This window comes from Lytechinus variegatus, chromosome 9, assembly GCF_018143015.1.
Source record: "Lytechinus variegatus isolate NC3 chromosome 9, Lvar_3.0, whole genome shotgun sequence".
NCBI classification, from domain to species: domain Eukaryota; kingdom Metazoa; phylum Echinodermata; class Echinoidea; order Temnopleuroida; family Toxopneustidae; genus Lytechinus; species Lytechinus variegatus.
In genome coordinates, this window is record NC_054748.1 from 2,792,325 (window position 1) to 2,860,169 (window position 67,845).

General features: G+C 38.3%; 1 long non-coding RNA gene across 1 annotated transcript; it reads right to left on the minus strand.

The window, feature by feature from the left end:
* Positions 1–32,510: 32,510 nt before the first annotated feature.
* LOC121422081 lies at positions 32,511–48,397 on the minus strand. Its single transcript, XR_005971112.1, has 3 exons — positions 48,387–48,397; positions 41,667–41,670; positions 32,511–33,061 (listed from the first exon to the last, which is right to left on the minus strand). It is a non-coding gene; the product is annotated as an uncharacterized LOC121422081 (long non-coding RNA).
* Positions 48,398–67,845: the final 19,448 nt, after the last annotated feature.

Sequence of the window (67,845 nt, forward strand, 5' to 3'; positions counted from 1 at the left end):
CAATGGTATATCTGCAGATACATCATTTTGCCGTGATTTGACAAGGAGCACCAAATGGTGTATCATTTTGCCGTGATTTGACAACGAGCACCAAATGGTGTATCTGCAGACACATCATTTTGCCCTGATTTGACAACGAGCACCAAATGGTGTATCTGCAGATACATCATTTTACCGTGATTTGACAATGAGCACCAAATGGTGTATCATTTTCCCGTGATTTGACAATGAGCACCAAATGGTGTATCTGCAGACACATCATTTTGCCGTGATTTGACAATGAGCACCAAATGGCGTAACTGCAGATACATCATTTTGCCGTGATTTGACAACGAGCACCAAATGGTGTATCTGCAGGTACATCATTTTGCCGTGATTTGACAACGAGCACCAAATGGCGTATCTGCAGATACATCATTTTGCCGTGATTTGACAAGGAGCACCAAATGGTGTATCATTTTGCCGTGATTTGACAATGAGCACCAAATGGTGTATCTGCAGATACATCATTTTGCCGTGATTTGACAACGAGCACCAAATGGCGTATCTGCAGATACATCATTTTGCCGTGATTTGACAACGAGCACCAAATGGTGTATCTGCAGATACATCATTTTGCCGTGATTTGACAACGAGCACCAAATGGCGTATCTGCAGATACATCATTTGGCCGTGATTTGACAACGAGCACCAAATGGTGTATCTGCAGATACATCATTTTGCCGTGATTTGACAACGAGCACCAAATGGTGTATCTGCAGATACATCATTTTGCCGTGATTTGACAACGAGCACAAATGGTGTATCTGCAGATACATCATTTTGCCGTGATTTGACAACGAGCAATGGTATATCTGCAGATACATCATTTTGCCGTGATTTGACAAGGAGCACCAAATGGTGTATCATTTTGCCGTGATTTGACAACGAGCACCAAATGGTGTATCTGCAGACACATCATTTTGCCCTGATTTGACAACGAGCACCAAATGGTGTATCTGCAGATACATCATTTTACCGTGATTTGACAATGAGCACCAAATGGTGTATCATTTTCCCGTGATTTGACAATGAGCACCAAATGGCGTATCTGCAGATACATCATTTTGCCGTGATTTGACAATGAGCACCAAATGGCGTATCTGCAGATACATCATTTTGCCGTGATTTGACAATGAGCACCAAATGGCGTATCTGCAGATACATCATTTTGCCGTGATTTGACAACGAGCACCAAATGGCGTATCTGCAGATACATCATTTTGCCGTGATTTGACAACGAGCACCAAATGGTGTATCTGCAGATACATCATTTTGCCGTGATTTGACAACGAGCACCAAATGGTGTATCTGCAGATACATCATTTTGCCGTGATTTGACAACGAGCACAAATGGTGTATCTGCAGATACATCATTTTGCCGTGATTTGACAACGAGCAATGGTATATCTGCAGATACATCATTTTGCCGTGATTTGACAAGGAGCACCAAATGGTGTATCATTTTGCCGTGATTTGACAACGAGCACCAAATGGTGTATCTGCAGACACATCATTTTGCCCTGATTTGACAACGAGCACCAAATGGTGTATCTGCAGATACATCATTTTACCGTGATTTGACAATGAGCACCAAATGGTGTATCATTTTCCCGTGATTTGACAATGAGCACCAAATGGCGTATCTGCAGATACATCATTTTGCCGTGATTTGACAATGAGCACCAAATGGCGTATCTGCAGATACATCATTTTGCCGTGATTTGACAATGAGCACCAAATGGCGTATCTGCAGATACATCATTTTGCCGTGATTTGACAAGGAGCACCAAATGGTGTATCATTTTGCCGTGATTTGACAATGAGCACCAAATGGTGTATCTGCAGATACATCATTTTGCCGTGATTTGACAACGAGCACCAAATGGCGTATCTGCAGATACATCATTTTGCCGTGATTTGACAACGAGCACCAAATGGTGTATCTGCAGATACATCATTTTGCCGTGATTTGACAACGAGCACCAAATGGCGTATCTGCAGATACATCATTTTGCCGTGATTTGACAACGAGCACCAAATGGTGTATCTGCAGATACATCATTTTGCCGTGATTTGACAACGAGCACCAAATGGTGTATCTGCAGACACATCATTTTGCCCTGATTTGACAACGAGCACCAAATGGTGTATCTGCAGATACATCATTTTGCCGTGATTTGACAATGAGCACCAAATGGTGTATCTGCAGATACATCATTTTGCCGTGATTCGACAACGAGCACCAAATGGTGTATCTGCAGATACATCATTTTGCCGTGATTCGACAACGAGCACCAAATGGCGTATCTGCAGATACATCATTTTGCCATGATTTGACAACGAGCACAAATGGTGTATCTGCAGATACATCATTTTGCCGTGATTTGACAACGAGCACCAAATGGTATATCTGCAGATACATCATTTTGCCGTGATTTGACAAGGAGCACCAAATGGTGTATCATTTTGCCGTGATTTTACAACGAGCACCAAATGGTGTATCTGCAGATACATCATTTTGCCGTGATTTGACAACGAGCACCAAATGGCGTATCTGCAGATACATCATTTTACCGTGATTTGACAATGAGCACCAAATGGTGTATCATTTTCCCGTGATTTGACAATGAGCACCAAATGGTGTATCTGCAGACACATCATTTTGCCGTGATTTGACAATGAGCACCAAATGGCGTAACTGCAGATACATCATTTTGCCGTGATTTGACAACGAGCACCAAATGGTGTATCTGCAGGTACATCATTTTGCCGTGATTTGACAACGAGCACCAAATGGCGTATCTGCAGATACATCATTTTGCCGTGATTTGACAAGGAGCACCAAATGGTGTATCATTTTGCCGTGATTTGACAATGAGCACCAAATGGTGTATCTGCAGATACATCATTTTGCCGTGATTTGACAACGAGCACCAAATGGCGTATCTGCAGATACATCATTTTGCCGTGATTTGACAACGAGCACCAAATGGTGTATCTGCAGATACATCATTTTGCCGTGATTTGACAACGAGCACCAAATGGCGTATCTGCAGATACATCATTTGGCCGTGATTTGACAACGAGCACCAAATGGTGTATCTGCAGATACATCATTTTGCCGTGATTTGACAACGAGCACCAAATGGTGTATCTGCAGATACATCATTTTGCCGTGATTTGACAACGAGCACAAATGGTGTATCTGCAGATACATCATTTTGCCGTGATTTGACAACGAGCAATGGTATATCTGCAGATACATCATTTTGCCGTGATTTGACAAGGAGCACCAAATGGTGTATCATTTTGCCGTGATTTGACAACGAGCACCAAATGGTGTATCTGCAGACACATCATTTTGCCCTGATTTGACAACGAGCACCAAATGGTGTATCTGCAGATACATCATTTTACCGTGATTTGACAATGAGCACCAAATGGTGTATCATTTTCCCGTGATTTGACAATGAGCACCAAATGGCGTATCTGCAGATACATCATTTTGCCGTGATTTGACAATGAGCACCAAATGGCGTATCTGCAGATACATCATTTTGCCGTGATTTGACAATGAGCACCAAATGGCGTATCTGCAGATACATCATTTTGCCGTGATTTGACAACGAGCACCAAATGGCGTATCTGCAGATACATCATTTTGCCGTGATTTGACAACGAGCACCAAATGGTGTATCTGCAGATACATCATTTTGCCGTGATTTGACAACGAGCACCAAATGGTGTATCTGCAGATACATCATTTTGCCGTGATTTGACAACGAGCACAAATGGTGTATCTGCAGATACATCATTTTGCCGTGATTTGACAACGAGCAATGGTATATCTGCAGATACATCATTTTGCCGTGATTTGACAAGGAGCACCAAATGGTGTATCATTTTGCCGTGATTTGACAACGAGCACCAAATGGTGTATCTGCAGACACATCATTTTGCCCTGATTTGACAACGAGCACCAAATGGTGTATCTGCAGATACATCATTTTACCGTGATTTGACAATGAGCACCAAATGGTGTATCATTTTCCCGTGATTTGACAATGAGCACCAAATGGCGTATCTGCAGATACATCATTTTGCCGTGATTTGACAATGAGCACCAAATGGCGTATCTGCAGATACATCATTTTGCCGTGATTTGACAATGAGCACCAAATGGCGTATCTGCAGATACATCATTTTGCCGTGATTTGACAAGGAGCACCAAATGGTGTATCATTTTGCCGTGATTTGACAATGAGCACCAAATGGTGTATCTGCAGATACATCATTTTGCCGTGATTTGACAACGAGCACCAAATGGCGTATCTGCAGATACATCATTTTGCCGTGATTTGACAACGAGCACCAAATGGTGTATCTGCAGATACATCATTTTGCCGTGATTTGACAACGAGCACCAAATGGCGTATCTGCAGATACATCATTTTGCCGTGATTTGACAACGAGCACCAAATGGTGTATCTGCAGATACATCATTTTGCCGTGATTTGACAACGAGCACCAAATGGTGTATCTGCAGACACATCATTTTGCCCTGATTTGACAATGAGCACCAAATGGTGTTTTTGCAGATACATGATTTTGCTGTGATTCGACAACGAGCACCAAATGGTGTATCTGCAGATACATCATTTTGCCGTGATTTTACAACGAGCACGAATGGTGTATCTGCAGATACACCCTTTTACCATGATCTGCCCATGAAAACTAATGTATGTATCTGCAGATACATCATTTTGCCATGATTTGACAATGAGCACCAAATGGTGTATCTGCAGGTACATCCTTTTGCCGTGATTTGACAACGAGCACCAAATGGTATATCTGCAGATACATCATTTTGCCGTGATTTGACAAGGAGCACCAAATGGTGTATCATTTTGCCGTGATTTTACAATGAGCACCAAATGGTGTATCTGCAGATACATCATTTTGCCGTGATTTGACAACGAGCACCAAATGGCGTATCTGCAGATACATCATTTTGCCGTCATTTGACAACGAGCACCAAATGGTGTATCTGCAGATACATCATTTTGCCGTGATTTGACAACGAGGACCAAATGGTGTATCTGCAGATACATCATTTTGCCGTGATTTGACAATGAGCACCAAATGGTGTATCTGCAGATACATCATTTTGCCGTGATTCGACAACTAGCACCAAATGGTGTATCTGCAGATACATCATTTTGCCGTGATTCGACAACGAGCACCAAAAGGCGTATCTGCAGATACATCATTTTGCCGTGATTTGACAAGGAGCACCAAATGGTGTATCATTTTGCCGTGATTTGACAACGAGCACCAAATGGTGTATCTGCAGACACATCATTTTGCCCTGATTTGACAACGAGCACCAAATGGTGTATCTGCAGATACATCATTTTACCGTGATTTGACAATGAGCACCAAATGGTGTATCATTTTCCCGTGATTTGACAATGAGCACCAAATGGCGTATCTGCAGATACATCATTTTGCCGTGATTTGACAATGAGCACCAAATGGCGTATCTGCAGATACATCATTTTGCCGTGATTTGACAATGAGCACCAAATGGCGTATCTGCAGATACATCATTTTGCCGTGATTTGACAAGGAGCACCAAATGGTGTATCATTTTGCCGTGATTTGACAATGAGCACCAAATGGTGTATCTGCAGATACATCATTTTGCCGTGATTTGACAACGAGCACCAAATGGCGTATCTGCAGATACATCATTTTGCCGTGATTTGACAACGAGCACCAAATGGTGTATCTGCAGATACATCATTTTGCCGTGATTTGACAACGAGCACCAAATGGCGTATCTGCAGATACATCATTTTGCCGTGATTTGACAACGAGCACCAAATGGTGTATCTGCAGATACATCATTTTGCCGTGATTTGACAACGAGCACCAAATGGTGTATCTGCAGACACATCATTTTGCCCTGATTTGACAATGAGCACCAAATGGTGTTTTTGCAGATACATGATTTTGCTGTGATTCGACAACGAGCACCAAATGGTGTATCTGCAGATACATCATTTTGCCGTGATTTTACAACGAGCACGAATGGTGTATCTGCAGATACACCCTTTTACCATGATCTGCCCATGAAAACTAATGTATGTATCTGCAGATACATCATTTTGCCATGATTTGACAATGAGCACCAAATGGTGTATCTGCAGGTACATCCTTTTGCCGTGATTTGACAACGAGCACCAAATGGTATATCTGCAGATACATCATTTTGCCGTGATTTGACAAGGAGCACCAAATGGTGTATCATTTTGCCGTGATTTTACAATGAGCACCAAATGGTGTATCTGCAGATACATCATTTTGCCGTGATTTGACAACGAGCACCAAATGGCGTATCTGCAGATACATCATTTTGCCGTCATTTGACAACGAGCACCAAATGGTGTATCTGCAGATACATCATTTTGCCGTGATTTGACAACGAGGACCAAATGGTGTATCTGCAGATACATCATTTTGCCGTGATTTGACAATGAGCACCAAATGGTGTATCTGCAGATACATCATTTTGCCGTGATTCGACAACTAGCACCAAATGGTGTATCTGCAGATACATCATTTTGCCGTGATTCGACAACGAGCACCAAAAGGCGTATCTGCAGATACATCATTTTGCCGTGATTTGACAACGAGCAATGGTATATCTGCAGATACATCATTTTGCCATGATTTGACAAGGAGCACCAAATGGTGTATCATTTTGCCGTGATTTGACAACGAGCACCAAATGGTGTATTTGCACACACATCATTTTGCCCTGATTTGACAACGAGCACCAAATGGTGTATCTGCAGATACATCATTTTACCGTGATTTGACAATGAGCACCAAATGGTGTATCATTTTCCCGTGATTTGGCAATGAGCACCAAGTGGTGTATCTGCAGACACATCATTTTGCCGTGATTTGACAACGAGCACCAAATGGCGTATCTGCAGATACATCATTTTGCCGTGATTTGACAACGAGCACCAAATGGTGTATCTGCAGATACATCATTTTGCCGTGATTTGACAATGAGCACCAAATGGTGTATCTGCAGATACATGATTTTGCCGTGATTTGACAACGAGCACCAAATGGTGTATCTGCAGACACATCATTTTGCCCTGATTTGACAATGAGCACCAAATGGTGTTTTTGCAGATACATGATTTTGCCGTGATTCGACAACGAGCACCAAATGGTGTATCTGCAGATACATCATTTTGCCGTGATTTTACAACGAGCACGAATGGTGTATCTGCAGATACACCCTTTTACCATGATCTGCCCATGAAAACTAATGTATGTATCTGCAGATACATCATTTTGCCATGATTTGACAATGAGCACCAAATGGTGTATCTGCAGGTACATCCTTTTGCCGTGATTTGACAACGAGCACCAAATGGTATATCTGCAGATACATCATTTTGCCGTGATTTGACAAGGAGCACCAAATGGTGTATCATTTTGCCGTAATTTTACAATGAGCACCAAATGGTGTATCTGCAGATACATCATTTTGCCGTGATTTGACAACGAGCACCAAATGGCGTATCTGCAGATACATCATTTTGCCGTCATTTGACAACGAGCACCAAATGGTGTATCTGCAGATACATCATTTTGCCGTGATTTGACAACGAGGACCAAATGGTGTATCTGCAGATACATCATTTTGCCGTGATTTGACAATGAGCACCAAATGGTGTATCTGCAGATACATCATTTTGCCGTGATTCGACAACGAGCACCAAATGGTGTATCTGCAGATACATCATTTTGCCGTGATTCGACAACGAGCACCAAAAGGCGTATCTGCAGATACATCATTTTGCCGTGATTTGACAACGAGCAATGGTATATCTGCAGATACATCATTTTGCCATGATTTGACAAGGAGCACCAAATGGTGTATCATTTTGCCGTGATTTGACAACGAGCACCAAATGGTGTATTTGCACACACATCATTTTGCCCTGATTTGACAACGAGCACCAAATGGTGTATCTGCAGATACATCATTTTACCGTGATTTGACAATGAGCACCAAATGGTGTATCATTTTCCCGTGATTTGGCAATGAGCACCAAGTGGTGTATCTGCAGACACATCATTTTGCCGTGATTTGACAACGAGCACCAAATGGCGTATCTGCAGATACATCATTTTGCCGTGATTTGACAACGAGCACCAAATGGTGTATCTGCAGATACATCATTTTGCCGTGATTTGACAATGAGCACCAAATGGTGTATCTGCAGATACATGATTTTGCCGTGATTCGACAACGAGCACCAAATGGCGTATCTGCAGATACATCATTTTGCCGTGATTTGACAATGAGCACCAAATGGTGTATCTGAGGTACATCCTTTTGCCGTGATTTGACAACGAGCGACAAATGGTATATCTGCAGATACATCATTTTGCCGTGATTTGACAAGGAGCACCAAATGGTGTATCATTTTGCCGTGATTTGACAATGAGCACCAAATGGTGTATCTGCAGATATATCATTTTGCCGTGATTTGACAACGAGCACCAAATGGTGTATCTGCAGATACATCATTTTGCCATGATTTGACAATGAGCACCAAATGGTGTATCTGCAGATACATGATTTTGCCGTGATTTGACAACGAGCACCAAATGGTGTATCTGCAGATACATCATTTTGCCGTGATTTGACAACGAGCACCAAATGGTATATCTGCAGATACATCATTTTGCCGTGATTTGACAAGGAGCACCAAATGGTGTATCATTTTGCCGTGATTTTACAATGAGCACCAAATGGTGTATCTGCAGATACATCATTTTGCCGTGATTTGACAACGAGCACCAAATGGCGTATCTGCAGATACATCATTTTGCCGTGATTTGACAACGAGCACCAAATGGTGTATCTGCAGATACATCATTTTGCCGTGATTTGACAACGAGGACAAAATGGTGTATCTGCAGATACATCATTTTGCCGTGATTTGACAATAAGCACCAAATGGTGTATCTGCAGATACATCATTTTCCCGTGATTCGACAACGAGCACCAAATGGTGTATCTGCAGATACATCATTTTGCCGTGATTCGACAACGAGCACCAAAAGGCGTATCTGCAGATACATCATTTTGCCGTGATTTGACAACGAGCACAAATGGTGTATCTGCAGATACATCATTTTGCCGTGATTTGACAACGAGCAATGGTATATCTGCAGATACATCATTTTGCCATGATTTGACAAGGAGCACCAAATGGTGTATCATTTTGCCGTGATTCGACAACGAGCACCAAAAGGCGTATCTGCAGATACATCATTTTGCCGTGATTTGACAACGAGCACAAATGGTGTATCTGCAGATACATCATTTTGCCGTGATTTGACAACGAGCAATGGTATATCTGCAGATACATCATTTTGCCATGATTCGACAACGAGCACCAAAAGGCGTATCTGCAGATACATCATTTTGCCGTGATTTGACAACGAGCACAAATGGTGTATCTGCAGATACATCATTTTGCCGTGATTTGACAACGAGCAATGGTATATCTGCAGATACATCATTTTGCCATGATTTGACAACGAGCACCAAATGGTGTATCTGCAGACACATCATTTTGCCCTGATTTGACAACGAGCACCAAATGGTGTATCTGCAGATACATCATTTTACCGTGATTTGACAATGAGCACCAAATGGTGTATCATTTTCCCGTGATTTGACAATGAGCACCAAATGGTGTATCTGCAGACACATCATTTTGCCGTGATTTGACAACGAGCACCAAATGGCGTATCTGCAGATACATCATTTTGCCGTGATTTGACAACGAGCACCAAATGGTGTATCTGCAGATACATCATTTTGCCGTGATTTGACAATGAGCACCAAATGGTGTATCTGCAGATACATGATTTTGCCGTGATTTGACAACGAGCACCAAATGGTGTATCTGCAGATACATCATTTTGCCGTGATTCGACAACGAGCACCAAATGGCGTATCTGCAGATACATCATTTTGCCGTGATTTGACAATGAGCACCAAATGGTGTATCTGCAGGTACATCCTTTTGCCGTGATTTGACAACGAGCGACAAATGGTATATCTGCAGATACATCATTTTGCCGTGATTTGACAACGAGCAATGGTATATCTGCAGATACATCATTTTGCCATGATTTGACAAGGAGCACCAAATGGTGTATCATTTTGCCGTGATTTGACAACGAGCACCAAATGGTGTATCTGCAGACACATCATTTTGCCCTGATTTGACAACGAGCACCAAATGGTATATCTGCAGATACATCATTTTGCCGTGATTTGACAAGGAGCACCAAATGGTGTATCATTTTGCCGTGATTTGACAATGAGCACCAAATGGTGTATCTGCAGATACATCATTTTGCCGTGATTTGACAACGAGCACCAAATGGCGTATCTGCAGATACATCATTTTGCCGTCATTTGACAACGAGCACCATATGGTGTATCTGCAGATACATCATTTTGCCGTGATTTGACAACGAGGACCAAATGGTGTATCTGCAGATACATCATTTTGCCGTGATTTGACAATGAGCACCAAATGGTGTATCTGCAGATACATCATTTTGCCGTGATTCGACAACGAGCACCAAATGGTGTATCTGCAGATACATCATTTTGCCGTGATTCGACAACGAGCACCAAAAGGCGTATCTGCAGATACATCATTTTGCCGTGATTTGACAACGAGAACAAATGGTGTATCTGGAGATACATCATTTTGCCGTGATTTGACAACGAGCAATGGTATATCTGCAGATACATCATTTTGCCATGATTTGACAAGGAGCACCAAATGGTGTATCATTTTGCCGTGATTCGACAACGAGCACCAAATGGTGTATCTGCAGACACATCATTTTGCCCTGATTTGACAACGAGCACCAAATGGTGTATCTGCAGATACATCATTTTACCGTGATTTGACAATGAGCACCAAATGGTGTATCATTTTCCCGTGATTTGACAATGAGCACCAAATGGTGTATCTGCAGACACATCATTTTGCCGTGATTTGACAACGAGCACCAAATGGCGTATCTGCAGATACATCATTTTGCCGTGATTTGACAACGAGCACCAAATGGTGTATCTGCAGATACATGATTTTGCCGTGATTTGACAACGAGCACCAAATGGTGTATCTGCAGATACATCATTTTGCCGTGATTCGACAACGAGCACCAAATGGTGTATCTGCAGGTACATCCTTTTGCCGTGATTTGACAACGAGCGACAAATGGTATATCTGCAGATACATCATTTTGCCGTGATTTGACAACGAACAATGGTATATCCGCAGATACATCATTTTGCCATGATTTGACAAGGAGCACCAAATGGTGTATCATTTTGCCGTGATTTGACAACGAGCACCAAATGGTGTATCTGCAGACACATCATTTTGCCCTGATTTGACAACGAGCACCAAATGGTGTATCTGCAGATACATCATTTTACCGTGATTTGACAATGAGCACCAAATGGTGTATCATTTTCCCGTGATTTGACAATGAGCACCAAATGGTGTATCTGCAGACACATCATTTTGCCGTGATTTGACAACGAGCACCAAATGGCGTATCTGCAGATACATCATTTTGCCGTGATTTGACAATGAGCACCAAATGGTGTATCTGCAGATATATCATTTTGCCGTGAATTGACAACGAGCACCAAATGGCGTATCTGCAGATACATCATTTTGCCGTGATTTGACAACGAGCACCAAATGGTGTATCTGCAGATACATCATTTTGCCGTGATTTGACAAGGAGCACCAAATGGTGTATCATTTTGTCGTGATTTTACAATGAGCACCAAATGGTGTATCTGCAGATACATCATTTTGCCGTGATTTGACAATGAACACCAAATGGTGTATCTGCAGATACATCATTTTGCCGTGATTCGACAACGAGCACCAAATGGTGTATCTGCAGATACATCATTTTGCCGTGATTCGACAACGAGCACCAAAAGGCGTATCTGCAGATACATCATTTTGCCGTGATTTGACAACGAGCACAAATGGTGTATCTGCAGATACATCATTTTGCCGTGATTTGACAACGAGCACAAATGGTGTATCTGCAGATACATCATTTTGCCGTGATTTGACAACGAGCAATGGTATATCTGCAGATACATCATTTTGCCATGATTTGACAAGGAGCACCAAATGGTGTATCATTTTGCCGTGATTTGACAACGAGCACCAAATGGTGTATTTGCACACACATCATTTTGCCCTGATTTGACAACGAGCACCAAATGGTGTATCTGCAGACACATCATTTTGCCCTGATTTGACAACGAGCACCAAATGGTGTATCTGCAGATACATCATTTTACCGTGATTTGACAATGAGCACCAAATGGTGTATCATTTTCCCGTGATTTGACAATGAGCACCAAATGGTGTATCTGCAGACACATCATTTTGCCGTGATTTGACAACGAGCACCAAATGGCGTATCTGCAGATACATCATTTTGCCGTGATTTGACAACGAGCACCAAATGGTGTATCTGCAGATACATCATTTTGCCGTGATTTGACAATGAGCACCAAATGGTGTATCTGCAGATACATGATTTTGCCGTGATTTGACAACGAGCACCAAATGGTGTATCTGCAGATACATCATTTTGCCGTGATTCGACAACGAGCACCAAATGGCGTATCTGCAGATACATCATTTTGCCGTGATTTGACAATGAGCACCAAATGGTGTATCTGCAGGTACATCCTTTTGCCGTGATTTGACAACGAGCGACAAATGGTATATCTGCAGATACATCATTTTGCCGTGATTTGACAACGAGCAATGGTATATCTGCAGATACATCATTTTGCCATGATTTGACAAGGAGCACCAAATGGTGTATCATTTTGCCGTGATTTGACAACGAGCACCAAATGGTGTATCTGCAGACACATCATTTTGCCCTGATTTGACAACGAGCACCAAATGGTGTATCTGCAGATACATCATTTTACCGTGATTTGACAATGAGCACCAAATGGTGTATCATTTTCCCGTGATTTGACAATGAGCACCAAATGGTGTATCTGCAGACACATCATTTTGCCGTGATTTGACAACGAGCACCAAATGGCGTATCTGCAGATACATCATTTTGCCGTGATTTGACAATGAGCACCAAATGGTGTATCTGCAGATATATCATTTTGCCGTGATTTGACAACGAGCACCAAATGGCGTATCTGCAGATACATCATTTTGCCGTGATTTGACAACGAGCACCAAATGGTGTATCTGCAGATACATCATTTTGCCGTGATTTGACAACGAGCACCAAATGGTGTATCTGCAGATACATCATTTTGCCGTGATTTGACAATGAGCACCAAATGGTGTATCTGCAGACACATCATTTTGCCGTGATTTGACAACGAGCACCAAATGGTGTATCTGCAGACACATCATTTTGCCGTGATTTGACAATGAGCACCAAATGGTGTATCTGGAGATACATCATTTTGCCGTGATTTGACAACGAGCACCAAATGGTGTATCTGCAGATACATCATTTTGCCGTGATTCGACAACGAGCACCAAATGGCGTATCTGCAGATACATCATTTTGCCGTGATTTGACAACGAGCACAAATGGTGTATCTGCAGATACACCCTTTTACCATGATCTGCCCATGAAAACTAATGTATGTATCTGCAGATACATCATTTTGCCATGATTTGACAATGAGCACCAAATGGTGTATCTGCAGGTACATCCTTTTGCCGTGATTTGACAACGAGCACCATATGGTGTATCTGCAGACACATCATTTTGCCGTGATTTGACAATGAGCACCAAATGGCGTATCTGCAGACACATCATTTTGCCGTGATTTGACAACGAGCACCAAATGGTGTATCTGCAGATACATCATTTTGCCGTGATTTGACAAGGAGCACCAAATGGTGTATCATTTTGCCGTGATTTGACAACGAGCACCAAATGGTGTATCTGCAGATACATCCTTTTGCCGTGATTTGACAATGAGCACCAAATGGTGTATCTGCAGATACATCCTTTTGCCGTGATTTGACAATGAGCACCAAATGGTGTATCTGCAGATACATCATTTTGCCGTGATTTGACAATGAGCACCAAATGGTGTATCTGCAGATACATGATTTTGCCGTGATTTGACAACGAGCACCAAATGGTGTATCTGCAGATACATCATTTTGCCGTGATTCGACAACGAGCACCAAATGGCGTATCTGCAGATACATCATTTTGCCGTGATTTGACAATGAGCACCAAATGGTGTATCTGCAGGTACATCCTTTTGCCGTGATTTGACAACGAGCGACAAATGGTATATCTGCAGATACATCATTTTGCCGTGATTTGACAACGAGCAATGGTATATCTGCAGATACATCATTTTGCCATGATTTGACAAGGAGCACCAAATGGTGTATCATTTTGCCGTGATTTGACAACGAGCACCAAATGGTGTATCTGCAGACACATCATTTTGCCCTGATTTGACAACGAGCACCAAATGGTATATCTGCAGATACATCATTTTGCCGTGATTTGACAAGGAGCACCAAATGGTGTATCATTTTGCCGTGATTTGACAATGAGCACCAAATGGTGTATCTGCAGATACATCATTTTGCCGTGATTTGACAACGAGCACCAAATGGCGTATCTGCAGATACATCATTTTGCCGTCATTTGACAACGAGCACCAAATGGTGTATCTGCAGATACATCATTTTGCCGTGATTTGACAACGAGGACCAAATGGTGTATCTGCAGATACATCATTTTGCCGTGATTTGACAATGAGCACCAAATGGTGTATCTGCAGATACATCATTTTGCCGTGATTCGACAACGAGCACCAAATGGTGTATCTGCAGATACATCATTTTGCCGTGATTCGACAACGAGCACCAAAAGGCGTATCTGCAGATACATCATTTTGCCGTGATTTGACAACGAGAACAAATGGTGTATCTGGAGATACATCATTTTGCCGTGATTTGACAACGAGCAATGGTATATCTGCAGATACATCATTTTGCCATGATTTGACAAGGAGCACCAAATGGTGTATCATTTTGCCGTGATTCGACAACGAGCACCAAATGGTGTATCTGCAGACACATCATTTTGCCCTGATTTGACAACGAGCACCAAATGGTGTATCTGCAGATACATCATTTTACCGTGATTTGACAATGAGCACCAAATGGTGTATCATTTTCCCGTGATTTGACAATGAGCACCAAATGGTGTATCTGCAGACACATCATTTTGCCGTGATTTGACAACGAGCACCAAATGGCGTATCTGCAGATACATCATTTTGCCGTGATTTGACAACGAGCACCAAATGGTGTATCTGCAGATACATCATTTTGCCGTGATTTGACAATGAGCACCAAATGGTGTATCTGCAGATACATGATTTTGCCGTGATTTGACAACGAGCACCAAATGGTGTATCTGCAGATACATCATTTTGCCGTGATTCGACAACGAGCACCAAATGGTGTATCTGCAGATACATCATTTTGCCGTGATTTGACAATGAGCACCAAATGGTGTATCTGCAGGTACATCCTTTTGCCGTGATTTGACAACGAGCGACAAATGGTATATCTGCAGATACATCATTTTGCCGTGATTTGACAACGAACAATGGTATATCCGCAGATACATCATTTTGCCATGATTTGACAAGGAGCACCAAATGGTGTATCATTTTGCCGTGATTTGACAACGAGCACCAAATGGTGTATCTGCAGACACATCATTTTGCCCTGATTTGACAACGAGCACCAAATGGTGTATCTGCAGATACATCATTTTACCGTGATTTGACAATGAGCACCAAATGGTGTATCATTTTCCCGTGATTTGACAATGAGCACCAAATGGTGTATCTGCAGACACATCATTTTGCCGTGATTTGACAACGAGCACCAAATGGCGTATCTGCAGATACATCATTTTGCCGTGATTTGACAATGAGCACCAAATGGTGTATCTGCAGATATATCATTTTGCCGTGAATTGACAACGAGCACCAAATGGCGTATCTGCAGATACATCATTTTGCCGTGATTTGACAACGAGCACCAAATGGTGTATCTGCAGATACATCATTTTGCCGTGATTTGACAAGGAGCACCAAATGGTGTATCATTTTGTCGTGATTTTACAATGAGCACCAAATGGTGTATCTGCAGATACATCATTTTGCCGTGATTTGACAATGAACACCAAATGGTGTATCTGCAGATACATCATTTTGCCGTGATTCGACAACGAGCACCAAATGGTGTATCTGCAGATACATCATTTTGCCGTGATTCGACAACGAGCACCAAAAGGCGTATCTGCAGATACATCATTTTGCCGTGATTTGACAACGAGCACAAATGGTGTATCTGCAGATACATCATTTTGCCGTGATTTGACAACGAGCAATGGTATATCTGCAGATACATCATTTTGCCATGATTTGACAAGGAGCACCAAATGGCAGAGGCGTCGATCATGGGGGGGCAGGGGGGGCGATCGCCCCAACAATGAAAATATTGGGGGGGCAAACATATCGTTTTGCCCCCCCAATAATTCCGTATGTGCAAACATAAAATAAGATTGTAATGTTACACAGAAATCAGCAAGCGAGACTGAGATACACAACTCATTCTTTATTTAAAATCGTGCTTAAAATGTCCAATTTTCAGATTGGAATATATAAAAATTTTCAGCTCGCGCTTCGCGCTCGCATCATTTCTATAGCAAAATCCTTATTTTTCATGATTAAATAGATGAACAGAATGACCCGTTTTCAGTTTTAAACCCCAAAAGAATTCCAGCTTCGATTTGCAATAATCGTTTGTTGGATCTTATTTTATTTATCTTGTTCTTTATTAAAAACTCAATATTTTCAGATCGAAATATCAAAATTTTCAGCTCGCGCTTCGCGCTCGCATCCATTGTTTGTTTTTTAGATACCCATCTTAATCATTGGTACCAAAAATGCTTAGACTATCAAGCCTTCAGGTCTCAGCTCGGTCTTGGCACTCGCATTATCTGTGTAGTGAGACATGTATTCTCATGAATTACTACAAACAGTCCTAAACAGGCATCTTTTTTCTGTTTTCAGGTCAGTATATCAAAAAATTTCAGCTCGCGCTTCGCGCTCGCATTAATTTGTTGCTGAAATATGTGTCTCTATCTCATGAGTCATATATATATATATATATATATATATATATATATATATATGTATGTATGTATGTACATGTATAAAAATATTGCCTTTGCCGTTTTGCCTTTGGAAAGTTGATGATTTTTGCCCCCCCAATCTGAAAAATGGATCGACGCCCCTGCCAAATGGTGTATCATTTTGCCGTGATTTGACAACGAGCACCAAATGGTGTATTTGCACACACATCATTTTGCCCTGATTTGACAACGAGCACCAAATGGTGTATCTGCAGACACATCATTTTGCCCTGATTTGACAACGAGCACCAAATGGTGTATCTGCAGATACATCATTTTACCGTGATTTGACAATGAGCACCAAATGGTGTATCATTTTCCCGTGATTTGACAATGAGCACCAAATGGTGTATCTGCAGACACATCATTTTGCCGTGATTTGACAACGAGCACCAAATGGCGTATCTGCAGATACATCATTTTGCCGTGATTTGACAACGAGCACCAAATGGTGTATCTGCAGATACATCATTTTGCCGTGATTTGACAATGAGCACCAAATGGTGTATCTGCAGATACATGATTTTGCCGTGATTTGACAACGAGCACCAAATGGTGTATCTGCAGATACATCATTTTGCCGTGATTCGACAACGAGCACCAAATGGCGTATCTGCAGATACATCATTTTGCCGTGATTTGACAATGAGCACCAAATGGTGTATCTGCAGGTACATCCTTTTGCCGTGATTTGACAACGAGCGACAAATGGTATATCTGCAGATACATCATTTTGCCGTGATTTGACAACGAGCAATGGTATATCTGCAGATACATCATTTTGCCATGATTTGACAAGGAGCACCAAATGGTGTATCATTTTGCCGTGATTTGACAACGAGCACCAAATGGTGTATCTGCAGACACATCATTTTGCCCTGATTTGACAACGAGCACCAAATGGTGTATCTGCAGATACATCATTTTACCGTGATTTGACAATGAGCACCAAATGGTGTATCATTTTCCCGTGATTTGACAATGAGCACCAAATGGTGTATCTGCAGATACATCATTTTGCCGTGATTTGACAATGAGCACCAAATGGTGTATCTGCAGATATATCATTTTGCCGTGATTTGACAACGAGCACCAAATGGCGTATCTGCAGATACATCATTTTGCCGTGATTTGACAACGAGCACCAAATGGTGTATCTGCAGATACATCATTTTGCCGTGATTTGACAACGAGCACCAAATGGTGTATCTGCAGATACATCATTTTGCCGTGATTTGACAATGAGCACCAAATGGTGTATCTGCAGACACATCATTTTGCCGTGATTTGACAACGAGCACCAAATGGTGTATCTGCAGACACATCATTTTGCCGTGATTTGACAATGAGCACCAAATGGTGTATCTGGAGATACATCATTTTGCCGTGATTTGACAACGAGCACCAAATGGTGTATCTGCAGATACATCATTTTGCCGTGATTCGACAACGAGCACCAAATGGCGTATCTGCAGATACATCATTTTGCCGTGATTTGACAACGAGCACAAATGGTGTATCTGCAGATACACCCTTTTACCATGATCTGCCCATGAAAACTAATGTATGTATCTGCAGATACATCATTTTGCCATGATTTGACAATGAGCACCAAATGGTGTATCTGCAGGTACATCCTTTTGCCGTGATTTGACAACGAGCACCATATGGTGTATCTGCAGACACATCATTTTGCCGTGATTTGACAATGAGCACCAAATGGCGTATCTGCAGACACATCATTTTGCCGTGATTTGACAACGAGCACCAAATGGTGTATCTGCAGATACATCATTTTGCCGTGATTTGACAAGGAGCACCAAATGGTGTATCATTTTGCCGTGATTTGACAATGAGCACCAAATGGTGTATCTGCAGATACATCCTTTTGCCGTGATTTGACAATGAGCACCAAATGGTGTATCTGCAGATACATCCTTTTGCCGTGATTTGACAATGAGCACCAAATGGTGTATCTGCAGATACATCATTTTGCCGTGATTTGACAACGAGCACCAAATGGTATATCTGCAGATACATCATTTTGCCGTGATTTGACAAGGAGCACCAAATGGTGTATCATTTTGCCGTGATTTGACAACGAGCACCAAATGGTGTATCTGCAGACACATCATTTTGCCCTGATTTGACAACGAGCACCAAATGGTGTATCTGCAGATACATCATTTTGCCGTGATTCGACAACGAGCACCAAATGGCGTATCTGCAGATACATCATTTTGCCGTGATTTGACAACGAGCACAAATGGTGTATCTGCAGATACACCCTTTTACCATGATCTCCCCATGAAAACTAATGTATGTATCTGCAGATACATCATTTTGCCATGATTTGACAATGAGCACCAAATGGTGTATCTGCAGGTACATCCTTTTGCCGTGATTTGACAACGAGCACCATATGGTGTATCTGCAGACACATCATTTTGCCGTGATTTGACAATGAGCACCAAATTGCGTATCTGCAGACACATCATTTTGCTGTGATTTGACAACGAGCACCAAATGGTGTATCTGCAGATACATCCTTTTGCCGTGATTTGACAATGAGCACCAAATGGTGTATCTGCAGATACATCCTTTTGCCGTGATTTGACAATGAGCACCAAATGGTGTATCTGCAGATACATCCTTTTGCCGTGATTTGACAATGAGCACCAAATGGTGTATCTGCAGATACATCATTTTGCCGTGATTTGACAATGAGCACCAAATGGTGTATCTGCAGATACGTCATTTTGTCATGATTCGACCATAGAAACCAATCAATGTAAGCAGGGTCCCAAAATAAACATTTGAGGTAAACGTTATAATACAGATTATACATTATAACATAATACAACTTATACATTAAAAATACATATGTAACAATAAACGTACACACGCTTATAGGCATACACATATATTAGAGAGAGAGAAAAAAAACAAAGAGAGGGGAGACAGTAAACGTGGAAGAGGTAGATTAATTAAAGAAAAGAGAATGAAAATTTAACATCGTATAGATAATGCATTGTAACTCAGCATGAATTCATTTTAGTAAAGTATAGTCTTTTTAAGAGAGTTTGAATTTGGAAAGTGTTGAACTTTGTTGAGTAGTGTGGTCAAGGCTATTCCACAATTTGATATATTGCACACGGAATGAATTTAAGACCATGGAAGAGGAAACCTTGGGTTGATAAAATAATTTACATTTACGCGTGTTATAATCATATAATGTTGAGTTAAGAGTAAACATATTATCGAATATCTTTGGCAAATTCCAGATGAAAATAAGGGAATCCATAGAAATGAGATCAGATAAAGGTAAAATATTCATTTTGATGAACAATGGCATACTTGGACAGTTATATGGAGATGATGAAATAAGTCTAATTCATTTTTTTTCTGGAGTATTGATAATTTACAACGGAGTTGCAGTATGTTAGGTGAGGCAAGATTAAGCTATAATACAAAGTAATCAGTATGTAGGCCCTATTAGGCAATATGAATTTAAGTTTTGAAATGATTCCTATAGACCTCGAAACTTTATTACACACATTATTAATATGTGGTTTCCAAGAGAGGTATTCATTAACTGTAATACATAAAATTCAATATTTTCAACACGTGATATTTCATGACCACCAATAGTAAGATTTGAGAGGTCACTTGGAACCCTCCTGTTCCTTGTTCTGAAAATAATAAATTTAGTTTTATCAAAATTCAAAGAAAGTTTATTACAACAGAACCAATCGTACAATTTGTCAACTTCTTTTAGTAATAGATATTAATTCATAAATATTCTTGTGAGAATTTATAATACAAGTGTCATCAGCAAATAATGAATAATGGAATAATTTTGAAGAATTTGTAATATCATTTATGTATACGAGGAACAGGAGGGGCTCGAGAATAGAACCTTGCGGAATTCCATATTTAATAAGTTTACGCTGTGATTATAGACACCATTGACCATGGCAAACTGATATCTGTTACGCAAATAATGTTTGAACCAATCTAACGCTAACCCTCTGACACCATAAGCGTTCAGTTTACGTAAGAGTATGTCATGGTCAATGGTGTCAAAGGATTTTGACAGATCCATGAATAAACCAAGACAGTAACTGCCATCATCAATTTTTTTTGTGATATAACATTTGCAATGTTTAAAACACCCATGGAAGTTGAAAAATGTTCACGAAATCCAAATGGCTCTGGTATGAGGATGTCATTTGATTGAAGGTGGAAATATAATATTTTGTGAATAACATTTTCTAAAATTTTCGAAAAAAAATGGTAATAATGATATGGATGTATAATTATCCACTAGTTGACGATCATCTTTTTTGTAAACAGGTATTATTTTGGATATTTTTAATTTGTCAGGAACGATCCCTTGTGATAATGATTTATTAAATATTGCACAAAGTTGTTCAACAAATAAATGAATGGAATCCTTAAGAACTCTGGGGGTCAAGTCATCAAACCCACTAGCCTTTGTTGATTTCATAGAAGAGACAAATTTTAGAATTTTATGAATAGATGTAGGTTTTAAGAATAATGAAGAGTAGCTCTTATCAACAGGCAAGAAGTCATGAAATATGTAAGAAGAGGTAGGTATATTATGTGAAATTCTTTCAGCAATATTGACAAAGTATTTGTTAAAGGAATCTGCGATCACACGAGGTGAGGACATATGAACATTATCATTATACATTTTAAGTGATATATTTTGTAGCCTCTTCCCCAATAATCCATTGATATCATATCACGTTTTTTTCATGTCACCTTTGATCTTATAAAACATGCTATGAAAATATCACTTTTTAGACGATCTGATAATAGTAGTAAGTTTTTTTTTGTATGTGACATATTTTGTCTTACTAACAGATTTCTTCAAATATTTATGATATAATTTCTGTTTGACGTTAATTGATTTAAGTATACCAGGTGTGACTCATGGTCTTTTCGCATACATTAGTAATTCCGAAGGTTTGTAGTTCCGAAGGTTCGTAATTCCGAAGGTTCGTTAGTCCGAAAACTAAATGATTAACTAACCTTATTTCGTTTTCTGACTAACGAACCTTCGGAACAATAAACCTTATTTCGTTTTCGGATTAACGAACCTTCGGAATAATGCCACAAATGTTCGGATTAACGAACCCTTTTACGTTTTCGGATTAACGAACATCGAGGTATAGGCAATTTGCGTGTTTCGGAATTACGAACCTTCGGAATAAAGAACCTTCGGAATTACGAAGTGTAACCTGGGCGTTTACCCTTCAATTTATAGTTGTGCCTCTGAACAACAGGAAATCAATCGCTATACAACTTGGAAAATAAATGTATAAATAAATCATACGATTTGTTTGCATCAGTATTGCCATTAATAGGAGTCCAATCAACATTCAATAGTTTGTGCTTAAATTCTAAGAGTCGCTCATGTGTAATAAGCTGGCCATTGGTTGTGGTGTTGCCATTAACACATTCAGTAATCTGGCTATTGCTCACACACCATACAGGAAGGTGGTCTGATATACATGTATCTGAATAAATCAGTTCACTTTGAATGTCATTTTGTAAGGAGTTGGTAAAGATATTGTCAATAAGCGTAGCTGTATTAGGGGTGATACGAGATGGTTTGGTAATTACAGGAAACATGCAGTGAGAATACATTGAGTTCAAGAAATTATTTGTTTTGGTTTCAAAAGAATAATTTAAGATTTTTATTGAAATCCCCAAGAATGTAAATTTCCTTATTTTCATTACACAGTTTTTGTAAATAATCATCAATTTTCTTAGTAAATTCCGTAATATCTGAATTTGGGGCCTATAGACACAGCCTACAACAATTGTTTTTCTCTTAATATTGTGGTAATTCAATGAACGTCGCTTCATAAGAAGAGGTGCTTTCACGAAATTCTGTACGTACTGTAAACTCAGAGGAATTATTGACATGATTGACATAAATGGCAACCCCACCACCATATTTACAAGAAATATTGATGTTGACAAAAGAATAATTATTAAATGAGAACATGTCAACAACGATACTTTCCCTGAACAATGTTTCAGATGGTTTAAATTTTTTAATAACAACTGAAACTCGTCAAAATTTCTCGGAAGAAGACTTCGAGCGTTTAAATTCAAAATTGAAAATTTATTATTAGAATCCTGGTGTTTTGTTTTAAATTCTTCTGAAAATAAATACTTACAGTTGCGATCTGGAAAATAGTCGTCAGATTCAACTTGAAAGGTTGTGTCAGATAAAATATCATCAGAAATAGTAAGATCATTATTCATTTCAAATGGGTTGATTTTCAGAGATTGTAATTTAGCAATATCTATATTTTCATCTAGTTCAATAAGTTCCAGAGAAATTCAGCATTACACTGAGTACAGAAAGTAACAGATATATGTATACCGGCATAAGAATTACACTGAGTTTTTTTTTACATAGTTTGCAACAATTGAGCATATCTTAATATAAAATAGAAGAGAAAAGAAATAGGAACAGAATCAAAACCACATTCTAACATACAATCACACACAAAGTATCACTTGCATGTAACTGAAAGTTACAGTCTGCTAAGAACCTTCTAAAAAGTTATAGTTAGGAAACTGGGGCCGGAAAAAGATCATTTGGGAAAATCCAACCACACACACATACATGACATGTACACACCAATTATTATATTGAGTAGGTTTATAAAAAAAGTAAAGTCTATAACAAGATATAAGGACATAGAAACCTGCTACACAAGGCGAACGACTTGATGCTAAATGGAATCAACGAATCCACGTTTTATGTAGCATCAACATTCAGGTCTTCTGGGATCTTGATAAGATGCTTCTTTCCAGTAGATCTGAGTGAACCGAAAATGCGTCCGTCCATAGACCATGCTGCGCTGATCTTCTCATTCTTTTGGGCGCTTTGGAGAAGGTTGAAGTTCAGAGAAGTCAAGTCTTCATGTATTGAAATCCCGCTATACACTTTTCAGTTCACCTCGATTAAGGAGTTGCTGACGACTTCTATAGGAACATAATTTTACGCTTATACTACATTTCTTGCCACTCTTTCTCTTCTCTTGATTCGTTCTAACGGTTGCTGACGTGGAGGTTGGTCTACTCACAGATGGTTCATGGTTGTCTCTTTTTGATCCAATGACTGCGATCAATATCGTTGACATCAAGATTCACTCCAATACGATGGGCCACGTTCAACACAATTTGGTCAGTGTTTTCTCCTTTATTCACTTCCTCTTCCACACCAACTATCCTCAGGCATGACCTTCGTGAGTATTGCTCAAGATCATTAATTTCTTTTTTGAGTCTCTCAACTTCATTACTCTTCATTTTCACTTTTTTCTTCAAGAGATGCTATGTGACTCACACGATAGTCTTTTGCATTGAGAAGGTCCATGTTTGTGGATTCTTGCCCACACCGTTCTATGATACTCTGATTATTTTTCAGAATTTGCGATTGAAGTCCAGCAGCTATCGATTTGCCTGTCTTCTTTGACTCGGAATCAAGGGCAGCTGTACGATCATCTTGTTTATTTATTCTTGCTAATATTTCATCGAGTTTTCTTTCAACAGCATCACTTATTGCTTTAAGAAAGTCGTCACTTTCAACAATATCTTTCAACATAGTGGAAACAGATGGCCTTGGCATTATGAAGATACAATAATAATATGATGAGACTGATTGTAGATCCTATCATTTTGTTTAGTAATAATGCATACACTGTTAAAAAAAAAACCTGATTCAAGTTACAGAAAAATAAAGAAGATTTTGCAGAAAGCAATACCAGAATCATTCTTTAAATTCATGAAACAGGAATTTTTCTGCAATTTAACAGAACAGGTCTGTTAGAAAAAGGGGAAAAGAGTGTTTTATTTAAGGAAATTTGTAAGATTACACACACCAAATACCAATTTCCTGTAAGATTACGCAATCTGGTAAGATTACAGGTGTTCTCGAGACTCTGCTGCAGGAACTTCTTTTAGTTTAAGGATAAATTTTCTAACAGTGTATTTCCATTTATTTGAAAGCAGGATAAAAGAGCATTGTAGATTAAATGCCTTGCTCACGGGCATAGGTGCCGCGGCCGGGGATAGAACCCCGGATTTTCCATGTATAGCCAGGCGCCTAAGCTTAGACCACTCGGCCACGGCACCTCCACTGGCTCAATAATCGATTCAAATCAAAGTCAAATATTGAGGGTAATGCAAAGTCTAAGGCTATGTACCGACACAAAATGAAGTTACTGGGACTGAAGAAAAATATTACCATGTCAGTTCAATATCCATAGATTCATTCCAGAGCAAATCACAGCATATTTTCGGAAACAGACATCATGTGTAGCAATTGGGTAAGTTCATCTCTCAGATTACATACCTCGATTCAACAAATGATGTAAATAAAAGATGAAATCTATGTCAAGATTTTGGGGACCAGATAGCATGATTGTTTAAGATTTTTTTTTAACTGGCTTAATGTGCTTCATTCTCCATTGAAAATTTGTTTAGCAAACCATCATATTATGTTAAATATGTACAGATTGCTCGATGTAAAATAAGAGAGTTTTATTGAAAAAAAATGAAGCACAGTAATTAGATCCTTATAGGATAAATCGATTACCCATGGGTCAAAGATAGAGAAACTTATTTTGTAAGATTGCATCATCAAAAATAAAAGTGTAGGAAAAACTTTGTCATTGTGTCGTACGAGACACTGCCAAAATAGGTTCGGAAAATTAGGGCTCTCCCATTGTAGATCATGAAAATATTTTAGGTATTATCAGGAAGCACCAATGATGGATTATTCCATTGGTATTATGAATCTTCTCGTGCTTTGCCAATAATCGTTCCAGGCTGTGTTTGTACTATCTTATCAGCAAAATTATTGAAAATTGTAAATTCCCTTGCCCCCCCCCTCCCCCAAAAAATATGTATATATCTTATTTCATTTTTGGTTAAAACTCATGATTTTCATAAAATTCAGGTATCAAAGTTAAATATTACATGACTTCTTGAAATAGAATGCATGTTGAAATTCATGATATTTTTGAAGTTCTAGTGTGGAATTGCCCAAATCACATTTCTACAAAGTTCATTATCTGCTCTTTAATTTGATACATCAATCAGAGAAGATGGTCAATAAACAAAGTTCTGTTTATTTTCAAAGAGGGTTGAGTTTCAATAATTTAATAAGAATATAAATAACTGCGAACGCCAAGCACGAACTGTTCTTAGCATGGTCAAAAAGGGACCTGTTAAGGAATGAGAGCGCGAAGTGCGAGCTAAACTTTTTTGACATTCCGACCTAATAAGTGGCCATTCTAAGCACCTTTTGTAATCATAAATGGGATAGGTATGTAACTATGCAATAGGGGCGAAAAAGAAAATGGAGAGTTAAGACTTCAAAGTGGGACACTTTATTCATTATTATGTAAATCTTGAATACATGTAGGATATGGTTAAATGGGTATCATAAATGATGTGATCGTCAAGCGTGAGCAGACAATAATTGATATTCTGATCTGAAACTAGAGAAAATGCAGGCTATTACGCATGTGTTAGATTTTCGGACCTAGAATATGGGCATTCTGGTTATTTGTTTAATCATGAAGATCAATAATACAAGCACAAGCTGAAAACATTTGATTTGATATTTTTTTTGTTATTGTTTTAACAAAGGACCAGTATGTTCTGAGGACATTCCGTCATCATATGAAATTGATGATTATCTTCCTATTATTCATAAGCTTGTCGACATATCTTTCTGAAAAAAATAGTTATTACAAGTTCATGAACATGTTATTTTCTCATTGTTAATCTAATCATGACAACGTGGAAGTTGTTGTTTTTAAGGTTTGATAACTGGAAATTTTTAAGCATTTTTTAATTATGAATACGCATTACAATTGTAAAGACATTTTTTAACCATTTATGCGAGCGCAAATCGCGAGCTGATGTTTAAAAATAAAATGTAATGAAAAGGGGAGCTTGTTTGTTTATAGAATTGATATATAAAGTGCTCATTAAATAAATCAAAATAACCTAATAGGCCTATAGGCAGAGGGCAGAGGGCCTACGTATGACAATCACATCTTTATGGAATAGAAGAAGGAACTTGGCAAATGAAACAATTTTTCAATTCAATTTTTTTTATTTCATTTCCATTCAAAACATAATGCAAACTAATATAAAACAATACAAATCAAATACAATTTTACAGAAGGGCATTCTTACCTCGTAAAAAAAACAGTATAATTATATAGAGCATAAATGGAAATGGAAATGAGGGGGATCCACTAAAAAGCAAGGCTTGTAAAATTGTGGATCCCCTTGGAAAAGAAGAAATTATAGTCGACTTACTATATGCGTACATGCATGTCAGTGGCGGATCCAGAGGGGGGCGCCCCGGGCGCGCCCCCCCCCCCCTATTTTCGCCGGATTTTTTTTTTTTGGATGGTTATATTTACTGGATTGGTACAATGTAGTCAATTTCAAGGGCTAGATCTAGTCAAAACTATATTTTAACTTACGCTCATGGCCTTTGTGTTTGCACAAATGCACCTCTGTCATACTGTATTGCAATATGTAAATTCCGGAATTCCAGGGCGCGCAAGTCGATTGGTTTGAAAGTTGCACCACTTGTAATCGGGAGTTGCAGTGCAGTGACCAGTGTGAAGATGTTGGATTGGATATCATTTTTTCCCGAAATTTTGTGTTTTTTGTAACATGCGTTTGTCCGTCTTTATGGCAAATACATGTAAATTGTAACAGATCGCGAGAGAAAGTGTCAACGATGCGAATGATAATGTCTATCCCCGAGATTATTCTTCACTCAAAGATGAAGCCCTATATCGGGCGCCACGTGCGCAGCATTATCATTCTGCCTTGGTCATGTACGTTTTCACTGAAATGTATAGGTCAGACATATTTGTATTTAATGTAAACTAACTTTTACACTTTCTGGTAGATTCAGAGGCATATTATCCAGGGCGCCCCAACTAAGTTTCGCCGAAGCAATCATTCCAACGAATTATCAAGGAGCAAAATTGTATTAATGATGAGAATCCCCTTAAGAAGCATTATATTACTTTGAGGTTGTGCAGAATGACTGGATTATTGAAGATGATTTGAAAATAATACGAGGGAAAAGGTTGATTACCAGAAGATGATGTCGTTTTTTCTGTAGTTTGTAACAATTTACTGTGCATTTTGGGGAAAAAAGAACCAAATTTTATGCATGTTGCCATACGACTAAACAATTCTCGTTTGAAACACACAATGTAAATACACAAATGACAATAAACAGAATGGATTATTCGGAACTTATCGATTACAAGTCTCAGTTTCGTATCATTTAAATTTGACGTTTCAATCACACGATGCAAGCAAGTGAAGAGCCTTTGCCAAATGTATGTTTTGAATGACCGCTTATACGGTGTGTGACTGGAAACCAGCTCCTAAATGAGTCAGTATGTGTCTTTTATTCATGAAGTTACAGTGATTTAAGTGTGCATTTTTCTTCTAAAGGTGCTTTCAAAATAAGAATTTTGGACATTTTTCGAAAAAGTCCTTGCCGTGGGAGGGGGGTATCCCCCCTCCCACACCCTCCCCCGCTCGGTCGCTTCGCTCCCTCGCCGCTGGCGCCCCCCCTATTTCAAAATCCTGGATCCGCCCCTGCATGTATTACATTCAGGAAAGAAAGAAATCATATTGACGGAAACATAATTACTGAACAAATGCAAAGCTTTTCGCACAAAGAGGTCTTCGTTGTAAAGGTTGTTGCGCAAGACAGAAGAAAAAAAAACAGAGAGAGGGGATGACAAGACGTAGAAGACAAGACAAAACAAGAGACAGGACAGTACCAAACAACTATTTTTTTAAAAGGAGTAAAACTAAGAATGGGAAAGGGCTGACCATGAACCAGCTTGATCTGGTGAAATAACAAAAGATATGACTGGACAATATAGATGAAAAAAAGATGAATAAAAGTGAAAAAATGTAAGGATTATAATCAAGATAATGAAGTGTTAGTTCCGTTGCGAAGAATTATAGGAATTAAGCAGGATAAGTTTGAGTTTACGTTTGAATGAATTCAAGGAGACACTGTCTTTATCATTATTAGCGAGTGAGTTCCAGAATTTTTTTAGGACCGTTGAATAGGAATGTATTTTTGGCCAGTAAAGTTCTGTAAAGTGGAATGTGAAGTTCGTCAGAGTGTCTCGTGGGGTAATTATGATAAAATTGATTTTTAGGGAACATGGCATCAAAAATATGGGGAAGTGCATTATTATACATGAAGTGCCCTAACTGTAGTAAATACAGGTCTTTGACTTTCAACAGTTTACTTTCTAGAAAAAGTGGGTCCGTATGAGAACGGAAACATGTACTATGAATAATACGAAGTGCTTTCTTTTGCAAAAGCAACAGTTTATCTAATAAATATTGATGGGTATCACCCCAAATAAGAATCCCATGGTTCAAATAAGGCAAGATTAAGGATGAGTAGAGGATGAGTAGAGCATGATAATGATGTGGAGAAAATGCTAAATTTTAGCCTTTTAATAATACCAATATTTCGTGAAATTATTTTGGATATATTTTCAATATGATTTTTCCAAGAAAGTTTACTGTCAACTGTTATTCCAAGAAATTTGCTGTAAGGTACCATTTCTAATGGGGTATTATCAAACATAATGTTCATCGGTAACTTGTCTATGGAATTACTAAATAACATGTATTTTGTTTTGTTAAGGTTCAAAGATAATCGATTGGCTCTTATCCACTCAGTAACATTAATAAGTTCAGAATGAATAACATCAAGTAAAGTTTGTGGATTCTGATGAGAAAAAAAAACAAGGTCGAATCATCTGCAAACAAGATAAGGGATAATATTTTGGATGATCTACAGAAATCATTTATATAAATTGTGAAAAGAAGTGGGCCAAATAAGCTACCCTGGGGGACTCCACAGTTAACATATTCAATTTGCGACCACGCAGCGTGAGCTTAAAATGTTGATGAAGATCATATAAAACGGACATTTTACGAACGTGATATTTCAAGCAAAATATAAGCCAATTGAGCAGGACATGAATCTCATCGAACAGGCAATTTTGGCGCTAATCGCAAGCGAAATTGGGGAGCGTTTCATGAAAGAACTTGTCGGACGTTTTATCCGACAAGTCCCATTTTAACCGATGGTTACCATAGGAACAGTGCCTCTCAGCCAATCAAATTCATGGAAAGATGTCAGATCTGACAACTTGTCGGATGAAAATGTTGATGAAACACTCCCCGGGAGTAACATGAAAGGGTTTTTTTGGCATGTTTGGCAAGTCTTCCCCTCATTTTTTTTTTTTTTGCATTATTTTATTTACTCGTCTTCATCTTATTTTCCTCTTCTTTTTTTCCTTCTGTCTTTCTCCTTCTTTTCTTCTCTTCTTTCTCCCTTTTTCTGACTCCTCTCCAATTCTTTTCAGGGGAGGGGGCCACTTGGGGGGGGGGGGGCAGAGCAAATCTCAGGCGGGGGGGGGGGGCACGTGCGCGGCATCCCCCCCCCCCCCGTAGCTACATTACTGACGATCTGCCATGCATTAAAGAGAAATGCCAGTAGTTGCAGTAAACACTGATTCAATGAGAAAGTCTGTAAAACCCGGCTTAATTGTCAGTATATCATAGAGGATCTAGATCTGGTACAGTGAACTTTGTGAAATATTGAAATCTACGCTAAAAAGGTTCACGCTGAAGATCACCAACACAGATAGGCACACGTGGGACAGTGTATTATTATTGTGGAATGAAGACCCGACGGAAGTGACCGAATCCGCGCTTATTTTGCTTATTTCTCAGCAATTACACAATTTCTTCCAGAATCCTTTGGCACATATTTTTTATTCATACAAACAGACAGACACTTGGGTGGTTATTATATTAGATTCTGTAAAAAGTCATTTTGAGATCATTACCAATACTGGAATTTATCTTTAAATCCTTTTTCTTTTTATTAACATGCAATAGCTTCTGTGTGAAACCGGTGAAAATACGTTTGTTTATAAAGATATTGGAAATACAAGCATTGTTTCGAAGTTCTATCTAGACCATTTTTGCGATTGAGGTATCAAATCAGAGCAGATATTGAACTTCTTTAGGCATGTAATTTCCTTTATGAAATTCAGATACCCCCGCCAAATAATTTTTTGTCATCCCTTCTTCAATTTTTTTACTCACTCATGTGTGAATTCAGAAATCTTCTGTGTTGTTCCAGATGCCAGAGGAGACTCCAAGCTTTACAACGATCATGACGATAGGTCATTTGTCTATCATTACTAAATCTCGGTTTCGTTTTTGTGTCGGACGCACTGTATGTATATATGTATATATATATATATATATATATATATGTATGTATTTATTTATTCTGCCATAAAACACCGGATTATGAAAGAAAAGGGGGACGTAATATTTTCTCCCATTTCAAGGTAAAATTCCAGAGCATGCATCGGGAGCCAGAGGAAAGCGAATCTCGTACATTTCTTGTATTATTCTCAGCAGGTCTATGTCAATCCTACGGTCCGGTGTCAAAAACAATATTGAACAATTTAGATTGATGTGCAGATTAATATGATCTTTGTTATGTTTATTTTTTCCTTCGCAGTAAAAAAGGAAACAATATTTATTGTTAGGCCCTATTCTAATTTCCTTCCCCTTTTTTTCAGAGGGTCTTTAATTCCCATCTTTCTTCTTTATTTCTTCACATCTTTACATAATTTCCCTCTTTTATTAATTCTTATTCATATACCATCAAGATCCCTGCGTTACGATCATGCTTAAAAGAGACAAATTATAACAATTCCTGATTATTTTCAGCTATAGAAATAATTTCCGTGGTTTCACCCAACGAATATTTTTATTATGCTCTCATATAGTGTGGTTTCAATTCACCCTCCGATTTCTTCTTGTTTTTCACCAATAGATGGCGTCCGGTATTTCGCTGCGATGTTTTATTTTAGTTTCAAAAACATGAACAAGAACGAGTTCGTTCAGGGCCTAAAATCTCGGATTGTTCGCTTGTTTGTTGACATGTCAACACAGCAGCCCAGCTACAGGTTATCTTCAATTGATCTTCACATTCGTATTTTATTTTTGTTCTGAATTCTGCGCCTGCAATAAAACTTTAATTTGAAACCAGAAAGGTCGAATTGCAGACCCGAAATCCATCTCGCTCGGCGCACATCAGTTCGAGCTGCTGCGCTACCGCAGTACCGGTGTAGGCCTAGCTCATCTGAAATCGAGACAACGAATAACGATGGAAAACATTTTGCACTTTCAAGAGAGAATCTATTTTCTTGACTGGTCAAGTTTTCGATCCTGCCTCATCTTCTTGTAACAGCAATCATGACGTCGAGGAGCGAACCAATTGAATTTTGCGGTCGACTGGAATCACAAGTTCTCTCAACATGGATGTTGATATTTTTATGTATAGCAGGAATGGCTGCTTGTACGGTAGGCCAGCAGACGTCTACCCCGGAGCTTGCGGCATCCAGCCTCACAGGCACGGCGGTGACAACGGTCACCGAGCAGCTGAATTCATCTGGTAAGAAAACAAAACGTAAAGTCAAATTTTGTCTCTAAAGGTCAAGTCCACCTCAGAAAAATGTTGATTTGAATCAATAGAGAAAAATCGGACAAGCACAATGTTGAAAATTTCATCAAAATCGGATTTAGACATTGTTACTAACAATGTTACTAACAATGTTAGAAAGTTATGACATTGACATTTTAAAGTTTCGCTTATTTTTAACGAAAGAGTTATGTGAACGAGCCAGTTAGGTCCAAATGAGAGAGTCGATGATGTCATTCACTCACTATTTTTTTGCTTTTTATTGTTTGAATTATACAATATTTCAATCTTTACGAATTTGACGATTAGGACCTCCTTGCCTGAACCACAAAATGTTAAAATAATGGAACTCCACGTGTTCAGGGAGGAATGAAACTTCATTTCAGTATTTTCACATGACATTGACGAGAAAATCAAATATTTCACATAATAAAATACAAAAATAGTGAGTGATCTCATCAGTTTCCTCATTTGCATACTGACGTGACAGAGATGTTTTGTGAAATGAAGGGAAACTTCAAAATGTCATGTTTATTTTATATCCGATTTTGATGAATTTTTCAGTAATGCGTTTTGAATTTTTCTCTTTGTATTCGAATCAAGTTTTTGTTGGGGTTGACTTGTCCTTTAAACAAATTTGAATCGGTGCGTAGACTTTGCTCAGAAGAAAGCCTAACCATGATTGCAACAGAGCTACCAAGTCTCACGCATTATGCGTGAGACTCAAGCATTTTGGACTCTTGTTCATCCCCTAAAAATCTCTGTCTCATCATGCAACTATCATCACAGCCTATCCTCATACATTGTATATGTCTGTGATCTCACTCAGATTCACAGAAAATCTCATGCATAGCTGGTCTTTGAACTTGGTATCTCTGTTGCAACTGTATGGTAGGGGGTCCTAAAGCTGCGCGGGTCCTAAAGTTACGCACCACTCATCGCGCATGTAGTTTTTAATGGCAAATGCGCACTTTGTGTGGAATTGTGACTGCAGAGTGACGAACGATTCCTGTTCAATTTTTTTCTGACTACAGAGGCTGCAGTAAATCTCTAAATGCAGAGAACACCCACAACTGTTTTGAATTTTTGAACTATATTCTCTTTAATTTCATTTTATCCTATCATAGTATGAACATATTTTAGAAATTGAGGCACAGGAAATTCTATTTTTCTGCATGATAAATCAAGTGCGTAGCGTTAGGACCCCTTCTAACATCGGGCGGCGAATTCAAGAGGTGTTCGGAAAACACGGCGGGATTTCCGTATAACTATTAGTGAGTTTTGAGATATTTTGTTCTTGCTTAATGAACTTTAGAATATTTGCCACAAGTTAGCGACAGATAATTTGTTCAAATATTAAAATTGGCATAGTTTCTATCGTTTGTAAACAAAGTGCGTAGCTTTAGGTCCCCCCATCATACATGTATATCGAGGTGGGGGGGGGGGTTGCCAGTTGGAAATCGGGAGGGTGGTCTCACGAATGAGGTTAAGCATAAAGTTTAACTTTCTGTGACTTTGTCCTTAGTTTGAGGAATTTTATTTTCTAACTTTTTAGCTGTGATGGATAAAATAATAGAGTCAAATCAATAAAAAATTGTCTTCTTCCTGTTTGGTACAGACTACAATCCACTGACAATGTTTATATAAAAATACATTGTGTAGACTCTAATTAAATTTGTCAAGTGTTTAGTGTATGGTGCTATAAAAATACAAATACAATTGATTCACTCGCATCAGATCGTACCATTAGTGGGGCGATCATCGGCTGTTTAAAGTTGTATGACTTGATGCGAGAGGTGGCACAACTAAGTCGCATTTAGTCGACTGGAGGTCATACAACACTTGCACATGTGCTAGCGACCCATAGAGACCAGCCTTGCGACCGTATGTGATAATTTATAGGCAATAGGACTGTTGCATCTTGCAAGACCGATCGCAACACGGCTTACAACATTGCACTAGTTATTGATGTTTTTTAATGTATGCGACCGTTCCTTGGTTTTACAAAATAGGAGTTAAGAATAGATGTAAAAGAGAGGGCAGAAAATATATTAAAAGGAAAAATTGTAATGTACATGTAGGCCTATTAAAGCTGCAACAAAATTAAAAGGGCACAATAAGTTTGTATAAGGGTAAAGGGCATTCCTCCCTCTACCAATAGGCCTGTGTAGTGTATACTGAATTTTGGTTTAAATTAAACTCTTCTATATAAAAGGTTGTGGTTTAATGGATAGCTAATTGTCACATAAGTCTGTATGGTGCAGGTTTAATTTATTAGCTCATTAAAAATGTGTTTGCATAGGCGCACCTAGCTCATTGCAGATCTTATGAGATGAATAGCGATTGATGCCTGTTGCAGCCTGTCGCGCATAAAAAAAAAGTTTAGGCCTAGTGGATACCGGTTCAGGAAACCAGTTTGGAAGATCGTTTGGCTTGTGTTCTCACTAGATCCCCCAAAAGTAATTTTCCAAACCACTTCCAGTAAAGCAGTCTGATTTTATGGGAACGCTCTCAGTGGGATGACGTGTTTTTTGCGAAATTTAAAACTGCACCATAGTCAGTAGCCAGCCTACAATGTACAATATTCATACAGTGTGTGGAGTGTACATGTAGCGCGCTCAAAATGTGCGAAGATTGCTTCCTGAAGAATGGTTGTGTTCTCACTTCTCCAAAAACCAGTTTAGCGAGGCAAATCGATCTTCGTGAGGTGGTTTCCAAACCGGTTTGGATGTTGTTCCAAGACTGCTTTGCGTGTTCTCATTGTACATGTATGTAACACGTTCAACTGGTTTCCAGGAAAACTTGTTTTAGGGCGGTAATGAGAAAGGGGTCTTTTGAGCAGACTAACCACATGTGGTGTTTGGTTGTAGGGCCTACATGTAGATGCACATCAAGCAAATGTAAGATTAAAAAATGCAAAATTGTGTTTTCAATCATATTGTAGAGTTTCGCCGTTGGTTTTCACTGATATGAGATGTTTAAAATTAAGTCTGAAAAACGATAAAATATTGTGCATATTTGTTTGGTTGAGAGCAAGCTACCGTAGTCAGTAGGTGGTTTCAAACCGCCTCGATCACAAGAATCCCTGTTAAATTACGAGAACATTTTTATGGTAAAAAATACCAGTTAATTATTCCTGCATTTTCACCTCCCCGAAACATACCCTTCGTGATAAGTTCCTGAAGTTACGAGCATGCGCAGTATGGTCTGATTATGATAAGCAGGCAAGGCGCGAGATTCAAAATCACTAGCCCATCAGCCACCCACAGCTCCCGCGCTCAACGACGCCCAACGACACGCTGGGCTAAAAGGTCCCGTAAATTGCTTTCACATCGCCAAAATACCCGCGACCTTGAAAAAATCCCTGCGAAAGTTCTCGTAATTTCGCCAAGCACCTACTATTTAGCGGGTATTTTCTTTCGGGGAAATTACGCGTAGTTTGCTTTCACATTACCAAAATACCTGGTATTTTCTGATCTGGGTAAATTTCCCGATCTGAGAATACCTGATGTTGTTTGAAGAGAATACCTGGAACTGACGAACTTCGAGGCGGTCTGAAACCACCTAGTATTAACTCTTTATGAAGACCTCCCTAGTCCTGAATGATTCAGTGGTTGGTTTCGGTTTCTAATGAGATGCTTCATGAAATTCAAATAAAGATCTTGAAAGCTATTTAAAGCACTGACTGTGTTAAAAACCTGGTGAGTGTTTGATAAAGCTGTTCATATTAAGAGCGACTTTAAGAATGACTGGTGATCCTATTATGCGCTAAATAATCACCAACATAGTGCGGTGAACATCATTTACCACAAGAAAGGATCACCATTCATTCTTAAAGTCGCTCTTAACTTATGAACAGCTTTATGAAACATGCCCAAGGGCCCCATCTTACAAAGAGTTACAATCGATCCGATCAATCTTCAAAATCTATGGAAGTCCATCACGTCATTATTTCTTCTACAGGTAGTTATCAATATGCCCTTTGTAAAGAAATGAGAACACACCAAATTGTCAAGTTAAATCAATAAATTTCTGAATATACTGTACATATCTAGAACATATTTTGAACAAACATGCATTTTTTATGTTAACTTTGCTGGCCTTCCATAGTTGCGATTGATGGGATCAATCGCAACTCTTTGTAAACGTGCTTCAGGAATGCAATTGTTTAACATAAAATGTACAGTATTAGTGAGAACAGAGTAGAATATAAAAAGAAAGCAATTTCAATGCTGTTTTACACTGTAAATCTGTTCTAGACTAAAGCATGAATTTCTATGAAGAACATGCACCTTTAAAGGACAAGTCCACCCCAACAAAAAGTTGGTTTGAAAAAAGAGAAAAATCCAACAAGCCTATTAAACACTGAAAATTTCATAAAAATCGGATGTAAAATTAGAAAGTTTAACATTTTAAAGTTTTGCTCTTTTAACTTAAGAAAAAAAAAACAGTTATTCACATTCTGGCTGGTTAATGAATTGACTATGCCGTCATCCACTCACTATTTCTTTTATAGTTTATTTCATATTCTAATAATCTAATTTTGTCCTCATTGTCAAGTGATACAACGATTGATTCCTCTCTGAACATGTGGAATTAGCATTGTTTAAATTATACTACATGTATATGGTTCAGTGAAGTTGGTCCTAATTTTCAAATCTATGAAAAATGAAATATTGTATAACTCCAACAGTAAAAAGCAAAAAAAATAGTGAGTGGTCATGGACATCGTCGACCGACTCACCTAGTTGTACATATTTTGTGAAAAATAAGCAAAACTTTAAAATGTCATAACTTTTTTATTAATACATCCGATTTCGATGAAATTTTCAGCACTTTTCTCGTTTGATTTTGCTCTATTTTATATTCAAGTCAACTTTTATCTGGGGTGGACTTGACCTTTCCATGCAAAGCTGAGATTGTGAGTTATACACTGCTGCAGAAGCTTTGATAGCCTTGCACAACAAATCCATCAGCAGTAAACATAAATTCCTCAACCTCAAGGAAAATTCAATTTCATCTCCCTGCTTCTGTGTGAAGGTGTACCTGGTACAGGTATGCATTCAGGCCGTGTTTATGCTCCCACTTTTCAGGCCAGAATCAGCGTTTCCAAACGTGGTTAGTCCAAAACACGGTTGCGTCCATGCTTACATGTACATGTACTTTCATTTAAACGCTGTTTAAAAACGCTGATCGTAAACTCACAAAAAGGTGCGTTTGTAAACGTCGTTTGACCAGAATCAGGCTTTCTGGGGAAGCATAAACACAACCGTGATCGTAAACGTGTTTAAATGATGTCATTTGGTTCATGCTTCCGGTGAGATGAAAATCCGCGGGCAATACAGTCGTATTGCTCCTTGCTTATCTCCACGTAATAACAACAATCGAAAAAAAAACTTTAAAAAAGGCGCGCCCAATTTGACCTCGCTTTGTGATGCGAAGCCAGCTGGAGATCATGATTTGCTCTGAAAAGTTAAGCATAAACAGCACTCCCAGAACCACGTTTACGATCGGCGTTTTAAATCGACGTTTGAAATCGCTGATTCTGTTCTCGCAGTGGAAGCATAAACACACCCTCAGTCTACACTGTATTGAGTGTGATTCATTTTGTGCAAGAGAGATCAACCCTGCTTGTGTATCATATACTGTACACATGTAATTCCCTGTTTCATGGAAATCCATATCACAGGAGCATCATATTGACTTCTCATTTTACTGGGGGTATGGAAGAAAATTGGTTTCTCTGTGATATGATATCATGGACCTAAAGAAAACTGTATGAACCATATCTCTTCACTTTCATAGTTTTATTTCCAGGAAGGAATGAATGAATGAATGTTCTCTATAATATATACCAAGGCCCTGTAACGTTGGTTAGGGTTATGATTGATCATTAAAGGACAAGTCCACCCCAACAAAAAGTTGATTCCAACAAAAAAAGAAAAATCCAAAATCGGATGTAGATCTAAAATAAGATTAAGAAAGTGTTACTTATATTATTTCAAAGTTTCGCTTATTTTTATTTTAACAAAATAGTTATGTGAACGAGCCAGTTAGGTACAATTGAGAGAGTCCGTGATGTCACTCACTACGTCTTTTGTTTTTTATTGTTTGAACTATACAATATTTCAATTTTACGAATTTGGCGATTAGGACCTCCTTGCCTGAAGCACAAAATGTTAAAATAATGGAATTCCACGTGTTCAGGGAGGAATGAAACGTTATTTCACATGAAAATATTTCATAAGGGCAAGTCCAAGAAAAGGTCACCCTGGAAGGCAAAATTTAATCTTTAATTTAAGAAGTTATCTTTGGTGGGGTAAGAAAGCCCAAATGTGGAATTTTAAAATTTCATTAAGAAAAATTTGATAATATGCATATTTATGCTAATTTGGGGCACCTAATTTGCATAATCAGTAAAATGGGCGTTACGTATGGGACAATTATAAAAACTCATAGAAAATGAAAACAAAACTTCTGAGATTCAGTCATAGGTGGGACATGGACCCCCTTACATCTTATTACTTTTGGCAGAAAAAAGTGGTGTCATCTAATTAATTATGCAAATTAGGTCTTGTCCAAGGATGGAATGTCCCATACGTAACATTTTGAGGATGTTTTTTTAAGTTATTTCTCATAATACAATACTTGTATTGTTGCATCTCTGGGAAGTTCTAATTTATTAAGTATGAAAATGTTATACCACAAAAAGTTTCAAAAATGGAGTTTACTTTTTAATTAAAAGTTAATTAAAAAATTGTTACGTATGGGACATTTACACACAATGTCAATGGGGAGATTTGTGTACAAAGTGAATGGAGAAAAACAAATTTGAAGAGTGCTCTAAAAACTGATTATTTACCTTTTCTTTAGTTTTTAAACACTGATTTGTTATGAATACTGATTAATGAATACAAATGAAGCCAAAAAAAATGTGAAAATGGAAAAATATGAAAAAATAAAAACAATAGAAATACATAAGAAATTCATAAAACCATGAAAAACAAGGAATAAAAAGGTTGAAATGGCTAATTTCCCCTTCAGTGATATCAAATATGTCTCAGTAGAACATTTAAAAAGAAAGAAACTCTTGTTATTTCCATATTTTAAATTATTTCAATTTTTGAATTATGGGGAAAATTGTGTACGTTCTCTATGGGGACAAAATGTCCCATACGTAACATGTCATTAATTTGTTTAATTAGAGTCTGTAATTAGAGGGATTTGGCTTATGACATGAAACTTGCCATAAATGTACTATAGTATTGAGACTTCTATCACACTAAGTTTCAAGTTGTCAAGTGAAATACTTTCAGAGAATTCTCAACTTGAAACTAATGTATTAAAAATTGTCTTTTCTCTGCGTCCCATACGTAACGGCGCATCTTTTCGCTCTAAAAGGTCAAGATCAAGGTCATACATGTATGTCACAATTTTTTGCATGATTATTCTCCTAGATGTCTACCATCATGAGGGTATTCAATCTAATCAAAGTCATTTAACACTATTTTTCAGGTCATTAAAGCCTCTGAAATGTCCCATACGTAACGCGCGCGAATTCTTGGACTTGCCCATATAATAAAATACAAGAGAAATAGTGAGTGACGTCATCGGTTCCTCATTTGCATACTGACCGAGATGTTTTGTGAAATGAAGCGAAACTTTAAAATGCCATAACTTTCTTATTTTACATCCGATTTTGATGAAATTTTCAATGTTATGCTTGTTGAATTTTTCTCTTTTTATTGAAATCAAGTTTTTGCTTGGGTGGACTTGTCCTTTATGTAAGACACATTGGCCCATATTCTTAAGTCGGGTTTAACTTAAACTCAGGTTTAAAGTTGAGTTTTAAGTATGGAGAGCCAATTGATGCATAAATAAACGGTATAGATATCATACCTCAGCTCATTTGACTCTCAAATCATTCATAATTGTCTAGGAAGTATGAAAAGATTATTGTCTTCACCATCAATGAATCAGGAGAGAGCACAGTAAAACATAGGAAACGTACAACTTAACATGATGATACTTTTGGCTTCCCATACTTTGGCTTCCCACAGCTTTAAAGGGGAAGTTCACCCTGACAAAAAATTTTATTGTAAAAATAGCAGAAAAAATAATAAAAAATATTGCCGAAGGTTTGAGAAAAAATTCATCAAATTAATTAGAAAGTTATTAGAATTTCAATTATTTGATTTGTGACGTCATATGCGAGCAGTATTCCTACATAATGAATGGTAAAAAGTCAATGAAATGTCATTTTCTCAGAAAATTGTACCTTTGTACCTTTTGTATATCAATAGACAAATCATTTCACACCCAATCATGAATAGAAAACAAAATTAAGTCATCAGGAACCATACAAAATTTGGAATTCATGCATTTTATATTACATAACACATGGGGCAGCTGCTCGTTTATGACGTCACAAATCCAAAAGTTTGAACTCTAATAACTTTCTTACTCTTACGGATTTTCCTCAAACCTTCACCAATATTTTTTATTATTTTTTTTTTTTACAACAAAGTTTTCCTCAGGGTGAACTTCCCCTTTAAACCTGAATTTTAAGTTAAACCTGACTTCAGAATACGGGCCATTGTCCCAATTAATTACAAGCCATTGCATGTTGAGTTGTACATACTGTGAGCCTGTGCCCGTGGGTCTTTCATCACAACTGTTCATAATCTTGCAGGCTGTTAGGAAACAATCTCATTACTCAGCTAATGCAATAATTATATGGGTCCAGCCCTAAAATGAGGAGTCCGAAGCAATGTATGGGTGATTTTTTTAGAGAGATTATGATGTGAGAAATATTGAATTATGAGATGGATTATTGAGAGGAACTGCTTGGGGGCCGGACTGTTGATGAAGAACTTGTGCATGGATTAAGCAAATATATTTTCAAGGTCTAATTTTCATAGCCTTTTGAAATCTCCTATTACAGTGATTGGAATTATCTGGGTATATATTTGTTGAAATCCTGGTCAAATCACCCCCCCCCCTCTTCCCTATATTTTCTTCCTGAGTAATTGTTATGTTTAATTGAAGAAATGACAGTGAGAGAAGTATGTAAAGCATAATCGTACAATACATAGTAGGAGAGAGAGTTTAAGAAGGGGGAAGGATTATTGGGGGCAGTCTGAAAAGAACCCTTGTATCATACATGTATATAACAGTGCATTATGCAGAGTCTGAAGTAGGAGACTAGATGGCTCATGTACTGTGGCAGTGGGGCTGCATGCATCTTTTCTCCTGTGCCCTACATGTAGCAAATGCAAGCAAGGAAAAAAATATGTCTTTGAGACTTTGAATTAGACAACAGATCTTTGACTTGTTTTTTTTATATTTTTTTTGTATGTTTGTTTCTTTCATTTTTTGGGGGGCAAACTCATCACAATTTTTCATAAGAAAAAAAATCATCTTGCAAATTCAGTGGTCCTAGTGACCAAGAAGTGGCCAGGCGCGGATTCAAGAAGGGGGGGGGGGGGCACAGGGGGCACGTGCCCCCCCTTTTTAGAAGCAAAATAAAAGTTTGTAATGTTAAAATGCCATTAAAACAGAGGTGTGCCCCCTCTTTTGAAATTGAAGACCCCTTTTTTTGTGCTTGCCAAATTTTCTCAGGTAAGAAATATCCGTAATTTGTGGTTGAAAACCTTTTTTTTTTTTGGGGGGGGGCTTGTCGAAATTTTCCTCCCCAAATTTGCACCCCCCCCCCTTTCGAAAATCCTGGATCCACCCCTGTAAGTGGCAAAGAGATAGAGAGATACAGAGAAGAGTTAAATTAAAATCTTGGAAAGAATCGTACAATGTGCTACACATTTTACCAGAACTTAACAACATGAAGAAAACGCCTGTAGTTATGATAAAAAGCAGTTCATGTGATATTTCAAATTTGAAAAATAAAATGCAAAAAAAGACAGCTGAAGTCATTTGACTTTTTGTAGTGAATTTGAACACAGACATTTTCTGTCGATATATATATTTTGGCTGACTTGGAGAGTAGGCTACAACTTGTACATTGTGATACAATATGTAAATTATGTTATAATATTATGGTATTTAGAAATTATTGAGGAGCTGTTCTGTGTGGTTTCATAACGAAACAAAGAACATACTGTACAGTATTATTATTAGTGTAATACCAGGAAGTTTCTCACACATTGAAATATGAGAAATTTGTTGATTCATGACCCAGTACCCTTTCTAATTAACTGCACAAGCATGCTACTAGCTCCAACATGCAACATGAATTCAAATTTATTAAAGTAGAGATCAAGTGTGAGAGTGAGACATTGAGACAAATAGTTGAAAATGTAAAGTTCAGTGTTAATTAACATACATGTACCGGAACTTTGTTATTTAGATAATTTGTCTGAAGTGAGGGGGGGGGGGCTTCATGTCTGCAAAACTAAAAATTGAAATAAAGAATTACACAATAATGAATAATTTCTTTTCCATTCCATAAAAGTTTTCAGTTGTTATGTTCATCATATTCTTATGAGTAAGTTTGCCAAAAATGTCTGAACAATTTGCAAGAAATATATATGATTTTCTTGGAAAAAATGTTAGCCAGTCTTTTTAAAATTGAACAAAGACATTGTCCCCAATTTCTGCACACCCATCCCCTTTACACACGATTTAGGAATTGTTATGCTAAATGCTTCGTTTTGAGGCCTTTAATTGCATGGAATGCTTGAAATTCAATATTTCCACCATATTTGTCAGATTTTGACTTCAAGAAAGACTTGAATTAAAAAAAAGGCTTGAAATTCAATATTTCCACCATATTAGTCAGATTTTGACTTCAAGAAAGACTTGAATAAAAAAAAGAAGATTTTTTATGCGTATTGAAGACCAAGTTTATGGTTGTTAGGGGTCTAAATTGTGCAGTATGCATGCATATTATATGCGCATAACAAAGGCACTGTGCAAACTTGGGACACCTTCCCATATTTCTTTATTTTCCCCTTTGTACACTAGCAATATCAGCCAGGTCTACTGTGTTTTTTTATGTTCCTATTCAATCCAGTAAATTTAAACTTGAACTTTGAAGCAGCATGAGCCACTCTACCACTAGCCTTTGGCACTTAGTCTGCAGGCACAGACCCTCATTGGAACTTTGATCGACAAGTGTGCCTCCACGCAAAGACTAGCACATACAAAACTTGCTAGTCAGCAGGCACAGACCCTCATTGGAACTTTGATCAACAAGTGCGCCTCCACGCAAAGACAAGCACATACAAAACTTGCTGCCTTCAGTACTCAAGGCATGAGTAGGCTGCACATTCAGACCCTTATTTCGAGTGAAGGGTTTGCCCAGCAGACTATTTGGCACTGCCCATACACTGTACATGTAGCCTGTAAACTGTGCAGAAAAAGGTCATTTGAGATAAACCATGAAGGTGGCTTTCAAATTCACTGACATGTAGGCATTTGTGATTTGATGATTATTCATTCCTTTCAAAATATTCATTTTATCACATCCAAGATGAAGAGTAATAAATCGAGCCTTCATAATGACTGGTATTTGACAGTAGCCTAAACAATAGTCAAATGTGCCAAAGGCAGACAATAAAACAGATTTCGAAACTTTATCCCTGATGTACTATTCTACTGTAGTCACCTGGTCTTTAAGTTTAAAATGCCTTTGTTCTTAGAATTTGAAAACTCTACCTAGACTGTGGGATGGACAAGGAAAATGTCTCTAGTTTTTCATTTCCGTGGGGCGGCAAATACAACCACGGTTCTTGGACATGATAATATGTAAAATATTATGAGTGAATACATGCACAATGTTGCCATCGGTAAATTCTGCTCCTGACCTCAAAATTAAAATAATAATATGCAAAATCGTACCATTGATTCGACTGGAAATTCCGCCATTCACCCCGTGTGTTAAGGACTTCCGTGAACGCGCGCAAGCGTGCACAATGCATGTAACCTCGTTCGCGTTTTTTTTTCGCTGTACACGATATACGTTATATACAGAATATACGATGGCGGATAAGATGTCGTCGTCTTCGTCGTGTTTTGACAGCGAAAATGACGATTTATCACTAGCAAATATATGCTACATGCACGTCTTACCCAAGGAAAGAGGGCCAGTAAATTCCTTTCAAGTAAAGAGCTAGAACAAATTTAAGCCTTTGCTGCATTTGTTGATGTAGACTACCTGGGACTTCAGAATAAAAATAGCTATTCGTGCAGCAGAGAAGTTTGCGATTGACTTGCATGCAACCCAGCCCAGGGAGCAGTGGCTTAACAGTGAAGGGGGGCAAGCTACCCCCCTGGCGGAGTTCACCGGGAACTGAAAGGGGAAAAAAGAAAAGGGGGAGAATGAAAGGGGAAAAAAGAAAAGGGGGAGAATGAAAGGGAAAGGGGAAAAAGAGGAACTGGAAAAGGAAAGAAAGAAGAACAGATAGATTGTCAAGATTGAAAAGGTGATTTTATTTTTTTTTAAATAAGCATGCAAAATAATCAAAATCTAGTTTACCGTGGCGTAAACCAAGGAAAAAAGGAAAGGGAAAGAGAGAAGGGTGAAAAATATGTTATCTTCTTTAACATTATGTCAAAATCTAAAATTTGATTTTTGTAATAAAAATGTATAATTTTTTGCTTACTCGATCGCATTTTTTAACCCGATACACCATATCGCCCCTCAAAATGTTGCCTCATGACGCCATTGTCTGCCCCCTCCCCTTTTGAGAAGCAAAATACTAAAATTTGTAATGTAAATATGCCATTAAAACAAAGGTGTGCCCCCTCTTTTGAAATTGAAGACCCTTTTTTCGTGTACGAAATATACTTCATTTGTGGGTGAAAACCTTTTTTTTTTTTTTCTGCTTGTCAATTGGTTGAAAAACTTTTTTTTTTTGGGGGGGGGGCTGGTCGAAACTTTCCTCTGAAAAATTTGCCCCCTTTTGGAAAATCCTGGATCTGCCCCTGATAAGACCGGATATTTTTTGCTCTTGCCCCTCCTGGCCACCGACCCGTTACGCTCCTGCCCAAGCCCCAGCCCGACCAGCATTGCAGCAAGATCCGAATGGATCAAACTAACGTTATAGATGTAACGCGTTACATCTTGCTCAGAGCCAGGTCAAACATCATTCGTATCACCAGCATTCCAGCAATCAAGCTATCGAAGGTGAAAAAGATACAGAGGATGATTTTAAAATGGTGATCCTTGTTATAGCGATCTTTGTCCATGCCAAAATTGTTTCACTTTGTGCTTTTGCATTTCATTCTCTGCAAAAGTGAAGCAGTACAAGCTTTGATGATTTTTGTATAGGTCTAGATTTCTTAATTGAATCGATACATAATGTGACTCATGTCATGACTTACTTCACCGCCACATTTACAAGCCTATGAATAGAAGACGAAGTAAGTCATGAGTCACATTATTCATCGACTCAATTAAGAAATCTAGATGTAGACCTATACAAAAATCATCAAAGTTTGCACCGCTTCACTTTTGCAGAGAGTGAAATGCAAGAGCACAAAGTGAAAACAAATTACCTTCGATCGCTTGATTGCTCAATGCTGGTGATACGAACGATGTTTGACCTGGCTCTGGGCAAGGTGTAAACGCGGTACATCTATATTTATTTTGATCCATTCGGATCTTGCTGAAATGCTGGTCGGACGTCGGGCTGGTCTCCGGGGCCGGGCTGCATGCAAGTCAATCGCAAACTTCTCTGCTGCACGAATAGCTATTTTTATTCTGAAGTCCCAGGTAGTCTACATCAACAAATGCAGCAAAGGCTTAAATTTGTTCTAGCTCTTTACTTGAAAGGAATTTACTGGCCCTCTTTCCTTGGGTAAGACGTGCATGTAGCATATATTTGCTAGTGATAAATCGTCATTTTCGCTGTCAAAACACGACGAAGACGACGACATCTTATCCGCCATCGTACATTCTGTATTATAACGTGTATCATGTACAACGAATAAAAAAATATAAACGTGAACGAGGTTACATGCATTGTACACGTTCGCGCGCGTTCACGGAAGTCCTTAACACACGGGGTGAATGGCGGAATTTCCAGTCGAATTATTGGTACGATTTTGCATATTATTATTTTAATTTTGAGGTCAGGAGCAAAATTTACCGATGGCAACATTGTGCATGTATTCACTCATAATATTTTACATATTATCATGTCCAAGAACCGTGGTTGTATTTGCCGCCCCACGGAAAGTCACAATTTTAGCGACCATCCCACAGTCTAACCGGTAAAGCTTACCCAAAATCTACATTTGAAAATGATAGTGCTTATCCTAATGAAAAATCACAAAGGTCATTTGAGAAAAGTTGATCAAATGAGCTAACTGTGAACTGGCTTATTGCCACTAACTATTGTACTTAAAACTTCCAAACTCATAAATACTTGAAAAAATGAAGGCAATTTATTGAAACAATGTTATTGAGTAATTTCAACTATTCTTTTTACAGTGAAACTAAAGTCCTGAAACTATATTTTCAATAGAGCACCTACATTCTTCAGTAAACCTCTTCATGGGCTGCCAAGCGTTTGATTTGAGAGTAAATTTTGGAAAAATTGGAAATACTGGAAAAGCATCCGCCAAATGCATGCACAGGGATAATTTACCAAGGGTGTAATAATAATATAATTTAGAGATTTGCTCCTAAATATTAAGAAAAAAGGGTTCTTTATTATTAAAAGGCTTTATACCCCCCAAAACCCAACCCTACTTGTGCAATCTTCTTACTTTTATGTGAGAAATCAAGGAATTCATTTTCAACGTCTCTCAGGGAAAATTTTTCCTGGTATTGCATCACAATTTGCTCCACATTTTTGAAAGACTCATATGCTAAAAGTCATATTTTTACATACATGTAGGGCTGTACATTAAATAGTTGAGAGGTTTTATCTTACGACCAAAATGTTTATCCCAATTTGTAAAACAAAATTATTCCCTGTTTATTTTTAATAATTACCCAATTAATACAGTCCACATAACATTGAACCAGGGTGTTACTTCTTGAATAAAAGAATACTAGTATCTCATATCCCCTCACTCTTTTCAAATTCAAATTTGAATGTAAAATTTAAAAAAAAAGAAAAATTGCACCCTAACATCAAGATTCAAGTGCATGCAAATAATTGATTTTCTTCTTAAGAACATTTAGAACATTTCATCTCGACTGGTCAAAATCAAACATAACTAGAGAACAGCAAAACAATATTAAATGAATAATATTGATAATTTAAAAACATGCCTAGAGAGCCAGTTTGTTTGAGAGTGTCATAATTCTTGTGGCATCACAAATCACAGTTGGAGCTACATCAGGAAAATAGAAAATCACAAGAAAGTTGTAACAGACATTTTGGGATTCATGAGGAATTATCAAAATGAAATAATCGTCAATATGAAAAATATATCTTTTAATTTGTTAAAGAAAATTTTTATACATTTCAAGGTAACATGGTAAATCCTTTAGTCTCTTTTACAGGAAATCACAGGATTTTGAAATTTTACATTTTACTGTTTGCAGTCTCATCTTGCAAAGTTATTGTTTGGAATTCCTTTTGTATCTTTTGAAACGAATAATACATATGATATTTGTTGGAACTTATAATATAATTTTTTTATTCCAATCATATAGAACAGAGAAACAATCTCATGCTCGCATCTGTCCACATTGTATACCGTTTCATTTCCTGATGCTGACTGATATATTATTTTAATATCAATTTCCTGCACATGCTATGATATCTGTAGCCTCGTCAGGTGTTCAAATGTTATTTTTTCAATTGAAAAACATTGTAAATCACCAACAGATGTGAAATCATCTGTTTATCACAGGCCCTTTTTGATGGGGAGGTATAGATTCATATCGAAATGAAAAAATCGTGCGAACTCCCTGTAGTGCCCCTCCATGCATTAAGAATGGGGAACCCTGGGTGTGCCTGAAAGAGAAATTCCAGTAGTTGCAGTAAACACTGATTTCATGAGAAAGTCTGCAAAACAAGGCTTAATTGTCAGTATCATCGAGGATCTAGATCTGGTACAGTTACATTAATTTAATGTTGTGAAATCTTGAAATCTACAGTGTACGCTGAAAAATGTTCACACCAAAGATCCCCAACACAGATAAGCGCACGTGGGACAATGTATATTTATTGCTTAGAGCGTCAACCCGACGCTCTACCTGAATCCTGTGCTTATTTGCTGATTTCTCAGCAATTACACAATTTCTTCTCTCCTTTGGCACATGTGTTTTATTTATACAAACAGACACTTTGGTGGTCATTTCATTGGATTCTGTACGAACTCATTTTGATATCGTTACCAAAACTAGCATTTACCTTTAACACTCCTGCTCTTTAACTGTTTTACAGGAAAAAAAAGAAAAAATGCATGGATCATGTGCTTTAAGCCTCATACATGTATATGTACAATGTGCGAAGTATGATAAAGAGCTTGCGAAAGTGTGAAACAAATTTGAACACGAAAGCTGCCAATGTGTAAAATGTTTTCTAATAATCCTAGATTTTTTTTACAATTAGAATCAGGTATGTACAGTAAAGGTACAGTGTTACATGTAGGTAAAAGGGAATAAGAAAGGTTCTCAAAGTTCAGTTTTGATCTCTTTGATTTTGATACAGTTATTGAAAGTCATACAGTATATTGTACCGGTATGATGCACTTCAATTGCCATGCTCTTCCAAATTACTCTGGCATGGAGACTCGCTTTTAAGAGATGAAAAAAGAGAGATGGCAATATTATTGAATATACTTGAAAATTCATTTTTATTTTTTTTACAAAGTTAGATCTACAAGTCAAGTGTCTGACTAAAATGCATTCTGCCAAGTTATCCACAGACTTCAATAGTGCTTGATACACGTGCATGTAAACTGCTATGAGGTTATTTAAAACGAGGCTGCAGCTCATGTAATTTTCATGTTCTTGAATTACATGTATTATCAGGATATTACATGGCAGTTTGCCGTGAAAAATAGGTGTTATCCCCCTAATTTGTTGACTTTGCACTTCTCTTGATCAGGCAGAGTGGAAAAAGATTAGACATTTTTCATGAAATGATCATTTTATGTAAATCTTGTCATTGCCATGACAACCAATTACCAGTAGTTCCATGCTATTCATGCTGATATTAGCAGAGAACACGCTTTAGATTTGGAATCTGTCAAAACTGTTGACTATCTTTATAATATTTTATGCTGGTTTTTATTATCGGATTTTGTTATATTTTGTTTCTAGATCGTTGTCACAACTGGCATTTAGTCTACATTGTGTAATTCCTGGTGAAAATGGTTATGATAAATAAACATTTGAATGATCTTTGAATTTAATGATATATTAGCACTTTATTACATAGTTTTCTGACTCTGAACTACGTTTAAGTACAAAAATCTACAAGTAGAAGATTTAAAGTCTATAGTATGTACATGTACATCACTAATTCTCAGAATCATTACAACACAAATTTTTTTTGTACACGTGTCTGAAAAAATAGGCATTCATACTGCTCCTGATCTTAGGGGAGGCAAAATAATTATAGACCACGGCATGGTTAACATTGCTTCGCAGAATAGTGAATTGAGTTAATATTGATTTTCTTTTTGGAATTGGAGCAATACTTAGACTAGAGAAACCAAAGAGGTGTCGTTTTCTGTTGTCCAGTTTTTCTCGGTCATGTTTTAATAGAATCAGCCAAGGATACCATTTTACTGTACCGGTACATGTAGGTGTATTTTGCCTTGCTGTCACTGTAAGGCTCCCAAATTTTGTGCCTTTTCAATATTTTGAGTAGATCTAATACTGGCATCTTCTTGTCTTACTTCTTGGATTTTGTTTTTCTTTTCGATTCATCCCCTAAAAGGAGTAATACTGTAGAATGGTATGGAAGTTATACATCTACATTGTAGATTTGCAAATTGGCATTTAAAAAAAAAAATCAATTTCATTCACAATGAAAAAATGCTGTATTTATTTAATATGATACCAGCATTGTACTTTATATTGCATGTGTACAAATTTAATTGGGATGGGGGACAGCACAACTTGATTTTGAGGGTCTGGTGGTGTACATAGTAGTGTTGCTACTACTGTAGGAGCTGTTATTTTCGCGGGGGTTTTATTTTCGCGGATTTCGCGAATTGCCGATCGGCCGCGAATTTAACAACACGCGAAAATATTGACACATTTCTTAGTCAGCGCCAATGCCCCCAACAGCAAAGCTTTGCTATTGAAAACATCCTGCATATTGAGAAAATGGAGATATGCACCTCTATATGTACAAAAAATAGGCTTAGAAAGTACAGTTAGTGATTCAAAAAGTTAGCTAGAATTTCACTTTTTTTAATTTCTCAAACAAAATCAGGGCCTAAACTATTTTCTAACATTATTCTATCAATATTTATACACTCACTGTAATATTAAAATGTATTTTCCATGAAACAATTTGATTTTATTGTCATCTGATTGACTCTATACACACGTATTGGTAGCTATTTGCATACTCATTAATATTCATAAGTCACATGACCAGAATTTTGAAGGTGAACATTCTGTTCACAAAATTCCACAATTTTGCACTTTTTACCAACTTTTTGAAAAATGAATCGAATCAAACACAAATTCCAAAGATTGCTTAACCCTATAGATCCTGTGGCATGATGAATTTTTAGATCTAAAGGTTAAAAAAAGTGAAATTTAAGCCACTTTTTCCACAATTTGTAACTGTTTTTACAGGGACATATTTATGTACAAAAGACATATCAGCATGGTCACTTTGAGAAGTGTAGATTTGCACATGAATTGCACTAGTTTTGCTTCTTTGAAATGCTGTGGAAATGTATCATACATCTTCCGATCGCGAATTTAACAACCCGCGAAAATGTCGGAAAATTCTGTACGCGAAAATAACAGCTTTTACAGTATTTGAGTCATTTTAGAGATTTTTCCCCCTCACCCACCCCTGTTGTTTTACCATTGAGTGGAAAAAATATGTGGATTCAAAAGGAATTTTCTCCTAGCCGTAATGTGTTCTGCAGTATAGGCCTATTAAAACGACCAAACACATACAGTAATGTGTTGAATTTTATTTCATGGGTTACTTGATGAAAGCAATCCCCCAGATAAATTTTCAAGCTTGCGGCAAGCGTGTGACTAGCTTGCGCAAACTTGCGGCATGCTAGTAACTAGCATGCGACTAGCTTAATAAGCGTGTAATATGCGTGCAGAGTAACAGTTTTTTAAGCGATCTTTTAGCGAGCAGGGACTGTTCGCTAGCATGCACTCGCTTATTAAGCGAGCACCCTGCTAGTCGCATGCTAGTTGAGTGATTTAAGAGATTTTTTTCCTCACCCACCCCAGTTGTTTTACCATTGAGTGGAAAACTGTGGCTTCAAGAGGAATTTTCTCCCAGCTGTAATGTGCTCTGAATTATAGGCCTATTAAAATGACCAAACAAATACAGTAATGTGTTGAATTTTATTGGGTTACTTGATGAAAGCAATGAACTTGAACTTGCGTTGAAATTGTGCTGCATGAAGAGTAGGCGTGGCTGTCATCTTAATTGTGCACTCTTTATACATTGTACTCTAGGTGTGCACGGAAACTAATCAATTATTATTGCTGAGAAAAGGTGAGAAACACAGAATATTGATTGCAAAGTTTGATGGTTCCACGCCCCACTGAACTTCCAGTTTGATACACCCAGTAAAAAATATACATTTATTATAAGACACTCATATGCACAGTAGCTGCCATACATGTAGCCTGTTGCAAGCTGCAGCTCTTGTAAAAAATTGTCTTTACGAGTCTGCTGATCAGAATATGGATTGAATATGCATGCTTTGGATTACATAGATAATGTTTGATCTCTTTATTAATTATGAAATATGGGGGCTCAGTGTAAATTTCCTGTGATCTAACCAATTTAATCCTTAATTATCAGGTGTGAGGCTATTAATGGGACAAATAATGGAATTCATCAGAATGATCAATTATTGTCTTAAATAATTAATAAGGATTATAATTGATTGTTCTTTTTACACAGCAAAAACTGTGGTGTTAACCGATGTACACAGAGGACCACACCAGTTATTTTACATGTACATCGGTGTTAAATTGGTGGTGTTTTACCACTATAGGTGTTATTACAACACATTTTGTTGTTAGATTTTATACACTCTTTGGTGTTATGTTTAATCTCTTGGGTGTAATTTAACACCTCAGGGTGTGGTCCTCTATTTACACCAATTGGTGTCAGTTTTAACACCACAGTTTTTACAGTGTAGATTTCGGAGATAGAGAGTCAGAGGGGTGAGGGCGAGGGCCGAGGGGGGTTTACAGAATTTTTTTTTTATAGCTGGATGACTTCTTTTCTCCACCATTCTTGAATGCAGTATAGTGTAGTCCTAATTTTCATTACTGGTTTATCAGAGAAGTGGGTGTTCATATCTTGCCCATGGGATGAATATACTGTGTATCCACATGCGCTGCTGACTGCTTAAAGAGAAATGCCAGTAGTTGCAGTAAACACTGATTTCATGAGAAAGTCTGTAAAACCAGGCTTAATTGTCAGTATATCATCGAGGATCTAGATCTGGTACACTTACATACATGTAAACTGAACTTTGTGAAATCTACGCTGAAAAATGTTCACACTGAAGATCACCAACACAGGTAGGCACACGTGGGACAGTGTGTTATTATTGCTGGAATAAAGACCCAACGGAAGTGACCGAATTCGCACTTATTTTGCTTATTTCTCAGCAATTACACAATTTCTTCCAGAATCCTTTGGCTCATATTTTTTATTCATACAAACAGACACTTGGGTGGTCGTTATATTAGATTCTGTAAAAAGTCATTTTGAGATCGTTACCAAAACTGGAATTTATCTTTAAAGTCAAGTTTCATACAGAAGGCCTACATGTACATACATGTATGAAGGCAAATGTAATGCATTGAATTATGGGGAAAAGATTTACATTGGACACAGAGGGAAATAAACTCAAGACTCCAGCTATATGTAATGAGATAGGGCCTTAGAAGGCATGCAGACAAGTGATGAAAGATGTATTCTGTTCAGTCCACATCTGGCTTGAAATTACCATCCTCCATCTTTCTCTCTCTGTCTCTCTCTTGATCTTCCCCTCTATATACCTTGATCCATCTACCATTCATCATCGTATAACAATATTGGTTCCCTCTTGAGGGAACTCTTGCCTTTTCTCTTCCTTTATTGTTCTCCTTTACAGTTTGACGTATATTCCTGATGTCTTTCTCTCATCCCATCTCCTATTCTTTTGTCTTCCTCTCTCTTTCCTCACTTGACCTTCATCTACAGACTAGCTCTCGAAGTAGCAAGTGTATGTCTGTATAGTGTATGATAGGCTACATGGAGAGCCAGAAAAATGTAGAGCTCTCAGTGTTGGTGTACATGTAATTGAGATACGTCCTTATGTCTCAAATTAATATTGGAATCGAAGGAGCTGAGTCATGTACCAAAATGATTTTATAATACCATGGAGACAACTTGATTGAGTTATTTTGATACATGGAGTTGAACATCTGAAGTTGATAGTTGGAATTGAAGAAGAATGTGATGGGGGAGGGGAGGTTTAAAGGGAAAATTTGAATAGAGTATGAGAAGGGGGAGGAGGAGGGGTGGGGGGATGATGAGACAGGGTGATAGGAGGAGGAGGCCTACAGTGTAGGAGCAGGAGAAGCATTTGAGGAGGTACAGGGGAGGGGGAGAACAAGGATCAGGGGGAGAGTACATAGAAGGAGGGGTAGGGGAAGGATGGGGAGATGGGAGGATGAGGGGGAGGAGGAGAACAAGGATCATGAGAGGAGGAGGAAGATATGTGGGGGATGAGGAGAGGGGGAAGAGGAGAAGGGGGAAGATGGGAGGATGGGCAGGAGGAGAAGGAGGAGGAGAACAAGGAGCAGGAGAAGAGGAGGAGGAAGATATATGATGGGGGTGAGGAGAGGGGGGGGGAGGGCGAAAGAAAAAAAAGTTGAGAAGGGAGGATAATGATGAGAGGAACAAGGAGAAAAAGGAGCAAGGGGAGGAGGAGGAGTTGGGGTGAGGGGAGGAGGAGCAGGAGAGGGGAGAAGAAGGGAAGATGGGGATGGGGGAGAAGAAGGAGGAAGAGTACAAGGAGCAGGAGAAGAGGAGGAGGAGGAGGGGTTGATGATGATGGGAGGACGAGAGGATAGAAGAAAGGGAAGATAGGGGGTAGGAGGATTGGGGAAGGAGGATAAAAGTGAGGATGGAGGATGAGAGTGAGGATAAGTGGGGAAGGGGGAGGGGGTAAAAGTAAAAAAAAATGGCAGAACAAGAGAGAAAGATTATAGGCCGAAGGGGTCATGCATGATTTAGTGGAAGAGAGAAAATATGAAGAGAAAGAAGAAGCAGACCCTCCAAATAATTGAGATGAAAAATGACAGTTGATATTTAATAGAGGTGGTCAAAGATTATGGGTATACAGAGAGATGGGAAGGGGGGGGGGGAGTAGGTGTTGAAATGTTTAATAAACATCAGGGCTATACTATGTATAATGAAATAAAGCACAAAATTGCCATGAAATGCTTTAGAGCAAAAAGGCGATATATCACTCGATTTTTGACTTACCATCCTTTTTGCTTCTACATGTACATAAATGTAGCCTACATATACATACATGTAGCCTACATGTAGTAGAGGATCAAAAAGATGAGTCGCCGTAGCTTCCCTAGGATGTGGAAGTGTTGAAATTACAAACTGTCTAGACCAATTTGTAGTCATCTCCATGTGATGCAAAATGCAGCTTCTAGTGGAAAAAAGTGTAAATATCTTCAAGGTCTTTGCAATACCTATTAGGCCTACATTGTGAGTATCCCTTGTGTCCCAGTTGCTGCTCTTCAGACGGGCTCGATCACCAGAATACCCATGAATTTACGAGAACTTGTTCAGGAGAGTGTTTCTTCATCATTTTTGTCTGAAACATGTCAGATCTATAAATTTTCCAGGATTTTGAGGAGCACAGTTCCTTTGGTAACTGTTGGATAAACTGAACTGGTCAGATAAAACGTCCCACAAGTCCTTTCATGACATGTTCCCCAGACCTAAAAAATACCCAATATTTGTATAACTGCAATCAACCAGACCCCAAATGGGAGCATTTCATCAGCAAGTTGTCAGATCTGGCCAGTTTCCTTGATTCTGATTAGATGAGAAGCACATTTCCTTTGGTAACTGTTGGATAAACTGAACTTTTCAGATAAAACGTCCCACAAGTCCTTTCATGACATGTTCCCCAGACCTAAAAAATACCCAATATTTGTATAACTGCAATCAACCAGACCCCAAATGGGAGCATTTCATCAGCAAGTTGTCAGATCTGGCCAGTTTCCTTGATACTGATTTCCTGAGAAGCATTCAATGGTAACTGTTGGATAAATCGTCTGACCATTCCTTTCATGAAACACTCCCCAGACCCTTGGGGGATGATTCATTGTGTCGGTGCAAGAACAAATGTTGGCGGTTGCTTAACATTTTCGCGCACCGCGTCAGTGCAGAAATGTCCTTGCCAAATGAAATGCACTTGGCCGAGCCGTTAAGAGCGTTTATGCGCGCATGCGATATGTAAAAGTGCGGTGTCAAGGGTTTACTTGCACTCACCACTGACCTAATGAAGTTGTATGACTGTGCTCAATGTGGTCTAGTACATGTAGATGGGGCAAGCAATTCAAAATCACTAGGTCAATCAAACGACCCAGACACCCTATGCGGCATGCACGTAACACTGGCCGGATAGGAGAGTTCTCGTCATTGTTTTCACACTAAAAAATAACTTGAAAAAATCTCTGTGAACGTTTTGCGTAATTTTGACAAGCACGCCTACCTACAACAGCCAAATTTCGTAAGTACTTTCGTGCAGGAATAATTTCCTTTCACACCGCCCCCAAAAACCAGGTATTTTGTGATCTGGCAAGATATATCAGAGTTTAAATCTCCTCAGATATCAGTAGTAATCGGTCTGTAAGCACCTAATTAGGGCCCAACCATTTCTCTGTAAAACAGCTGCTTTCATCCTTGGGTCATCTGAAAAATGCTGTTTAAAAAGGGGGACTGACAGTTTCCTTTTAAAGGAAATAATTACCTCATGGCCCTGAATACCTGAATAATTGTTCAGCTACACCTCATTAGGTGGTTTCAGACCACCTCGAAGTTCGTCAGTTCCAGGTATTTTCTGATCGGGAAATTTACCCCGATCAGAAAATACCGGTAATATTGGCAAATGTGAAAGCAAATTACGCGTAATCTCCCGAAAGTAAATACCCACTAAATACTTGTCAAAATTATGAGAACTTTCGCAGGGATTTTTCCAAGGTTGCAGGTATTTTGGCAATGTGAAAGCAATTTATGCAAACTTTTGTGTTGTTGGGCGCGGGTGCCGTGGGTGGCTGCTGGGCTAGTGATTTTGATTCTTGCTCCTTACCTGCTTACCAGACCATACTGCGCATGCTTATAACTTCAGGAACTTGTCCCGAAGGGTATGTTTCGGGGCGATGTGAATGCAGGGATAATTAATGGGTATTTTTTTAGCTTAAATAAGTTCTCGTAATTTAACAGGGATTCTAGTGATTAAGGCGGTTTGAAACCACCTAGTATAACGTTATACTAGTGGGCATGTTCACACCCACCTTATCATGAAGATATCTGTAGTTTTTGTTAATTAGGAGAACTTGTTCAGACCTCCAAACCCCCAAATCATTTCAGTGCCCTCACATGTGTCCCAATGAGGTAAATGTCAGGTACATGGAGTTATGCCTCAGCAACACAACTTTCACCTTCCTTCAAAATTTTTTTTTTCGTCTCTTATCAAAAGTTCTAATCATTTGCTCCATATCACAAATTTTCTGAGACCTTGGAAATATCCCTCCAAAAGCTCACATAACGTTCAGTTGTATAAATTTTGCAGATCTTTTTTCTCTCTTGGACATCTTACATTTACATGTACATGTAAAAGCAACTTATTAAAATGGAAAGTTCCCTATACAAATATTATCGGTATTGTACTACTACATGTACTAGTCTTAATTCACTCTTATAGGAGACTGTATCTGCAACTTGCAGATACAGTTTCCCATTCAGAAAATCTTTGTGATTTGGGGGTGTCGATTTGCCTATCATTGACTCACATTGTGGACCTTGTTCCCCAAAGATCCAATTAAGATCTATTCGCTATTCGAGAGAAAGTCCTCAATGCATGCCTTCTTATACCCCTTTCATAAACCCCATTAAAATGAATTAGGCGGCTAATTGCAGCATAATTTGGTCGTAAAATTGGAGGAGGACAAGAGTTATCCGCATTACTCTGATGCTGCTATTATCCGCATAATAGCAGCATCGGGACAAGATTTTGAGTTTATGAACGCATTTCCAAATTATGCGGATAATTGCCATGGTGCGGTCACAAGGTCACCCTTTTCCAACACGACCGCATCGGAGGGGGCGTGTCCAGTTGTCATGGCGATTATCCCCCTTTTTCAGGACGGGCGCTCGTAAAAATAATGCGGCTTATTTTCGGAGTTTATGAACGCAATTTTTATTGAATTATCCGCATTACTCTTAGGCGGCTAATTGGAGGATAGGTTTATGAAAAGGGTATTAGATAGATGCTGACATTGTTTGATCAAAATATTTTTTCTCCATTAAAAACTAGAATTAGAAAAAACTTACATGCATACAAAGATGTGCAGAGAAAAACATAGAAGGACCCCAAGGATAGGGGCCAAGTACCTCTCCATGTCCAACAGGCAATATTTTAAAATTTGATTTATTTTTTAGGGGGGATTTCGGGACTACTTTTCACAACTTATTGTCTAAATCTGCAACATTTGATAAGCTTTAAACATGGCAATGAATGGGGTTTCCTAGTCTACAAATGTAGACCCACATCTGCAGTGTGTGTACCTCAGCTGATTCAACGAGTCTGCATAGCAGACTAGGTCTACTGAGGCAGCAGAAGTGGCTCGCTTCGCTCACCCTTTCAGGCTGGTTTGCTTCGCAAACCAGTAGCAGATCCCACCTCACGAGCCATTCAGAGTCTGCATAGCAGACTAGGGGTTTCCAGGGCTCTTAAGCTTTTTTTTTTTTTTGGGGGGGGGCTAAATCACCCTGAGCAGCCGTTCCCCCCCCCCATGTCCCGGGTTAAACACATAAACAAATGATATTTGGGTCTCAATTCTCAAATTTGAAGTAACTCAATAAACAAAATAAAAAAAGGTAGAATAATGGATTTTTTTACTGTAAACACCATGTATATGTAGACTTGAAAAGGACTTATTTTTTATTGATTGTATGGTAGCTCTGAAAAGAACTGTTACTGGCGTTTCGACCGTGTTTGGGATGTCATCAAGAATGAGGATCCACTCGAAAAAACATATTACTGGGTTGGTTTGTAAGGTTGAGCCATAGGAAAAAGGGCAGTTTGAAAAAACATACAAATAGAAAACATACAGATATTTGAGTAACTAGTAGTTGTAGTACCGTGTAAACATTGCAGCTTTAGAAGAAAGAAAATTGGTGAAAACTGATATGAGAGCAATACTTTTAATAGGAAGAAGCAAAATTGCATCAAAGATTGTTTTTGCACAATAGATCAAGGAATTACACTATTGATGAAATTCAAGAAGAACCTTCTCATGCTTTTTTATGCAGTATCTCTGGATTTTAAATGTCAAAGGATGTACGGTGCATGTAGTAGAATTGTATCGAGAGCGATGTGGTTTGATGTATCTTCTTTGGAACTTCGGGCAGTGAAGTCATCTTGAATTTCAGGGCCCTTTCTTACAAAGAGTTACGATTAATTTGACCAATCAACATATAACATGCATGTTTATTTTTTTTTAATCTAGATATTAATATATATCTATAAGTTCATTGATTTCTTGACAATTTGGTGTGCATGATCATATTTGTTTTACAAAGGACATTTTCCAAATTTCCTGTAGAAAAAATAATGACACTGATGGATTTCCATAGAGTTACGATTGATTGGATCAATCATAACTCTTTGTAAGACGGGCCCTGATTGTCTTTATATCCTCCATCTACTATTACATGGGCAGTGACGTGCATTGCCCAAAGTCTTGATAGGTCATTGTGACAGCTTGGATACATGTTTACATGTAAATGAATGGAAAGGGCTGGGAGGGGAATGCCAAAATGCAGCTCGGTCACGTCCATGTACGCTGCATTTCTTGATGATGATGGATGATTGCATGGGATGGTAGGAAAACATGCCCACCTCCCTTTATCCTGACGTCGGTCGTCGGCATTTATTTTGTAGAAATCAAATAAACTGCATACATGAACTCCTGCTCTCCTGCAAATGCTGCTTTATCAGAGTCTTGCTCCAGTCTTACATTGTGCATGTACATGTACACTACACAAATAAAGTTGTTCATCATTCATACATACAGTAGGGGAAGGCGGGGTAAGTTGAGCATAGGGGCAAGTTGAGCCACCAGCCCCAGGCCAATAATGAATGAGTCAGACATTGGAGTGGTGTCATGTATTGATGACCCATAGCATAACCCCTAACCCCACCACATTGTTTTCAACTTTGAAACAAAAAGTAGTTTTTTTAGAGGGAAAAATATGAATTTCAGCCAAAAAAGTAAAAAAGAGTGTGAAATAGATAAGTGCTTTATAAACACACACATCTTTAAATATAATAAAGACATGATAACAACATTATTAGTCCAGGTATGGATCTTCATTCTTGTCATAGTCTTTTATATGATGGATGCATGATAAATGTGTGGATACAAAATTATCGCACTAAGTTCGGACTGGGGTAAGTTGAGCCAAACAGCATGGGGAAAGTTGAGCCATGGTAATTCCTATGGTAATGTATCTTAAAAAACAAACAAACCATAAATATCTATTGAAATGCTGGCTGAAAGGAGCAAATTTACATGACTGCTCTTTTCCTTTTAAAGGATGTTAGTATTTATAGAGAATTAGCAAGTGAAAAGATTTTAAACAAAAAATTGACATGCTGGTTCTCCCCTCATACATTTTGTACATAGTTTTTGTGGCTCAACTTACCCCAGAAGGTGGCTCAAACTTACCCCATAATAGGTGGTTTCAGACCGCCTCGAAGTTCGCCAGTTCCAGGTATTCTCTGATCGGGAAATTTACCCCGATCAGAAAATACCAGGTATTTTGGTAATGTGAAAGCAAACTACGCGTAATCTCCCCGAAAGAAAATACCCGCTAAATAGTAGGTACTTGGCGAAATTACGAGAACTTTCGTGGGATTTTTCCAAGGTCGCAGGTATTTTGGCGATGTGAAAGCAAATTACGGGAACTTTTATCCCAGCGTGTCGTTGGGCGCGGCGGCGTGGGTGGCTGCTGGGCTAGAGATTTTGAATCTCCCGCCTTGCCTGCTTATCAGACCACACTGCGCATGCTCGTAACTTCGGGAACTTATCCCGAAGGATGTGTTTCGGGGCGGTGTGAATGCAGGAATAATTAACGGGTATTTTTTAGCCTTAAAAAGTTCTCGTAATTTAACGGGGATTCTTGTGATCGAGGCGGTTTGAAACCGCCTATATGGGGCAAGTTGAGCCATTTGACATCGTTTTTTTCAAAGGTCACGATGACTTTCAGTGTGGGGATAGAAAGTCATATATAGGTGAAAAATATTTCAGAAGAATTAAATTTCAAGGCAAGGTACTTATTTCGACAAGATTATTAATCATATCAATTCTAACATGCAAAAAGCAAAAACTGTCACAACTTACCCCGCCTTCCCCTACATGTACTTCGGTATCTTTAATACTTTCCTTGCACTATGTGCTATTATTTTGGGAACAATTGCTTTGTTTTTTGTCTCACCTGCGAAGCAGAGTGAGACTATAGGCGCCGCTTTTCCGACGGCGGCGGCGGCGGCGGCGTCAACATCAAATCTTAACCTGAGGTTAAGTTTTTGAAATGACGTCATAACTTAGAAAGTATATGGACCTAGTTAATAAAACTTGGCCATAAGGTTAATCAAGTATTACTGAACATCCTATTAGAGTTTCATGTCACATGACCAAGGTCAAAGGTCATTTAGGATCAATGAACTTAGACCATGTTGGAGGGATCAACATCGAAATCTTAACCTGAGGTTAAGTTTTTGAAATGTCATCATAACTTAGAAAATATATGGACCTAGTTCATGAAACTTGGACATAAGGTTAATCAAGTATCGCTGAACATCCTGCACGAGTTTCACGTCACATGACCAAGGTCAAAGGTCATTTAGGGTCAATGAACTTTGGCCGAATTGCAGATATCTGTTGAATTCCCATCATAACTTTGAAAGTTTATGGATCTGATTCATGAAACTTGGACATAATAGTAATCAAGCATCACTGAACATTTTGTGCAAGTTTCAGGTCTCATGATTAAGGTCAAAGGTCATTTAGGGTCAATGAACTTTGGCCGAATGGGGGTATCTGTTGAATTACCATCATAACTTTGAAAGTTTATTGGTCTAGTTCATTAAACTTGGACATTATAGTAATCAAGTATCTCTGAACATCCTGTGCGCGTTTCAGGTCACATGACCAAGGTCAAAGGTCAATGAACTTTGGCCGAACTGGGTGTATCTGTTGAATTACCATCATAACTTTGAAAGTTTATGGATCTGATTCATGAAACTTGTACATAAGAGTAATCAAGTATCACTGAACATCCTGTGCGAGTTTCAGGTCACATGATCAAGGTCACAGGTCATGTAAGGTCAATGAACTTTGGCCATGTTGGGGTTTTTGTTGAATAACCATCATATCTCTGTAAGTTTATTGGTCTAGTTCATAAAAAGTGGACATAAGAGTAACCATGTATCGCTGAACATCTTGTGCGAGTTAGAGTAGTATTCAAAGTCAGCACTGCTGCTATATTGAACCGCGTGATGCAGGTGAGACGGCCAGAGGCATTCCACTTGTTTATAAATGTGGAGCGTTGTGGCCCAGTGGATTAGTCTTGCGACTTTGAAACAGAGGGTTGTGGGTTCGAATCCCAGCCATGCCGTAATTTCCTTCAGCAAGAAATATATCCACATTGTTCTGCACTCAACCCAGGTGAGATGAATGGGTACCCAGTAGGAAGCAATCCCTTGAATGCTTGAGCGCTAGAGGCAGCCTAGCTAAATAAAGCCGGGGTAATGATAATAGCAAGGCCTGCTGGGAGAACAGTTTTCAGAACTGAAGTGGCTTCCCTGGGTAAATATACTATCATTATTATCATTGATCATCAAATTCATCCCAAATAAATTGTGAAAAAATTAAGAATCTATAGAAATTTTGTCATCATTGAGTATGAGTGATTAGTTTGGTAAATTTTAGAACAGAAATTTATCAAATATTTTTATTTGGCATTTTTTTTAATGTGATGCTGATGGGCATTTTGCATTGGTGCAGTAATCAAACCAACCAACAAACGAACCTTTCAGAGCAACTCTGAAGTCATGATGATCATGGGTTCCTGTATTAAAGCGCCAGTATTCGCCTCTGCTGGGCGCTTGTTCAAAATGAGGAAAGTCAATCCGGGACAGAGCGCACAGTATACATGGTATGCAGATAGAGGATTGCAATAAGAATAAAGAATGTCAACATCCTTCGTTCAGCTCTAGGTATGTTCTATCAGGAACCTTCCATCGTTCTATCAATAGATTGTGTGTTTCCTAATTACAGCAGTGATGAGTTAAGCAGGGAGATCAAGGGAGCAAGGAGATATGTGACAAGAAGCTGGCATCCTCCTGTTCAACAGTTATATTGAAAAATATATTTCCTCCATCAGTCTGAGTTTTCAAATTGTAACGTTTTTTTTCTATTCTGGCAAATTCATTATGATTATTGTATGTCATTAAAAGGTGAGGTCCACCCCAGCAGAAATGTATTTTTGATAGAATTTTGAATAGTAATCCTCATGAGAGGAAGAATGGCAGACATTTACCCTTTTTACACAGGCTAAAATTTCCTTAACCCCGTACTATAGGTGGGGCTAAATTGCCATATAGCCCCACCTATAGTACGGGGTTAAGCTTAGCCCACTTTCTTTTTACACAGCATTTTTGAAAAGTGGGCTAACCCCACCTATAGTACAGGATTATTTGGCGCTGCAAAAAAGCAGGGTTATCCCACCATTTGCGGTGTTAAGAGCGATAGTACGGGGTTAAGATCGCTAGTGTAAAACGAAAGTGGGCTAAGCTTAACCCCATACTATACATGTAGGTGGGGCTAAATAACAATTTGGCCCCACCTATAGTACGGGGTTAAGGAAATTGTAGCGTGTGTAAAAACTGTACGAGTGAAGTACTTGTACAAGAATGATCGACAAAAACCACTAGTCCGGGGTTAGCGAGTTTCGTGTGTGAAAAGCAAGCATTCCTTATCTGGGGTTAGCAATAACAATTTTGCATGTGTGAAAAGGAAAAAAAATAGCACGGGGTTAAGGATAGTACGGGGTTAGCGATAGTCCGGGGTTAAGAAAATCCTGTGTAAAAAGGGTAATTGTTTATTGAGCATTGTTGTACAAGTAGATTGGTGACATCATACTATTCAAGTGGGGGGGGGGGGGGGGTTGAAACAATAGATCACCCCCCCCCTTCCCTGAAAAATGGGTTCATTGCTTGGATTTGTGCTGGTGGTATTGAGTACAGGTACTTCTTATCTTAATTACAGTCAAGCCCACCCTGGAAAAATAATATTAGAGAAAATAAAAATTAGCGTAATGCTGAAATTTTCGTCAAAATCATATACATGTAGAATAAGAAAGTTATGACATTTCAAAGTTTCGCTTTATATTTTTCACAAAACAGTGACATGAACAACTCAGTGCCAGTATGCAAATGAGAAAGGTGATGATGTCCCTCACAATTTTTTAAATTTTCATCGTTTGAATTATGGAATATTACAATATTTAGAGATTTGACAATAAGAATCAGCTTGACAGTGCCATAAAATGTAATCATATGGTAATTCCATATGTTCAGGGAGGAATGAAATGTACATGTATCATAGGACGAAGGATAAATTTGAATACTTCATAATTCATATGATATAATGAGTGTATGACATCATGAGTCTCCTCATTTGCATACCAACCAGGATTTGCATGCTCTGTTTTGTGAAATTTAGTGAAATTTTATTAAGGTCATAACTTTCTAATTTTACATATCCAATTTTGATGATTTTTGTGTGTGTTATGCAGTATAACACAAACTTATGCTTGTTTTTTTTCTCTCTTTTTATTCAAATAAATTTTTTGTTGGCATGGACTTATCCTTTAATAATAAACTAGACAAGGAAGTTCGTGCCAGGATGAACATAGAATATCATGAATGAGTACATTATTAGCATTATGCCCTTGTCATTCAAAACAAACTTGAGATACTTTTTATGGAGGGGGGGGGTATACAAGGAACAAATACAATGGTATAAAGGAAAATGATAGCATGATCATCGCCTTATTCCATGGCGTGATAGAGAAAGTTTCTGGGATTAAGAGATTCAGTGAGAAAGGCGAAGCTAGTATTAGATTGGGGGGGGGGGGGTATGGGCAACAGAGTTCAAAATGTACTAATAGAGACACAAAGGAAGTGTGTGTGTGTGAGAAGGAAAGAGAGATGGGAGGAAAAGGAGGGGGAATAGAAAAGAGACTCGAGAGAGCAACTTGCTGGATCTATGAACCCATGACATTAGTTCCGGCGACTCTTGCTCTGCTGTGAATTCCACACACTAATGGAATCGCCAACTTCAACCCTGGATTTAACACTACACCTTGTCCTAAATCTTTTACCCTATTGCTACCATAACCCAATATCTTAGTCTATAGATGAAATAAAGCTGGAGCAATTGTCTCAGGAGCAAATGTCGTTTCACTGGTATTAACAGCTAGTACTAAAATGGGTCAGGAATCACAGACTACATGTAAGACCAGGGCCCGTTGCATGAAACTTTTACCTGAGAAAACTCAGGTTGTTTTTACCAGAATTTTTTCCCTATGTTATTAAAAGTCAATGGCAGAAATCAGACTAACCTTATACCCTTTTCATAAACCCATCCTCCAATTAGCCGCCTAAGACTAGAGTAATGCGGATAATTCAATTAAAATTGCGTTCATAAACTCCGAAAATAATCCGCACTATTTTTACGAGCTCCCGTCCTGAAAAAGGCGGATAATCATCATGACAACTGGACACACCCCCTCTGATGCGGTGGTGTTGGAAAAGGGTGACCTTGTGACCGCACCATGGCAATTATCCGCATTATATGGAAATGCGTTCATACATGTAAAGTCAAAATCTGGTCCCGACTCCCGATGCTGCTACATGTATTATGCGGATAATAGCAGCATCAAAATAATGCGGATAACTCTGGTCCTCCTCCAATTTTACGACCAAATTATGCTGCTATGAGCCGCATAAATGGGTTTTATGAAAGGGGTTTTAGTTTTTAGTTTTTACCAGAGTTTTCTCAGGTAAAAAGTTATATGCAACAGGCCTCAACCTCAATGTTGATTTCCCAAAACCCTATTGCAACCCTAACCCTATATCTGTAGACGAAATAAAGCCTGGAGCAATTGTCCAGGAGCAAATGTCGTTTCACCGATCGATGTTGACAGCTAGTATCAGAATGGGTCTGGAATCACAGACTAAAAAGACCAGCTTGAATGTTGATTCCCAAGGGATGTCTGCCAAGAACCTTGTTAATTTTTCATACCACCAATTATTCATTGTGTGAAAATTAATCTGCGAGGGAAATCCGAGATGTTTCCTGGAGCGTAGTCACCATTTATTATTGAATATTCTCTGTCTTGTCATGGTTAGAAGAAAACAAAATCAGGGGAAAGCCTTTGAGTAACAATCTTCTTGTGTCTTGACAAAGACCCAAGGATGATTCAGATATTTACTCATTGTTTACAATTGGTTCTCAATATAGGTGAAAATTATGTTATTTTTTTTTTTCATAATGTTTTATCCAAGCAAGAAAAGATTGTTTACAAAATTTTAATTTACTTTTTATTGTTGTTTCTCTATCTTGAAGTTTATTTTTTTATATTGATGCTGATCCATGTGCTTGTAAAACACACTGTAGACCACATAGTTAGGCACCATATCCATCTAAAATCCCTTTCATAATTAGCTGCCTAGTAATGCGGATAATTCAGTAAAACTTGTGTTCATAAACTCCGAAAATAATCCGCACTATTTTTTACAAGCGCCCGTCCTGAACAAGGAGGATAATCGTCATGGCAACCGCACACACCCCCTCTGATGCTGTTGCGTTGGAAAAGGGTGACCTTGTGACCGCTTCATGGCAATTATCCGTATTACGTTCGAAATGCGTTCATAAAGTCAAAATCTGGTCCCGATGCTGCTATTATGCGGATAATTGCAGCATCAAAATAATGCAGATAACTCTGGTCCTCCGATTTTACTACCAAATTATGCTGCTATTAGCAGCATAACTGGGTTTGTGAAAGGGGTATAAGAGATGCTCAAGGGGCACTAATGGGGGGGGGGGGGGTAGATACCAGACAAAATAACAGTTAAAAAATAATTGATGAGTTACAGAGGTACATGTAAGTTATTATCTTGGTTTTGCAAATCACCACCAGAGTGCATGTCACTTTCTCAATATCATTACTGAAAAAAATGAAAAAAAAAATTTAATGTGAATGATCTTTAAATCTTTCATGAAAATA